Source organism: Mustela putorius, unplaced genomic scaffold (genome assembly GCF_011764305.1).
Source record: "Mustela putorius furo isolate JIRA1106 unplaced genomic scaffold, ASM1176430v1.1 tig00000765_pilon_pilon_pilon, whole genome shotgun sequence".
NCBI classification, from domain to species: Eukaryota; Metazoa; Chordata; class Mammalia; order Carnivora; family Mustelidae; genus Mustela; species Mustela putorius.
In genome coordinates this window covers 3,480,565-3,540,409 of record NW_025421470.1, presented here as the reverse complement: position 1 = coordinate 3,540,409, position 59,845 = coordinate 3,480,565, and the positions used below count along the sequence as shown (strand labels likewise).

The window sequence follows — 59,845 nt, the reverse complement described above, 5'->3', positions numbered from 1 at the left end:
GGAGCACAGGGAACAACTCTCGCGAACCCCGCAGCCACGATGGGTCTTTGCTACCTTATTTGAAAGCTTTCTTGGCAGAGTTAACGAGATCTTCATCTCACGGTAGAAATGCACTCCAGCTCCGAGCCCCGAGCCGTGAAAGACGACCCAGCGGGGGAGCAGGGCGGCACCACCGACTGGAGATGTACAGACCCGTGTCACCGGTGACGTGTGGGCCACTGACATCAAACATAAAGCGCTCGTCCCCCGTCACCTGCAAGGGGTTCCCTTTTACTCCTGTGGCCCTCTTGGGACGGTGCCCACGTTCCCGGAGGCACACAGAGTCATCGCTCGTGGAGATGGGGTTTACGAGGGACTGTGTCGACTTTAAATTGTCTCCCCGTCTGCGCGACGTGGCGCCTGGGGCTCTGCGAAGCTCTGCGTTCCCATCCCCTGCGATGGCTCGCTTCAACGCTCCTCCGGGTCAGACGCTGACGAGGAACGGGCCGCTCCGAGACCCCAGAGGAGGTGGCGGGCTGGAGGGGTCTGTACACTCCGATGGCTTTGATCTGTATTGTCCCGCCGGCTGAAGGGTGCTTTTCGGGACCCACTTTGATGTGGCGCTGTTCTCCAGCCAGATCGCCACGATAAGGAAAGAGAATACTTTGTCCTTGATGGAGGGAGTCAGATTTGGGTCTGAAACGGGTTTTCTGCGTAACAGTGAGATGGGACTTGGCGATGCTGTCTGCTGGTCGGGTGCCATCTGTCTGGAGAGAGAATGGGCTGTGCCCCGCGGGTCTCCTGAGGGACACAGCCATGGGGGCGGCAGGTGTCAGCCAGCAGGCATAAGGGACTGTTCCCTTGGAGCACATGCCCTGAAGCCATCGCCTCTAGGCACACCAGGAACAGAAGGGCCCTTTCTCCAGGCCCCTCCGCAGGGCTGCTCACAGGAGACCCAGAGCCCTACCTCGGTCCGACCATGCTCAGGACCCTGCGGCTGGCCCTGCTGGCTCTGGTCAGCGCGGCGGGCCCGACCCAGGCCAGTGGCTTCACAGGTGAGGGCTCGGAGCTCGGCATGGGTGATGCCGGAGGAGTGGGGGTCCTGGGAGCAGGTCTCGTGGGGACGGCGGCCCTGCAGAGATGCGTCTGCTTTGAGAGGGGACCTCCGTCCCGTCTGGCCGAATTTTCCGGTAACCACAGAAGAGAAGGCGTGTGTGCCTCCGAGTCAGCTGGTGGGGTGGGGGCTCAGGGCGGGGTTCAAGCACAGATTCTGAGTCAGAAGGTCTGGGGGTTCAAGCACAGATTCTGAGTCAGAGGGTCTGGGGTGGGACCTGGAACTCTGCATTTGTGCTGCCGGCACAGGCCGTGCTGAGGAGTGAGTTCCTAGAGAGTCCTAGTCAAAGTCTCCCGAGCCTCGAGTCTGAGTGTTGTGTCCCCAGCTGCGGGTAAGGGGAGGGAAACCCAGAGCGGGCAGGGACTCGCCCCAGGCCGCACAGCCGGCAGCGGGCTAAATTTCCATTGCCGCGGGTTCTGGCTCGACCCTGCTCGACCCCAAGGGAGGTCCCACCTCCAGTCCTCTTTGGTGCCTGAAGGTGAAAAGTGGCCCCCAGGGCGGTGAGGGACCCCTCGAGGTCGCCTGCCCAAGCTCTGCCAGGCCCGCGGTCCTGCCGAGAGCACGGCCGGTTTCTGAAGCCCCAGACTGCAGAGACCTGAGACCTTTGCCATCACGTCCCTTTGAAATCTGTCCTACTCGGCTGGGAATTCGCACAAATCCACTCGGCTTCCACCGTCCGCTTCGGTGAAGCCCCGGTTTTGCATTTTTCCCGCTGCAAGCAGAACTCTGGTGGTGATTTCTTCCCTTTGCTTTTTCCTGCGTGATGGGTTCCGTGTAAACCGTACAGCCTCGAGGAGCTGGAGCTGTCAGGAGGTCCCCGCCGAGCCCCTCGCTGTGCCCGTGGGGACTCCGGGAGCCGGGGCTCAGGGCGGTGTCGGTGTCACCCGGCTTCCTGCCCTTCATGCCGGGGACTGCCTTCCCAGGCACAGTGTCGCTTACTGAATCCCAGGACGCAGTCAGCGTTTGACAGATGACAAGAGGGGGTCTCTGGGAGGGCATGAATCACGGAGCTGGTTGCGGTAAAGCCGGTGTGAATGGGGATCTTCTGACCCCAGGTCGCTCTCCCTCCTTAGGGTTATTTCCCACCTCTGAGACCAGAGCCCAGGACCCCTGACTCCCATGCTTTGGGCTCCCTGGAAGGTCCCGTACAAAGGGAGGATCTCCTCTGGGCTCCGCCGAGAAGCCAGGCTCGGAGAGGAACCGGTGGCCTCCCGAGGAATGCAAAAAGCCAAAACGCACGGGTCCCAAATGCAGTTTCAGAGGAGGTGCACGTGTGCCTGTGTGTGCACACGCATGTGTGCACGTGCACTTTTGTGAGCACTTTTGTGAGGGCTCTGCTGACGCTCACCTGGGCCTTGTCGTAATCAGATGGGGACAGCGGCTCCCCAGGGCTAGGAACGTAACCTGCGTCCGTGGTTAGCAGCTCCTCTTAGGTGAAGACGAGAACCACAGTCCAGAGCGTCCTTCCTAAATTCTCGGAGCAGGAAGGCTCGGGCTTTGTGTGTCCCACACAGTGAGGGGCCACGCTCACGGAGCCCACTTCTCCAGTCCCTTCCCCGTGTGATATCCGAGCTCTGGGCTGTTTCCCGCTCCCCCAACCCAGTATGAGGGCCTCCCTGTGTCTCGCCGCAGCCCCCCTTTGGTGAGGAGGGGAAGCCCCCAGCTCCTCTCCCAGAGGATCCACCCCCGGCAGCGCAGCGTTGAGCGGGGAGGCGGCCCCGCGGCTCCCATGGCTCCGGGGTGGGCTTGCTCTGTACTCGGGGATCCAGCCCCGTGTTCTGCGCAGAGTAAGGCTGCAGACCGCCCCCTTGTCAGCCCGGGCTGGGGGCTGGCTCAGCCCTGCTTCTCCCCAGGGTCACCAGCCCCCAGTCTTACTCTCTGCACGCTCGGGGGAGGCTGTGAGGCCGAGGGAGGGGGTCTTTGGGGCGCCGTGCTGGAGTTGGTGATGCAGATGATTTCTGCGGCTGTCTCAGCTCCTTCCAGAAGCCCAGCTTCTCCCCAGGGTACACACTCCTCCCTGGGGTAACACAGGTGCTTCTCCCGGAATGGCATCGTTTTGTAAAGCGGAGAGCTCAGAGGTTACACATCTGACGAACAAAGGACGGTCCCGCCATCCCCTCATCCGACACCAAGAGCCCACGAGTGCGCGGGGCTGGCCGGGAAGTTCCCTGGGGCTGCCCTGCCTCAGCACCTCCGACTGGGGCCTTAGGGCAGAGATCTGCCTCCTCCCAGCTCCAGAGCCCAGAAGTCTGAGATGGAGGCAGGGCTGGTTTCTCCTGAGGCTGGGATGGAGAACCTGCTCCGTCCTCTCCCCCAGCTTCTGGGGCTTTGCTGGCAGCCTGGGTGCTCCTTGGCTGGGGGCAGTACCTCTCCAATCTCCGCCTGTGCCTCCTTGCCTGTCTGTCTGTGTGTCCAGATTTCCCCTTTTGTAAGGACGCCAGGCATCACGGAAGGGGCTCTACCCTAACGCACTATAACATCTCAGCTAATGATATCTGCAAACGCCTCCTTCCAGGACTTCAGCCCATGAGTTTTGGAAGGTTGGGTAGGGACAGGATTCCACCCGTGACAATCCTTGCTACACGAGGTGACAGAGGCTCCGTGGGCAGACGGGATGCCCCAGGCCCCCAGCTAGTGAAAGGAGGGGCTGCCCCGGGGTCTTGAGAGCCCAGTGATCAGACTGACATAGGGCCGGAGGCCGTTGGCGTTTGTGCACAGCAGCAGGTGGGAGACACAGAGACCCAGCGGGCAGGAGGGTGCTGTCCTCGGTGGGGCGCCGTGCTCTCGTCTCTGACGATGGCTGCACGCGTCAGGCCGAGCTTTATCGTCTAGGAACGTCTCGTGTGTGTTTCAGGGGTTGCTTGTTCCACAAAAGGCTGCCGTTCCCGTCTGAGCCCGGCCCGGGGCAGCCTTTCCTATTATGCGTACGGAGGGGGTGGTCGTATGTTCATATCGCGAGGACACGCCCGAGGCTCGCGGAGATTCAGAGCTGCAGCTGGTGGGATCGGGGCGCAGAGCAGGAAACGGGGTGCGAGCCCTAGGTGCTTGGTCCCTTCCCGCCTTGTCTCTGGTGCACCGTCAGCGCCCGGGCGGTGGGAAGCATGAATGACCCCGGGGTTGGGGGCGAGCTCCGGGCTCGGCACGGAGACTTCTAAGCATGCAGGTCCCCGTTCACCCATGACGCCCCCAAGTTCACGCGATTGCCTGACCTCTCAGCCGGCCGGTGGGCAGACTCTGGTGGGGAGCACCTGGGGGAGGGGAGGGTCTGGCTTTCCTTGCTCTTGCAGAACTAGAGGACTGGCCCACGGCCCCTTCTCTGGATTTGATTCCGGCGTTTTCCTCTTGGTTGTTTCCTCCATCCCTCCTCTTACCCCTCCTAGAAAAAGGCCTTTCCCTGCTGAGCTTCCAGCTGTGCAACTCCAGCGTGACCCGAAACGTCCAGAAGGTGGAGGCCGTCCAGACGTTGCACGTGACCTACGCCCCCTGCGGTGGGTGGATCCCGTGGAGGCGATGCCCCAAGACGGTCTACAGAACCCGGTACCTGACCGTGGAGGTCCCCGAGGCCAGGAACGTGACCGACTGCTGTGCGGGCTACGAGCAGCTGGGTCTCTACTGCGTCCTGCGTGAGTCCGGGGTGGCCAGTGGGCGGGGGGCCGGGGACCCCTCGTGAGGCTCAGGATGCGCACTGTTGGCACCCCTGAGCCCTTCTGGAGCAATGATTCTCCAGCTAGAGCGAGCATCAGGGTCGTCTGGAGGGCTTGTCCCTGTGCAGGTCACTGGCCCAGCCCCTATCCCTGGGACCAGCGGCTTGGGGTGGAGTCCAAGTTCCCAGCGGGTCCTGAGGCTCTGGGGGGCCCCCTTGGGAGCCCCCGTTTTGGAGCAGTGGCTCTCAGACCTGACTGCACACCGGAGGCCCCTGGGCAGCTTTAAAAACGCAAACGTGTGGATGCGGTCCTCAGAGAAGGGGATGGAATTGGTCTGGGACAAAGGCGAGGCACTGGGGTCTGTTTTAAAGGTCTCGAGCAACGCGAACTTCAGCTGTTTGAGAACCAGCATTGCAAACTCGTCTGTATTGGTGAAGGTCTTTTCTTTTTAAAAGCTGAACGCTTCCTTCAATGGAAATCCTCATCCGGGTGCCCATGGGTGAAAGGGAAAGGTCCCCTGGCCCCCCCCAACTGTCCGGGGCCCCTGAGTCCTCTTCTTCCACGGGCTCTTTGGAGGATGCTTGGGGCAGGCGCCTGGGAGACCAGTGTGGCTGTGCCCAGCCAGGGGGCTGGACTTTTTGCAACATTCAGGGCTCAGCCTCTCACCATGGAGAGAACTTTCCAGAAGACCTCTTCCAGGGGAGAGGGTGCCTGTGTGAAGACGTGGGTGGTGGTGGTGGTGGTTCAATTTGAGTCAATATGAGATCAAAAATGAGTTTCTGAGCCGCCAAGAAGGTCTCCCTGCCCCCACCCCTGTTGCAGAGGGGAAGTGGGAAGGGTGTGGCCCCCGCTGAGTTTCCAGGGGCCACCCCTAGAAATGAGGACTGCTGCCTCCAGAAAGCACGAAGCCGCTGTCCGGTGGTCCAGGAGGGGCATCCCATGTGGCCCGTGCCCAGGCGGCCCGAGGCCAGGTCGCTGCACACCAGGGCTGGCGGTCCCCTCACCCCCACTCCCGGCGGCTGCAGGATGTGGTGGTGCGGGCCCTGCAGAGGGCTGTGTGGGCTTGGCACACTGAGTCATCCCGAGCACGGCTTTACAGGCCCCCGAAGCAGCCTCACGGAGGACAGACATGGCTGGCAGGTCCCACTGACCCCGCTCAGAGGGTTACACACAGGGATGAGCCGTAAAATGACACCACTATCACCAAGGCCACCACTGCCAATAAAAACCTCAGGGCCCACAGCCTGCGGCCAGCTCCAAGTCCCCACTGGTTCCCGAGGGTGCCCTTTCAGTGGGGGGCTGTCCCCTGGGGTCCCGCCAGGGACTGGATCTCAGGTGTCCCTTCCTCTGCGGACACTGGCCTCCCTTCCGACTCTCCTTGTCTCCAAGGGCCATGGGCACCAAGGAAGGGCTGCCTGGGGGCACCTCTCTTCCTGAGGGTGGCAGAGGTCCCCGTGGTGGGGAGGACTCAGGCCACGGCACCTAGGCGTGGAGGGTCCGGACCCAGGGGTAGAAGGTGGGGGCTGCCCGGTCCTGTCCATTTGTCCCTGTGACAGCCACTCTCTTCCCGCCGGCTCCCTGCTGCTGTGAGGTCCCCCGCCCAGAGGAGCCCCCTGGAGCCCCACCCCCCCAGCCCCACCCATGATGACCGGTGCCTTTCGGTCAGGCTGCTGCCCTGCTGTGCGAAGCCAGGGAATTCTCAGGGGACGGGGAGGGTGCGTGTCCCCTCCCCGCCACCTGCTTGCTGCTCCTCTCTCTTGCCGTCCACAAGCCAGTGCCCGGGGAATGCCTCTCGGGGGACGTCAGCTCCGCATGTGGAGTGCTGGCACCTTTAATGAGGAACTCACCAGGTGTGGAGAGGCCAAACATTCTAGTTAGGGTCCCATGGGCAGGGCTCTCTGGGGGAGCTGCTGGGACTGGAGTGGCAGGAGGGCGCGGCTGCGGCGAGGACCCCCCCCCCCCCGAGGACGACTGGCCCCCCCGGGGGTGGCTAAGTGGGGTGGGGGACCTTAGAGGGGCCTTAATGGGGCCTTAGAGGGTCATTCTAGTAGCCAGCTGTGTGGAGAGGAGGCAGCTGGGGGCCTGGAGGGAAGGCACAGGGGATCTTTATTGACGACAGGCCAGCCAGATGGGTTCCTGGTCCCTGATGGCCGGGAGTCATCCACCACCATGCCGTGGAGACGGGGCCACACATCAGGGGGCAGTGGGCAAGGACCTTGACGAGGTGACACAGACTCGGGCTGGGTCTCCCCAGCCCCCTGTCAGATTCAGTTTGTGGCATTCGAGGCGGGGGGCCGTGGTGGGGGTGGAGGAGGGGCCGAGGTGGGAGGGGCGGGGCGCGGAGCTCCAGCCTCTTCTCCAGGAAGGCCTCTGCTTGGTCCCAGGGCCTGTGTGACACCGCAGCGGCCACAGGCCCTCACACGGGGCAGCACCCCCCTCTTCACGCCCGTGCTCCTTACATCAAAGCCCGTTTGCTGGTGCCTTGCGGGGGAAGTGAGAAGTGACAAGTGTCTTTAAGGGCCCCCGCCACCTGCTGCAGAATGAGACAGGGGCCAGCCCCTGTGGTAGCCACGGGCCACAGCCTTGGAGTCTGGGGAGGACCGGAGGGCACAGGGCATTCTTCCCTCCCAGTGAGGGGGTGGTGAGCGGCATCCCGGCAACGGTTTTCTGGTCCCCAGGCAGTGCAGACCCACAGCCCGGCTGGCTTCTGTCCCCTCCCACTCAGCCACCGACCTTCTAAAAGCGGAAGGTAGTTAGAGCACCCGCGTGCTGTGTCTGCAGTCTAGAGAGACGGCTTTTTCCATTTTTTTTTTTTTTTTTAAGTCCACACTGGAGAAACAGTGACAAGTCATACGTTTACTTTATTTCAATGTCTCATCCGTACGGTTACAAGAGTGAGTACATGAGCCCCGCAGGAAATCTGGAAACAGAAAAGAACGAAGAGCAGCGGCCCACGCACAACCTGTTGACACTCTCCTGAGCTCCGGGCAGAGGCAGCGTTTCTAGAAACGCCTGCTCGCCCGGACCGGGATTCCCGGCACCACACTCATCTGGAACATGGTTCCTGCCAGATGCTGTGTGCCGCGTGATTTAGCGGCCACATGGCACCACGTCATCGGCGCGGATACGGAAGTGTGGATGAGACGAGCCGCTCCCACTGGATGTCTAGCCGCTTCCAACTTTCCATTAGAATAAGTACCGCCGTGATGAGGACCGTGTGGGACACACACTGGGGGGCACGCCGGGATGAGTCACTCGCGATCAATTCCTAGGAGCGTCTCAGCCGACACTCACCCACGGGGGTGACAGCCCTGGTTTCCACGGGCTCCTCAGCTGGGCGAGCCCAGGACCCCATGGGGCCGGGAAGCTCCCCAAGCCGGTGACCAGGACCCCTCTGGGGCGGGAACAATGATTCCAGAGCCGGTGGGATTCCCAGCCCCGGGGACAGCCGTCAGCTCCCGCCGTCTGGACAGAAACCTCCGGGCCGTCGCGTGGACCTGGAACTGACCTTGGGTTGCCAGGCTGCTTCATTGTTTGTGCTGAGCTCATGGAAGGAGAAGCAGATATTTGACTTTCCACCAAGTTGGAACTGTCGGTTCTCTTGGGCTCTCAGTAAGCCGTCGGGCTCCAAGCACGCAGGGGCGCGCCAGCAGCCTCCGCGTGAGGATGAACTGAACTGGAAACCACTGCTGTTGTGATCGGGTGACCGTTTTTGGAAGCCAGTTTTTCTCCGTGGCCTGTATTTTCGTTGCATTGAAGTAAACCTCTGAGTTTAGAGCAGTTGCAGATTTACAGGGAGGTCCAGAGAGGGCAGACGGTCCCTAACGCCCTCCCCCACCGCCACAGCTGGCGGCGCCTTTCGTTACCGTGACGCATTTTGCCCCAACGATGGAACCAACGCCGCACATCACCATTAACTCAACCTCACACTTTATTTAGATTTTACTTTAAAAAAAAATTATTCATTTATTTGACAGAGAGAGACAGCGAAAGGCAGAACACAAGCAGGGAGAGAGGGAAGCCGAGCAGGGAGCCCGATGCGGGGCTCCATCCAGGACTCCGGGATCATGACCCGAGCCAAAGGCAGACACTTAACAACTGAGCCACCCCGGTGCCCCTGGACTTCACTTTTCTCCCCTGAGTGTCATTTTTCTGTCCCAGGAGCCAACTTTACGTCTCATCTCATGTCTCCTTAGCCTGCTGGTTTTTACGGTGGAAGGGAAGGCCATGACCTTGAGGTCCTTGAGCGGTGGCCCTCCAGGGAAGCTGGTGTTTCCCCGCCACGGGCTGACTCCCACACCCATGCTCTGTGCCCCAGAGCCAGCCCCCTCGTGACAACGTCTCCAGGACTTCAGACGCCAGACTAGGCACCTGGCTGACTGGGAAGCGGCGAGGGGGCCACGGACGGCATGGAGAGGAGAAGGCGTTGAGGCTGAAGGTCAAGCCGTCCCTCAGCAGGGTGGGCCACGTGGCAGGAGCTGGCCTGGCCCCGTGAGAAGAGTGAGGGCAGAGTGTCCGCCTCTGGGCGGTTTTGGCTTTCTTCTCCCTTCCTCTGCTGGAAGGCAGTGAAGTCACCTGCCCTGGGCCGCGTGCGCCCACACTAGCAGGGGTCCTACCTTCTCTCTGTCTGCGGAGACCTTGGGGGACCCAGAGGGCGGTCTCTGGGACCGCAGCCCCTGAGGCTTCCCTTCCACGTGGGACCCCACACATCCCCCCGGGGCTAACCTTCCCCACCCCTGCGGGATGTTTGCAGAGCGTGGTCCCCTGCCGACCTCTTCTGCTTTCCCTGGAATCTGGAGGACTTGGGACGGCTCTTCCGAAGGTCGGGCAGGGTGTGGGGCTTTAGAGGAGTCCGGGCAGAGCTGTGTGCACTTACCTGACACCGAGGGTAGCGGGAGCCCTCATCCTCTGGGTGGGTGACGGGAAGGCTGCGGACCACACAGGCCCTTCCTGGGATGCCTGTGCCCCTCTCTGCGGCCCCCAGCCTCCTCCAGCTCTTGGCTGCCGGGCTCCTTTTGCCCCTGCTGCCCTGAGCCCAGCTGCCCCTCTGGGTGGGCAGCCCTGCAGACCGCCATGGGTCCTGCAACAGGAGTGTCCCAGCAGAGCATCCCACCCCCTGGAGGGTGGCACCCCAGCCTCCCTAGGGTCAGTTTCTTCTCCTTGATCTTGAACTTTCCACCAACCTGAGCGCCAGCCCCGTGCCTCCCAGCCAGTCTCCTTCAGCCCATAGATTCCCTGGTATTTTCCCTGCATCTCCGTCCCCGAAAGCCCTTTTCTTCAAAAGCCCATCATGTCTCCACCACCCCCAGGCCTTGTTTCTATAGGTCTATGTGAGTACTGGCCTTGTCCACTGGAATCTAAGTGTCCTGGAGGCAGGGACTTTGCCTCGGGACCACTGCTGGGTGCTGGGTACCTGGTGCGTACTGGAACATAGTAGGTGCTCAATAAATGAGCTAGCTATTGGAATACGGGGCCACAAAGTGGTCTCTAAGAGGGGAGCCCCCACACATGGCCTAGAGAAGGGGATACCCAGCGCCCCAGCTCATACGGTCCTCCATCCGGGCAAGACGGTTAGACTACATGAAAGTCAGAACACGCGGCCCTGGATGGTTGCTCTGCAGGACGTGCCAAGATGATGCCCAGCCCAGGACGCAGCCCATGACCAGGTCGTGTCGCGTGTCTCCAGGAAAAGCAGCTGGAATCCAGGGTCGGGAAAACCAAGGCTTGTGCCCAGCATCACTGATTGCTAATCACTCCCCGCTCCAGCCCTGAATCGGTCCAGAGAGTTTGCCTCGAGACCTGGGGTCTGCCCGGTGGTGGGGCCGGAAGCCCCCGCCTCACCATGCGTGCTGGACACGGACTGCCCGGGACTTCGAAAGTGCTGCCCTTCATCCCGGGGCCACCACTGTGTGGCTCCCGCCCCCCGAGGTAGGGTTGAAGCCCTGGTGTGGGGGAAGGGCGGGGCGGGGGGTTTCCAGAAGCAGCAGCTCCATCTTACAGAGAGCCTGCGGCCATGTCCATGGGCACCTCTCGCTCCCGGGCGATGTCTTTGTCCAACTGACACCTTGAGGGGACGATTGCTCACGGGGCCTCCAGAGAAGGAGGATATTCTTGGAAGAGCTGTGACTCTGATCTCCCCAGGGCACCAGAGAAGCCCAGGGGTCGGGCTGGCGCCCGTCGGAACCTGAGCTGCGTCAGAGAGGGAGATGTAAAGCTGGTGGCTGGGGCTTCGGCAGAGCCCCGGTTTGGCCCTTTGGCAGCCTGGCCCTCGCTAAGCACCCGTCTGGTCTGGAAAGCTCTGCTCCTGACCATGAGCTGCTCCCAGGAGAATGGGTTGGTCCAGGTTCAGAACGAGGGAAATAGATAGAAATATTGCAAATATAGTATATGTGACATATGTTATAAGGCTATGGTATCAGCGTAGCGTATATTAGTATAGTATGAAGCTACAGGATACACAATACAAAATATTACACTATGCATAATATATAATGTATAATTATATTATGGAAGATACTTACATACAATATAGTACATATTATGTATGTGTATAATATAAATGTATAATATGTTATGGATAATAGTAACATACTATATTATATGCTATATACGTAATATATGTTATATGTAATATATACAGTAGTATCTGATGTGCATGACACACAGTAATGTATCATACGGCGTATGTAGGGTTACATATATTATCAGAGAAGCGAGAGGTGGCAGGTGGGGAAGTGACCCACGCTGTGTCTGGTGGCAGATTCCTTTGGGGGAGCCTCAGTTGGCCCCTGCCTGCCCCAGATCTGTAGCTCACCAGAGCGTATCCTCGTGCAGATCCGGACAGCCCGGTGACCTTCTGGTACCAGGTCACTGTCCTGGTGAAAATGGACTTTAGGGAGCTGGAGGAGGTGGACCCCAGGCTCCTGGACCACGTGCGGCTTCTGCACTCCATGGTAGGTGGGGAGGACAGGCACTGGGCGGGAACCGAGGGTCAGGATGGGGGGTTCTACAAGTGACCCCAACACGGCTGACTCTGAACCAGACGTGAATTCTGAATCTATAAAAACCAGCCTGAGAGAGGCAGGGTTTATGTGCAGTACACCGGACGGACTGCCGCAAGCAGCTCGCCGCGTTCCGAGGCGGTGGTGTCCTGAGCTAGCCCGTCGCCTTGGAGTGCGGAACGCGTCATCTCTCTGCTTCCATAGAAGGACGCCGCAGCGCAGACGGCCCAGGCCCCAGCGCCGCGCCCTCGCTAACCCCCCTGAGCCCGCACCGCATGGGGGTTGGCGGGCCTCAGGGACCGTGCCAGGTGGGGGCCTCTTGCTGCCGGGGTCTCTACGCTTCGGCACGAGCTGCATTTGGGGTTGGGAGCTCGTCCCTGTGGGGGCTACCTGCCATCACAGGGTTTCCATGCGCAGGAAGCCAGAAACACAGCCACTGTGACAATCAGAACTGTCTCTAGATGTGGCCGCATGTCCCCAGAGGAGCCACACCAGGCCTGGGGGAGCGCCCCCACGGTGGGCACGGCCCTGCAGGACCTTCCATGGGAATCTCCCCACGCTGCCCAGAGCCCCCCCGCCGGGCTGAGACCCCCATGGCGGGCGGGGCCTGGCTCCTCTTCACCGCTGGGCAGCTTTCCCGGGGACGGTCTGGCCTCAGGGCCCGCTTCGTGGGTGCGTGACCCGTGCAGTCACCCGGCGAATAGACAGGCCTCAGTCTCAGCTGACCGTGTGGCCCACGGGCGGGCGCAGCCCAGCACAGACGGCACTCACGCTCCCCGTGTCTGGGCCGTCGGGGACAGCAGCTAGACTGGGGTTCCTCCACATCACCTTGCCCTGGCGGCCTCCTTAACTGTCCCAACGGGGAGGGGTTTGTCTTTTTTGGCTTGTTGAGGGGTTGGGGCTGCCCGGCTGGCCAGTGAGAACATGGTTCTGAGACTGCCTGCCAAATCCCACCACGGCGCCGTGGCTGTGCCGCCCGGGGCAAGTCGCTTCACCTCCCTGGGCCTCAGACACCTCCGCGACATCAGAGTAATCGTCCTCCTGCCTGTGACAGGGGCTCTGGGGCTCACAGCGTACACGTAAGGAGCTGACAGCCGTGCCCACGATGTAGGCTCTGAGTTGTGGTTGTTGATATTTTAAACTGTATCATCTGGGTTCCCCGCATCCCCTTCCTGAGCGTGGGTGTTGCTTCCGCAGGGGTCCTGCCTCCCATGGGCTCCCACTTTGGCTGGCGCTGGGTGCCCCGACTCCAGGATTCCCACGAAGCTGGAGCCAGGGGTGCGCTGTGTCTCCGCGTCCCCCCCACCAGGAGAAGGGGGTGTCGGGTCTCCCCGGGGGAGACGGGTTCTAGTGCCCCCCAAACCTGGTTCTGATTCCACATCTCCCTCGGGGTGAGGGTGGGCTGGGGGTTTTCCAGGGGCAGCCGTACAGAGTGCTGCTGGCGGGGAGCTCATACCACCCACCTTCCTCCCAAACGTTGTGGAGACCATCTAGAAGCGTGGAGTGGCCAGGGTGGCCTCCCGCCGAGGGCTGCGAGGGAAGGTCTGTCCTGGGCCCCGTTCCTGGGCATGTGGGGTCTCTGTCTGTGGCTGGGGTTCTTCTTTGTGGCAGGACACGAGTCGTCCTGGACAGAGGTCCACCCCAACGACCGCCCGATAACTGACGACACCTGCAATGACTCTATTTCCAAACAAGGTCCCGTCCCGAGGTTCTGGGGGTTGGGACTTCAACACCGGATTTTTTGAAGGGACCGGAATTCAACCCATGACTGTGTTTGCAGAAGCGTTCATGGTCCGGGTCGTAGGACTTTTACTGGGATGATGACCAACAGAGGCACAAGGCAGAGGGTCTTTCCCGAGGAGCAGAATGGCGTGCACTCGTGTGTGCGTGTGTGCGTGTGTGCACGTGCGTGTGTGCGCACCTGTGCGTGCTTCTCCGGGCCTCAGTCTCCCTGTCTGTCGGATGGGCGCCCGTCCTCGAGTGATGCTCTGGCTCTGGCCTCCCAGGTCACCAGTGCCTTGCAGCCGCTGCGTCCCGCTGTCCACCACCTGCAGTCAGCCCGCGGGGACACCTCCCTCACGGTGTCACAGCTGCTCCTGGGCCTGCCACGGCCGGTGCCTGCGGCCCGGGTCTCCGAGATGCTGGACGAGGTCGTGAAGCGCGTCTATGAAGTGATTGACATCCAGGCGCAAGGTGCCGCTTCCCCTCCGTCCTCTCCGCGGTGGGGGGGTGGGGGGTGGGGGGAGTGGGGGCGGGGGGGGGTGGGCCCTGCAGGACGAGCAGGGTCTGACCTGTACGCAGCTCATTCGGGCCCAAACCAAACTGAAACTCTGAGCTCCAAGGTGAAGATTTGAGAGGGTTTTTTTTTTCTTTTTTTAAGATTTATTTATTTATTAGAGAGAGAGTGAGCACCAGCGGGGTTGGGCGCAGAGGGAGAGGGGGGTCTTTAAGCCGACTCTCCTCTGAGCAGGGAGCCCGACAAGGGGCTCAGTCCCACAACCCTGAGATCATGACCTGAGCCCAAACCAAGAGTCAGACGCTTCCCCGACGGAGCCACCCAGGCGCCCCGAGAAGGGTTTTGCACCCACACTGGGCTTCCCTTGGCTCCCACCTCCGGGTCCCCTCCACGCCGACCCGCCCCGGATTTCCCCTTCCTCTGCAGGTCCCTGAACAACTAGGTCACGGCTATTGCTTCCATTCTTGGGGCGCTTGCCTGACCTCTTGCTGTCCCCCAGCTTCACCAAGGACATCCTTGGTCCTGGGAGGCCCGTTCAGTAGAACCGCACAACACGGAGCGTGGTAAACCCCCAGAGCTGGTCTCCTTTCTGGAAGGAGTTATCTAGCCCTCCTCTTTGTCAGGGGTCAGCAAACTTTTTTTGGAAAGGGCCACACAGGACGGGGTTTTGGCTGTGGGCCCCATAGCCTCGGTCTCCACGGCTCGGCGCTGCCCTTGCGCTGAGCGGCCGTGGACAGTGTGTGAGCGGAGGGCTGGGCCCGTGGAGCATTCTTGCCTAAGGCGGGAGCCAGATGCCCCTGCCGCTCCCGGGGCTGAGGGGGGCCGGCTTCTCTTGCTGGTGGGGCTTCTGTGACATGAAGGTCACATGTAAGGGGGGGTGTGGGGTCTGGAGCCCAGGGAAAACTCCAGCGATTGCATTTTACTCCAAAATGTTCTTCGAGACCCGACTGAGCTGCGCCCATAAGGGAAGGCACCGGCAGAGAGCAAACCGGGTTTACCCACCGAGGCGGCAGGAGAGTTTCCTGCAGGGGCGCCTGGGCCCTCTCGTAGCGGTGTTGGGAGTCTACTAGGGGACAGCTGGGGGAGGTCCGAGGGAGTGGGGCTTGGCTCTAGGTTGGAGCCTCTCAGAGAGCAGGCACAGAGCCGAGACTGGGTGTCTCAGCACGTCTTGTCGGGGAGGAGGGGACCGGCAGCTCAAAGAAAAGCCACCAGCGGTAAAGCGGAAAGCCAGTGGGGGGTGGTTGGCGGGTGACTCGGCATCTGTGTGTCCCGTCTGGCTGGGATAGAACTGGGACGTGGCCTCGCTTTATCCGGGTCGTGGAGCAGCCTTGACCCGGCCCGTGCTCTGCCGGAGCGTCCAGCTGTTGGGGAGGGTGACGGGCCTCTTCCGGTCCGCAGGGGCGGCTCTGTTCTCCTTCGGGTCTGGAGAACTACCTGGCCACGAGGTTTACTCCTGGGCAGGAGTTTCAGACCCCATCACTTCAGGACCCTCCAGACTCGCTGGTGGCGGCAGCTCCACCTGACCCCCGCCCCCGGGGCTGCCTGTGGCCTGAGACGTGGGCCACCCGCGTGGATGAAGGCGCCTGGCGGGCCCCAGGGCTCTTTAAGACAGGGCTCCGGCAGTTACTCTGAGACCGCTGCCCACGCCACTTCTTCAGCCCGTGTGATGCCCGTCTGGAGGTTAAGGCGAATGACGAGGTGGTTCGGGCTGTGACACGTGGTGTGACAAGGGCTGTGACAAGTGTCTCACCTACTCCTCTTGTCAACAGATGTCGACGAATGCTTCATCGATGACCTCAGCGCCTGCTCCGGGAAGGACCACTGTTTGGGCGCGGAGGGCTCGTCCCCATGCACCTGTCACCCTGAGCCACCGGCCTCGGGTCCCCAGAAGCTGGACCGCACGTGCGGAGGTGAGCGACCGGGCCCTCCCGGCTCGGGGAGGCATGGCCAAGGGAATCTGCTCAGGCTAACTGGGCCGCAGCCCACAGACACCCTCCCGTCTTGCAGAGAGGGAATGACCGGCTTGTGTTCCAAGGAGAGTCATTTAGTTCTTTCCAGCATCCTGGATCCCGTAGTGGGCTCGTCCTGCGTTCCTCAGAGCTGGTGATGTTTGCTTATGTGCCGGCCACCACGCTGGATGCTGGTGATAGAAACACGTGCAAAGGGGCACCTGGGTGGCTCAGTCGGTTAAGCCTCTGCCTCCAGCTCAGGTCATGATCCCAGGGTCCCGGGATCGAGCCCCATGTCTGCTGTCTGCTCAGCGGGAAGCCTGCTTCTCCCTCTCATTCTGCCTGCCTCTCATCCTGCTTGTGCTCTCTCTCTCTCTCTCTCTCTCAAATAAATACATAAAATCTTAAAAAAGAAAGAAAGAAAGAAAGAAACACATGCAAGTAGGTCACAACCTTTGCTCCAGGAAACTCAGAAGAGAACACACCAGACACTTCCAGGCGTGGCAGGCCAGGAAGATTCCTCTCTTGCTTGCTGCTTACATCGGGACCCTTCCGAGAGTGAAGGGGACATGACTGATACTTGCACAGAGACCACAGGTGTGACCTTGACTGTCCTGTGACCGCAGGGTCAACCTAGACGACCCTGACAAGCACGGGTCTAGCTCTGGCCCAGGCGGGTCAGGGGACGTGACGGGCGTATCAGTTCTGGGTGCGTGTGATTGGCTTCTGCCATCACCGGGCTTCTAGTGAGACGCGGCTGCGTGTGGAAGGTGCCGTGGCGTCGGTCAGCCCTGGCGTCTGGGGGGCGGAAGGCGGTGTGGAGGGGTGAATCGAGGCATCGGTGGGTGAGGAGCCCTCGGGACTGCCTGATTAGCTGGAAGCAGGAGAGGGAGCGGGATAGGGCGGCTTGGCCCGCATTCTGGTTGAGCCGCGAATACGTGGTGATTTCTGGGGGGACGTTGTCCATCAAGCGTTGTCCTTGATGATAGTCATTGGAGGAGACGGCAGCGAAGCCAGGCTCCACGCCCGGGGCTGGCGCTCCGAGGGGGAAGGGGGCCTTGGCCCGGAGTCTGTGCGGGATGAGGCGCTGACCCACGGCCAGGGCGAGGCAGGAAGCACGGCAGGAAAGAGCCTCCAACAGTCCAGAGGGAACCATCCCTCACGGACGGGTGCCCAGAGAGGCTCAGAGAAACGAGCAGACGTGGAGGAGGCGTGGCTCTCAGGAGGGCCTTGGAAAAGGCCGGAGATGTCCAAGCACGTGTGTGTGCTGGGGAGGAGAGACCCTGGCTAATTTGGGCAGCCGCGGGACCGGGTCCGGCCTTCCGTCCTGCAGGAGGCTGCCCTTGGAGTGTCTTCTCCTCTCCCTGCAGGCCGTCCCCAGCGGGGATGACGGTCCCCCGCGGCTGCTCGGGTGTGCGGCTCCGGGCAGGCCGGTGCCCGTGGGCTGCAGGGCTGTCTGTGGGACGGTGAGGGGGAGACCAGCCACGGCACCGCCAGCGCGTGGGGAGGGAGTGGTGACGGTCGTGTTCCTCCTCGGCTGGTTATTCATCCACTCATGCATGCATCTACTCATTCGTTCATCCGTGCGTTCTAGATCCTTCCTCCCATCCACCCAACCGTCCACTGCGTATACAACACACTCAGTGAGTGTCTGCGCTGCGGCAGGTGCTGTCCTGATGGTTTCTTCAGCGTCCAAGAGCCCTGGCTCCCTTGGCTCCCATTTCAGTGAGGCAGACGGCAGAGATGTGGACAAATACCAAGTGTGGGGCCGTGGTCGGCAACGGAGAGTGACGGGAGGGGTGGGGCCCGGGGCTGTGGTCTCAGGTGTGGTGGCCAGGGCAGGCCCCTGGACAGGGCGACCTTTGGGCAGAGACCAGAGTGAAGTCGGGCCTGAGTGTGGGGGGCAGGATTGTGCTAACACGCTCCAAAGCCGCCGGCGTGCGGACCCAGGGCCTGTGGCTGCCCCTCTCACCGCAGAAGGCACTGAGGGTCTCGGGCTGGGGGTCGGTGGTGGATTATGTGGGGGGGGGGCGGAGGCTCAGAAGCAGGGAGAGGGGGCGGTCAAGGGAAGTGGAAGGAGCACAGGGGCTGCACGCGGCTTTGAAGGTGAAGGGACCGCTGGCCGCGGGGACGGTGAAGGGCAGGTCTGGCTTCTCCCCCGGAGTCTCCAGCAGGAGCCCAGCACGGCCCACGCCTGCCTCTTCGACTTCCGAGCTCCAGAGCAGTAAGAGTGAATCTCTCCTGTTTTAAGCAGCACGTGTGTGCTCATTTGTTACGGCAGCTTCGGGAAACGCGTGCTCAGAGCGAGGTCAGGCCCCAGCGGCGGCGCGTGCCTGATGGAGTCCAGGAACCAGCAGGTGGAGGGGACGGGGACGGGGCCAGGCAGGACCCGCCCTGCCCAGAGTGATAAGACCATGGAGATTCATGTCTTTATTCTGGAAACCTGTGGACAAAGAGAAGCCCAGAGAGGAGCGTCACGAGCGTCCGCTGACCCTCGAGACCCTCCTCCCCGCTCTGTCCCTGTCCGCTGCCTGCCCCCAGCCTCATGATTCCGAACCTCCTTCAACGTATCACTCCGTCGGTCGTCCTCCACGGTGTATCTCTAGGAGATGAGAGAGAGAGATTAAAAACAAAACAAAACAAAACAACCCCAATACCAGATCAGATCTTCCCTTAACCCCACACCACAGCTCCTTAATCTCCTCAAACATCCAGTCTGTGGAACTCTCTCCCTGCCCCGTCACCATCAGGACTCTCGGATGGTTTGTTCCAATCGCAACGTGGGGGTTTCCCTCCACCTCTCGTTTCTCCTCGTAATGGCTGGAGGACGCGGCATCCCCTCCCCCGGCTGAGTTTCCCATGAGCTGGGATCTGCTGGCCTCCAGGACCCCATCCTCTGGATTTTTTTTTTTTAAAGATTTTATTTATTTATTCAACAGAGAGAGATCACAAGTAGGCAGAGAGGCAGAGAGAGAGAGAGAGAGAAGGAAGCAGGCTCCCCACAGAGCAGAGAGCCCGATGCGGGGCTCGATCCCAGGACCCTGAGATCATGACCTGAGCCGAAGGCAGAGGCTTAACCCACTGAGCCACCCAGGCACCCTCCTATGGATTTTCTAAGCCACAGTTGGCTCTTCCTTTGGTGGCACCCGGATCCCTGTGCGTCGATGAAGCCAGTGGACTCCTTCCTAAAATGTTCCCAAGCGCATCAAAGACACGGGACGCCAGAGCAGACTGACAGCACCGAGACAGGCTGTTGAGATCTCAAACCCCCAGATGGTGACTCAGCTGTCTCAAAGCATGCTGTTCCCCCCATCCATTCAGTCAACCATCCGTTGCTGGACTCGGCTGCTCTGTCTCCCCAGCAGAAGCCTTCGGGGAAGGCGGCAGGCGTGCGCCCTCAGGTCCCAGAGATTCCTGAGGGAACCAGGTGCACTCGCCTGCTCGGGCCCCGACGTCATGGAAGACCCTTCCTGGCCACCTTCCTTTCCCTGTGTCCCCCCTTCACTGCCCAGGTTTCCCGAAGCACCTGCTTGAGAGTCCTTGACTCAGGGGGAGCCCAAATGGACTTGTAGGCTAGGCGTGTCTTCGCATGTTGATTGAATCATGGGGTTCAGCCGTGGGAGCGAGGAGCACAGGGGATGCTCGGGGAGACCACACTGTCCCATGGTATGAGACTCTGGGGTTCCTGCGGGCACCAAGCTCACGATCGAGGGAAAGGCTACGTTCTAGGTAGAGGCAAGCGAGAATTAAGATTCTTTCTCTCCTCTACGTTGGAACCCCGACGTCTGCTTATGATCCTCATCCGGGTTAAGAACCCCTAACTCAGCGATGGACATTAAGGAGGGCCCATGATGTGATGGACACGGGGTGTTGCGTGCAGCAGATGAGTCGCTGACTTCTGCCTCTGAAACTACCGATGCCCTACATGTTGGCTAATTGGATTTGAATAAACTAAAAAAAAAAAGAAAAACCAAGAACCCCTAATGCAGAAGTACCATCCGATTCAGACTGAGACTGGACCTGAGCTTGGCAGGACTGGTCGCACGCCGTAGGTGCCATCCTGCTCTTCCTGTTTCTGCGGGCTTCGTGGCGGAGCGCAGCAAGCGGGACTTTCGGGGACTGTCCTCTGAGGAAGGCAGGACCGTGGAGGGCACCCCGCAGCGGACTAGATGACCTGACGCCCCTGTGTTCGGGTGCTGGGCGGAGAACAGACCAGGGGGCTCATGGCAGACCCTGGATCCTTCTCTCTTTCCTCAGTGACGAATCTGGGAGTTTTACACGGCGATGTGCCCCGCAGCAAAGACGACGTCTCTCTACCTACTTAGTGACTCACCGTAGCAGAGGAGGGAGAGCAGAAGTCCCCCCAGGAGCCGGGAAGGCTCTGCAAGGGCGCTGGCTCCGCGGAGACCAGGGTGGTCATGGCCCCATGACGGCCAAGGCCCTGTTCGCCATCCGAGCCACATGGTGACCTCGAGGTTAGACCCTAGTGATGGAGGAGCAAAGATGGAGAAGGAGCCGGGCCTGAGCGGCCACGGATGTTCTCCCCGTGAGGGTACAGCTGGGGCTTGGAGCCCCGTCCTGTGGGCTCTGCTTTCATGTGCGGCAGCGGACCCCGCTCTAATGAGGCTGGGGCAGGACCCGAGGCAGGGGGCCTGCAGGGGGAGGTCCTGGGAGCAGCGGCTGGCGGTGTGGTGGGGACGGGCCTCCCCAGGACAACGGGGCACGAACTACAGGCCGGGCTTGCAGGAGAGAAGGCTGCAGGTCAGGGCTGCCCCTTGTGATGGCCGAGACCTTCTCTCCGATGACACGGACGAGGGGCCGAGACAGCCCACTCCGCGCGGCTGTGGAAACTCGGTCGTTCTGGAACCTGGTTTATTACTTTAACAACCGACACCAACAGTGGAAGGTAGGGGCCCGTCCTGGTGGCCCAGCACCCCGGGTTTATTTCCCTTGCTCCCTGCCCAGTTTTTTACGCTCTTGAAATCCTGCCGTCGACACAGTCTTGTATCCTGCGTTCTTCGCTCCCCATCACGTCATATAACGTTTTCCGGGAAGCCACCTCGTCATCGTCCTTAGGATTTTTGGTGGTTGAGCAACAGAGCGGTCCCCCTTATATGCAGTTTTGCTTTCCACGGTCATTTGCCCATGGTCCTCTGTGGCCCTATGGTCCGAAGGTGAACAGTATGGTCCGAAGGTGAACAGTATGGTCCGAAGGTCAACAGTATGGTCTGAAGGTCAACGGCAGCCTAACCCCAGGTCATAACATCTGTGTGTCTCACCCCCGTTCACCTCGTTCCCACGGGCATTTTGTCGTGTCCTGTCATCACAAGAAGGGCGCACGCAGGGCGGTGAGACCGCTTGAGAGCAAGAGCGAGCGCATCCACCCAGGCAGCCTTCCTGGCAGCCTGCGGCTAGAATCCCGCTTTCATGTCGCGCCACTCATGCTATTCTCTTCCCGGGCCTGGTGTGTAAGTTGAATCCCATCATAGGAATGTAGATAGGCCAGCACGTGGTCTAGAAGACAGTGCGTTTCTATCCCCGGCTCAGGCACCCGCCGCCTTGAGATGCCTCCCCCGTGGATGAGGGGGACCACAGCTTCTACAGCCGTGATATGAGGCCTGTTGCTGTTTCCCTTCAGGGGGTGCGTTTAGCCTGCTTCCAACATTCTGCCGCAAGAACTGCAACTTTCATTAACGTTGTTTCGGAGCACATTGTAATCGTGGAGTCTGAATGAGTCACTTAATTCACAACCCCTTTTTAAGGGACAGAACAGTGAGGACCCTCCCTTTGTTCATAACAGAGGAGAGCTACTTAGCACTTAACTCTCCCCAGGCTTTTTAATAAGTGATTTACGGTCTCACCTCATTTAGCCTGAAGATGAGGAGAAAGGCCCGCTGAGAGAAGGTAATTGTTGGTATGAGGTCTCTGAGCCGGCTCTAACAGACGACGGGGTCCCCAGGCCGCCTTTCCTAGCGCGCTCTGGCGGGAGGGCCCTGCTCTGATCCTGGGTTGTCTGTGGGCCACGATGGTGCTTCTTGCGGGGACAGTTGTGACAGGGTATGTGTGGCCAGTGGCCATGCCCGTTCCTCCCCCACCCGTGTGTAGGACCAGGATCTGACCAGCTCTCTAGGGCGATGGGGTTTTGTCTTCGCTGTTGCAGAGCCTGACTGACGTGATGATTTAAGTTTCCTGTCACTGACTCCTCCTGCTCTGCTGGGGGAAGGGGCAGAGGCCACGAGCTGATGCGGGGAGGCGGGCTGGTCCCCAGCACCACGTGAGGAGTGGGGGTGCCCAGGGTCAGTCCTTCTCCTCCTGGAATGTTCCATCTCACAGCAGATGAAGCTTCACGGAGGGAGGAAGCTTGTCTCCTGGTCACGGCCAGTGAGTCTCTGTACTTAGTAAACAGCAGGCGCTCAACCAACATTTGTTGTCAATGAACGGAAAGGCAGGAGGGATGGCGGCTGTTCCAAGGGTTCTTGGGTGTTAAAGAGCAGCACCTGCCCCACTCCTGGCAACACAGCCCTCTTCGGCATTAGCACTACCCTCTCTGCGCAAGCGTGCCCACAAGCTTTCCACAGAAGCCCGCAGGCCGTCCTTCCTCTCCGGCACCGCGGCCTCGCGCGAGCGTGCTGAGCAGTCAGCGAGCCGAGAAGGCGGAGTACAGTAACCGACAGTGCTCTGGCTCGCGATCCGAGATAACATCAGACTCATCAGACTCCCATTACCGTTAGGAGCGTTGCCAGCCACACTGTGCCGAGTCACTTGACGTCCTGCGTTGCAAGTTTCCTTCGAGATGAAGGACACTCGGGAGCAAAACATCATGGGGAGAAGCCGCACCCCCCGACGTCTTCTCTAACAGGCAGAAAAGACGAACGCAGTCTCCAGCTCCGAGTGTCAGTGAATCCCAGCGGCGATGGGCGGCAGCGTACGGTTTCCATTTAGAGGCCAGTGTGACTGAGCAGTGCGCCGCCAGGAGCTGGAGGTACGGACCCGTGGAAAACGCGGCACAAGTTTCAGCTGCTTTTCTTGGGAAATTAGTCATCCAATTGACGACACGCAGGGCAGCTGGATCCTTGCACAAAGAAAAACCCGTCAGAAATCCCTCATGGCTCCCGCCTGCCATTCCGGGAACACGGTCTGTTTTCAGGATCAGGTGGAACTGTGTTCAAGGTCACCCGCACTCCCTCCCACACGGTCTCCTTCCCAGCGGGAGCCTCATAGCTACTCGGCTCCATGAAGAAATGTCTCCTGAAGCCGGGGCTTGGCGAGGGCAGGGCTGCCGGCAGGAGAGGCAGCCAGGGCCGGAGAGAAGCAGCGGTTCTCCCGTGCCAGTGCTCCTCACAGGCCGTCAGGGCTCTGACCGTGGGATGCTCAGAATCTTGACTCAAATCCTCAGCATTTCCACCTTTACAAGCTTCAGGTGTCCAGCTGATGGGCCTGAGGGAAGAGAGGAGAGGCTGCCCTGGGAGATCACGGGAAAGGCAGGATCCCCAGGGGCTCCAGAGACGGGTCAAGGTCGCCCGGAAGAAACAAGGACCCAGACCCGTGGACACGCCGCGGCAAACATCAGGGCCTGGGTCTGATGGCCGCCAGACGGGGGAGGCCTCAGGTTCTCTCGGATCACGCAGGGCCGAGAATTGAGCATTATTTTCTGGGGCCACATTTTAAGAGGAAGTCAGAAAACGAGCGGGCCATGGGAAGGTGTCCTGCGACCGAAGGACGAAAATCCATGTCGGAGGGAAGACGGAGGGAAGGAGGCGGAGGACGATTCCTCCGGGGCACAGAGGCGGGACCGGCCTGCCAGTGCTGAAAGGCGGCTGGTGGGCAGCGCCATCACATCTCCCGGCATGTGGCACGGTCCTGCCAGTGGAGACCTTGACGGCTCTCGGAGGAAGAGCTCAGTTCCTGCAAGGCGGTGACAGAGCAGCACAGGCCGGGTGCTGGAAACCACAGCACCCGGCCCTGTCCCAGCTCTGGGGACAGAAGTCCAGAGCCGGTGTCCCCAGGGCCCAGAGGCGGGCGGCGGCAGGTGTCCCTCTGAAGGCTGGGAGGATCCACGCCGTGCAGGTGTATGCCCGAGAGAGGGCTCTCCGGCCCTGCGGCTACACCGGGCAGAAGGACCGCAGGACCCTACAGCCATCCGATTTTTAAAGTTCTGAGGACCCTTCTCACCGTTTCCAGGGTCTCTGTGCTGCCTTCCCACCAACGGCGCGGGAGGTTCCCCTCTGTCCACGTCTGGCCAGTGTCTTAACGCTGGTGGCTTTGATTTTAGCTGTGCGGACGGATGCGAGGCGGGTTCTCACTGTGGTTTTGATCTGCATCTCCCTGAAGACCAGGGACGGTGAGCACCTTTCCGTGTGTCTGTCAGCCATCCGGATGTCTTCTTTGGAGAAAGATCTGTTCGGATCCTCGGCCCGTATTTTAATTGGATTGTGTAGGGTTTTTTGTTTTCTTGCTATTGGATTGTAGGAGTTCTTCCTGCGTCTTGGATATTGGCCCTTCTCAGATGTGTGATCGGCACTGGAGCCTCACCTTGTGGACAGTCTCCCCTGCTGTGCCGAAGTGTTTGGTCGTAGTTTCCCTTTTCCCTTGTGAATTTTGGGTTGGCGCGCTGATCTCGCTTGCTCCGTGTTTCACAGGCTGCCCTCCCATCCGGGACTACGCCATCCTCAATGTCACCAGCAGCAGCTTTCGGGTGTCTTGGAGTTTCAATTCTACCCGGCGCCGCCCTTTCCACGTGCGGGTTTTCAAGGGGGAGGAGCTCGTCTGGAGCGCCAGGACCGCGGGGAGGACCCTGCAGGTGGCCGGACTGGAGGCCGGAGAGCTGTACACGGTGAAGACCGGCTACCAGGCGTGCGGGGCCAATGTCACCGCCACGCTGGCCGTCAGAACAGGTAAGCGCCGTCGCACGCGCTCAACTCGGTACCTGTGCATCTTCGCCTGGTCCCGCCTTCGTCCTGTCGGCCGCGAGACTCACACCTCCTTCACCCGGTTCCCAGGGCAGGACAGGGGCCGGCCTGGCGTCGCCTTCCTGGTGGGGCTGTGGGGGCTCCACGTCCTCGGGGCGGGGCCGTGGCGCCTGTCTGTGCTCCCCGTGGCTCCCCTTGTGTCCCTACATCTCGTCCTGTCCCCGGGGTCTCACTCTCACACCTGAGCAGACGCGGGACCGTGGGGAGCCCACCTTCTGGTTAGAAGGACGTAGAAAGCAATCAGAGAGCACAGAGGAAAAAGTGTAATAAAGCAAAAGTGGCAGCGATCTTCATGGCCTGAAAGAGCTTTCGTGACACCGAGTTCCCGGGACTGAGTCCCCAAACCAGAGCGAGTGTCACGCGAAATCCTCTCGGACCCGTTTCCTCTCCCACGTGACGCACCCGACAAGCTAACGCTGTCCCCACTAGAGGGTCCGCAAGGCAGCCTGCTTTCACCCAAACGAACACGTTACAGGTGGGAACTGGGGATTCGGTTCCGCAGAGGGCGGCTGGTGTGGCCGAGGGGGCTCTGAGTCTGGGTCAGGTCCAGCACTGGGGGTGCTGCCCTAGGCTGGCCGCTGGCTGGGAATGGTGGGGCTCCCAGACATGCTGGTCCGGGGACAGTGCACAGAAAGCACCGCGTGGGAGACCCTGTGGGTGTGGCTCTCGTAGAGACGAGTGCCAATGCCCGTAGCAGTGAATAAGAGAGGGATGGAACTAGCAGGGCTTTGAGGACATGACCTTGTATCCTTTGTGAGCTGGTCTGGGGGCTGACTCTTGCTAAATTGTCACAGCGCATAGCACGGGCACCCAGCGGACGCCCCTCCAGCCCCAGGCAGGGAACACGCAAACCGTGGTATTTGAGGTTTCTGATTTCGGGGCAGGGAGCACCCCATCTGCTCATTCCCTCATCCACGTGCTGCGGGGAGTACGCGGAGGGAGTACTCTGCTCCCTAGGTCATCCCAGGAATGAGGGCGCACCGCAGGGCTCCCCGGCCCCGGCGCGCCACTGTCCCCTGTCCCCTGCTCCCTCACCAGCTCCTCTCAGGACAACGTATGGAGCAACTTCATGTCCAGCAGGATGTGCCCTGGGAACTGACCCACCCGTGCCGTCAGGAAAGTTCCAGAAGACTCCGAGATGCCAGCCCCTTCTCTCCCAGCCTTGGTTTTCTTCTCCTTCTCTGTATTGTCAAAATGCCGTGGTGGGCACACAGCCCTTCTAAGGAGCTTGGTTCACTCTCAAGGCTCTCTAGCGCATTAATTCGGCCAGGCTAGGAGCCGGCCGGCTTGGGAGACGGTGGGCATGATGGCCGCAGTGCGCACAGAGCCTCGCAGAGAACCCAGGTCTCCCGGGCACAGGCGGACATGCCCTTCCAGGTGCTGCGTGTTGTGGGCAGGGTCGAGGCTGACATCACAGGGACTCCGGCTGACCTGAGCTAGAAACACACGGTACACAAGCTGGTGACATTTCCGTGACCGGTCGAGGCGTGCAACACCGTGGGGATAAACTGCGCCTCCGGCCCGGGCTTGCTCGTCTGGGGGGAGCGGCTATTTGGTTGTTGGAGAAGCAGAGACGCGGCGGGACCTGCCGTGGATGTGGGTCTCACTCTGGTGATGAAAGAGACACGTGTCCCCCGTCCCGCCGTAGTTTCCAGCTTTGCTTATGTCCAAACGAAGGGAGGCTCCCTCGCAAGGTGACTGCCCCGATGGTTTGCGGGGACAGAGTAGGTTCCCCAGGTGGGACTTCCGGTGCACACCCCTGGAAAGTTCTAGGTGAATGGGGTGCATTGGTCACCGAGGGCCTAGGTGGGGTCCGGCGTGAGGGCCTGGCTGGCCGTGCGTGTGAACGGGGCGGGAAGGTGGGGTGACGGCTGGCAGGAGGGACCTTCAGAGCCCCCCCCCATGGTGGCTGAATGCCGGTCCCGCTGGCGGAGGACAGCGGCTCCTGTTCTGCCCGTGCCTGCTCTGACTGAGAAGTGGCGCATGTCGGGCGGCTCCGTCCTTCCGTGTCCCCCACCACGGCTCCCCGTGTAGGACTCCTGCCTCCGTCTGTCATGGAGGACATAACCAACGCCCCCGCGGAAGAAGAGCCTTTCTGGGGGACAGGGACCGCCCAGCGTGGGACGGCGCATCACCGGCTCGTGTGTGCTCCTGCTGTTACAGACGCCCGCATCTTCCGGGTCACCGTCAGGGTCCTAAACCGCACCGCGACGGACGAGCTGCGCAGCCGTAGCGGCCCCGAGTACCGGGACTTCTCTCGACAGCTGCTCAGCGAGGTAAAGCCGGAACGCAGACGCGGGGCCCCGTGGGGGCGTCCGAGCGAGACGCCCGCCCGCTCCAGCTCCGGGGCCCCTTCTCGGTGCCTGCGCCGCCGCAGTCCAGACCCCGCACTAATTCCCGGGGCGCTCCCTGCCACGGGCACTGGATCTGGGTTTGGGGCAGCCGCCGTTGGAGCCATGCTTTGGTTCACATGGGCCCTTGCTGGTGTGTGCCTTCCCTCCGGGGGCCCTGGGTGTCGATCTGTCTCCCGGGGCTGGAGGCATTCACCAGGAACCGCGGCCTCTGTCCCTCCCTGTGCCTCCCCGGGGACAGCGGCACGCAGGCCGGGAGCACCAGGCCAGTGGCCAATGCCGTCTACCCTTGGGTGACGGGCCAATTAGGGAGCAGAGGGCCTTGCCGCGCTGCCGAGAACTCTAGGATGGTCTGAGAGTTTATCCTTCCGCAAACTGACAAGTTAGTCGGCTCCTGTCGGGGTTCTGGGGTCAGACACCGAGGACTCTATCCCCCCAGCAGGGCGGGCAGCGGGAGCTGTCATGCTGGCGACAGCTCCCGCTGCCCCGCAAGTCCCACCGGGCTGGCGTGGAGGGGTGTGGGGATGGGGCGCACACGTGGGTCTGCGTCACAGCCGAGGAACCCCGAGCTCAGGGAAACTGAATCTCGTAAAAGGCTGAAGGAAAATCTGCCTAACTGTTGCCCCAGAACGAGACACTATCTTTGCGGCGGCCGACGTGATGCCATCTGCTCTTTGCTCTCTCTCTGGAGGCCGTTAACCCCATGAGCGTCTTGGAAGGACACTTTGGATGTTAGCACCTCTGCTGGCCAGACACACGTCTGTGGGGCTGTGGGGCAGACGGAAAGCGGGTTTCTGTCCGCTTTCACCTGGTGATCCTACCTCATGCACAGGCATGGTGTGGGGGCAGGGCAAGGCTGGCCTTCCGCACTGGGCACCTGCTTGCCCACGCGTCTCCCCGGGGACCCAGCCAGTAAGCGGAGGCAGCTCCAAGAAGCCGCTCACTGTCGGTCTGGCTCACACACGTTACCTGCGCACTGATTTCCGGGCACACAGAGGGGACTGTGCATCTCCTGCTCTGTGGTGGGGAACCCACCATGGATTCTCACAAAGCCTGACCTGGCCCAGCCCGGCTGTCCCGGGGGAGGCCTGACTGGGGTGCGGGGAGCCAGGGCATCTCTGTTGGCCCCCAAGAGGCTGGTGGCTGGACACCTCATGTTGGTCGCGAAGGGAACAGATTCTGTGACCTGGCCATCGGTCCCACGGGAGGACGCTGATGGAGACACCTGTCGTCTCTTCTTGGCCAGCTTGAAAACTCCCTCCCGCCGGCGCTGTCCGACCTGCACAGGAGAGGGAAGCTGAGGCTGCGGGTCGTCTCTCTCCGGGCCGGAAGCGTGCTGGTGACGCTCAGGCTGACGGTCCAGGACCCCGAGTTCCCCGTGGGAGTCTCCACGCTCGTCCCCATGCTCCCACCTCTGCTGGCCAGCGCGGTGTTCCAGATCGACCCGCAGGGGACATGCGTGCAAGGTCGGTCCCTCCACACCCAGGCCTGGCCCAGCCACATTCTTTCAGGTGCACGTTTATTGTAAAACGTTGATCAAGTGCACAAACTCGTCTCCTTATTCCGCGTTCCTGCACGGGATCCGGAAGCCTGCCCACGTCCCACACCTCCTTGCTCTGGGTGGGGGAGGGACCCCAGCGCCCGGGGAGCTCGCTCCCGCAGATGGCCCGGAACGCAAGGTGGGACGGACCCAGAGGACCCTGGAGGGGACGGGCACTGGGGGCTGACTCTGTGTCAGGGCCCAGCCCCCCCCCCCCCCCACGCCACCGGCTCATGCAGACGTCTGGTTCCTTGCCCCAAATGTTATGTAATTTTACTTGATGTTGCCTTGAGGCGGGAAGTCACAGATCAGGGCAGAGACAGGAGGGTGGGCGGAGACGGGGAGGAGAGAGTCAGAGATAGAGGTAGACAAGGGAGAAACAGAGATATGGACAGGGAGAGACAGAGATATGGAGAGAGACAGAGACAGACAGAGACATAGAGAGAGGCAGAGACAGAGAGATAGTGAGATAGAGATAGACAGAGACAGAGTCAGAGAGATAGAGATGGAGGCATGGAAAGAGACAGAGACAGAGAGACAGAGTGACAGAGATATGGAGAGAGACAGAGACAGAGAGACAGAGAGTGAGAAAGAGACAGAGAGAGACGCAGACACAGAGAGCCTGCTGACATGTAAGGAAGTTCTTGCCACTCAAACCCGGGGATGAAACTCTGCGCAGCCAGAACCCCGGCAGCCTGCCTGGGGCCCCGGGGGTCCGAGAAGGAGCTGCCCTCTCCTTCGAGCCTGGTCACCTTCTGGCTTGCTGTTCCAACCTCCCCCCGGCCCGCGGATGCCGGGAAGGAAGGACGTGGGACGGTCACATCTGAAGTCAGCCTGGAAGACCCCTGCCCGCTTAGCCTGGGGGTCGCTCTGTCACTCACTCTCAGGGACGGAGAAGCCAGCGGTCCCCTGCACAGGGGGGGCCTGCTTACCTGGGCTCAGGGACGGTGTGCAGGGAGGCATAGGGACGCTCTGTGGGTGGGTCCTCAGCGGGCACCCCCAGGACCCCCCTGAGACCAGGCTCCAGCCATCTCTGGGTGACCCAGCCAGTCCCTACGTGCTGTTTCCCCGCCCTGTCCCTGTGCATCAGGCACTGGGTGACACCGGATCTTAGCCAGTGTGTTGAGTGGTAGCCCCCAAAAGAAACGTCCATCTAAAACCTCAGACTGTTTGGAAGAGGGTCTTTGCAGATAAAATTAAGGTAAGGATCTGAGATGGTCCCGGATCAGGGGTTTCCAGCCCATCTGGAGGCTTGCGGGGTCTGAGAAGTGACGCAGGGGGAGAGGAGGCACCTTTGTCACTCATGCTCTAGGGTTGTTAGCAGGTCATGTTCTGTGTCCCTGTGAGGTTCCGGAAGCCTCTCCACAGTTAGGAGCCCCCCCAGGCTCTCACCCAGCAGGCTCCCTGCCCCATGGTGGGCTGTTTGCTGAGGAGCCGTTGTGGGAGGCCCTCGAGAGCCGGGACCCCTCTTCTGCCCAGTGAGAGGGGCGGGGGGATGCCAGACCCCAGGCAGGGTCTTCTGACCCAGTGACCGCTGGCCGCTGTCACCAGGGCTGGCAGGCACAGCCCCCCGCTCTGGCCTGTAGCCCAGACCCGGGTCCTTCCCAGGAGCGCCCCAGCCCCGCAGGCAGGGGCCTAGAGAGAAGCACTCAAAGCTGCTGGCGGGAGCGCTGAGCCACAGGCCAGAAAGCGCCTTCTCTGTGGCTTGCACAGAAATGCTGTTGTTGGCGGCCGCGGAGAATTCCTGGTGACTGGGGCTCTCGCCTGCCATGAGTCAACACGTCCCAGCAGCATGGGGGGTCACGTTGTCATGACCTCAGCTTCTCCCCAAGGCCCATCTGTTGTGGGGGGAGTCACTGGGCGGCCACGTGTCCTTGGTCTTGCTCCAGGAGGGCGTGTCTCTCACTGAGCCGCACCCGCTCCTAGGAACCGCACCCGCTCCTGGGAACCGCACCCTCTGGGAGACCGCCCACCCTCCCCCGCAGCAGGGCTGGCGGGAGCAGAGCAGGGCCCCACGCGCGGGCCCCTGCCCGAGTCCTCGGTGGGCACGTCCAGAAGGAGCCGATGCCAGCTGGCAGCTCTCACCGCAGACCCGCCTCCTCCCTCTGAGCTCCAGAACCACCAGGCCTTGGGCTTTCATGCAGGACCCAGCAAAGCCGTCCCAGCTGGACCCTGGGCTTGCCCGCTGGCTGCGTGCCGGGGAGCCAAGGCTCGGTGAATCACCCCGACTGAAATAGCCACCAGGTGTTCAGCGGTGGGAGCTCCGGTCTGGGCCGTGGGACCTGTGGTCTCCTTGGGTCCCTGCCGCCCGGTCAGCCTGGGCTCCATCCCGGAACCTGCTGGAGCTGCCTGCAGGCTGGCGGGGGGCAGGGCTCCGGGGAGACAGGTCTGTGAAGGAGCCCTGGGCAGGGGTGGAGCATGGGGGGGGGCTGTCGCATCAGCTGCGGTGTCTGCTGGTCTCGGGGAACTGTTTCTGTGAGCTTCCATGAGGATCGCATGAAGCAAAACTGAGAACCACAACCAGAGTGGATGGCGCGTGAAGGCAGTTTTCTCTGAGCAAAGCTGACCTTGTGCCGGGTCTTGACTTTAGTCCAGGCCAAGTCCGGGCTCCTCTGGCTCACCCAGCACGGGTCGGGCACTTCCACCTACAGCTTTGGGGGGACCCGGTACAGAAGGGTGCGTGCACGGGCCACCCAGCCCACCCTGGGGGTTGACCAGCCTGCTCCACCAGCCGAGGTGACTCTGTTCCCCGCCACCTGCTCCCCTGGGGCACGTGGGACAGGCAGTGACCTGAACGATGGACCCTGGGGTGTGGGAACGCCGTCCCCTGAGCTGGAGATACTTATTCCTTAAGGTTTATCCCACATATTCCACGTAGCCCCTCGTCAATCAGTGTCAAAACGCAGGAGACCATCTCGTGTTGCCTTACGAGAGTGGGGGTGGCAGTCCCCCGGGGGACCGGAAGAGGGGACTGGAGACGGCAGGAGAAGGAAGGGAGTGGCGCCCCGTGAGCCTAGTCTCAGGGTTTGCCTGATGCTGGTCCTGGCGGCCGCGCGGGTTGGAAATTCCTGGGCGGTGGTGCGTGAACAAGTGCGTAGGGGGATGGGCGGCCCTGGTCAGCGGCAGGGGGTGGGGGTGGGGGCGGGCGTGGACGTGCTTACCTAGCCCTCTTCCTTGCTCAGCTCAGAAGGGTTCCCAGGGACATGGGGCCTTTGGGATTCTCAATGTCCCAGACCGGGGAGGAGGTGTTCGAGGGCCATTCCTATCTGTGTCGTTCAAAGTCCACTTTACACTTGACCAGACTCCTGCGCGCTCCGTCTCTTTTCTTTGCTAAGTGTTGGGGTGTTGGTGCGTCACGGAGAAGGACAAGTGTCCCTCCTTGGGGGCCTGGGGACAAAGAATAAACAAGAGAGGACTATATTCACACTTTTGGGTGCTAATTGCTCCAAAAGGAACCAAGAGTCCCTAATCGTTGCCCGTGAACCAGCCAGCCAGCAGTGAGGGTTGGCACAGGCAGGTGGGCTGTCTTGGGTCAGGGACAGGCTTCTGGGGACGGCTCTGCCCAGGGCCTGCCTCCCGAGGCCGCCGGATGCCAAGGGCACGCCCCGACTCCCGTCTTCATCCCTCAGACTGTTCGCCGCTTGGGAAGAACTCTGCCCCGTTGCTGTTCTGTTTTCCGAGTAGCCCCCGGCCATTTCTCACCGGCTCCTGATTCTCTTCCGCCCGCCCAGCAGATTGGGACGAGTGTGCAGAGGGACATGACTGCTCCCCCGCCGCCCAGTGCATCAACCTGGAGGGCTCCTACACCTGTCGGTGCCCGACGGCCAGGGACGCCGACCCCTCCCGCGCCGGCCGGGCCTGCGAGGGTGCGCCCCTGCCCGGGGACCTGATATCCCATACTTTCTAACGCCCACAGGCTGCAGTCCTGCACGCTTTCCTTAGTCATGTAATGAGTGGGGACGGGGCCCACGCTGAACACAGATCTGGAGACACTGCCCTGTTTGCACAAGGGCCCGGGGGTTTATCCGGGGCTCGGCAGCCTCCTGGCCTGTGCTCACTCTTGGCCCATCAGACCCGTCTCCTCTACCGAATGGAAAGGCCCCACCTCCCCCTCCGAGGGGCCCTGCTACATGTTCATAATCCCATAATCCCCAGGGAGACAGCCCATGTCCCCGCTTGGGGCCCACCTGGGGAGCTCTGCCTGAGGGTGGCATCGGGAGGGGTTTTGGACCAGATGTCCCCTCTGAGAGTGGATGTGTGTATCGGCAGGTGACGTGATGAGCCCCGTGGGAGGTGACCCGCCTCCGGCAACAGGCGGAACAGCCCTTGGCTGGGAGACTCCCGCCTTGTGGCCCAGGCCTGGGCACCCCTGGGGCACCCCTGCTGCAAGCCAGACCCAGACCGCAGGGCCCCCACCCAGGAGAGGGGGCAGCGGCGTGGTCAAGCTGGACAGGAACGGCACAGGGCGAGGCATGGAGGAGATGTCCAGCGTGGCCCTAGGCCTGGTGGCCGGCCAGCGGACAGCCAGCAGGACTCCCGGGACAATCCCCAGCTCCCCCCCTAGGACCATGAAGGGCTTGCTGGACACCTCTGGATGGTCAGCAAGAAACTCCAGCATGGAAACGTCCTTCTGGCCCACCCCTAGCGAGGGCCCCACAGACCACATGGAGTGGCACGCCAGTGTCCCCACTTGGAATACACCAGCGCCTCCGGGCCCCACAGAGCCGCGCGACTTGGACCCTGGGCCCTCCGTTCCCCCTGACCTGCTCTCAGCCCGCCCTGCTGAGTCTCTGAAGCTTGCGGCCTGTGGTGAGTGCCTCGGGTGGCGTGTCCTGGGGCACGTGGGCCCGGAGGCCCCGACACAGTGGGAACTGTCGAGTTCCGGTTGGCAAAGGCTCCCCCATCATGGAGTCAAAGACCTTTGTGAAGAGTCAGGGGTGTGGCTCACTGTACGGCCGGGCCAAGCGGGGCATGGCACAGCCGCATCCCTGCCAGTGGCTTCTGTCTTGTTAGGATGGAAACCTGGTCCCCGTGTGTTCTCTAGGCCCCTCCTCCCTGTCCCCAAGGCTTCTAGCCACCCAGAGCAGAAGCAGGAAGTCAGGCATTGGGAGGACTGCGTGGGGGAGGGGGCGTGTGTCTTATCAAGCACTGTGGGACATCCCCCAGAAGTGTTGGACACCCTGACATCTCCACACCTCCCCTTGAGCACAGTCTCCCTGAGCCCGGTGCGAAGCCCAACAGTTGCGCTTACGCCATACAGAGGGCTTAGCCCATTGCCAAGGTCTTGGGGCAGCCCTGTGGGAGACAGTCCTGTGTAGGAAAGGGGCCTGGCCCTGCAGCTCCCACAGAGGAGGCCACACTTGGCATCTCCGTGAGGTCACTGCGCCGGCCCAACCCTGGGCCGTGTGCAGACAGAACGAATGGTCAGATGCCGCTCCATCAGTGTGTTCCCTCTGCTGAGCAGTGTGGGTCCCAGGACAAGACTTTAAAGCCCCAGTAAGCCAGTGCTGTCGGGCACCCCTGGGATCACCCTGAAGGAACGACCCTGTAGCCAGCAGGGGCCACTTCTGCTGACCCCTGCGTGTGTCTGCTCAGGGGTGGAGGGGCACCCCTTCTGAAAGAGCCACCCAGAATCTGCTCAGGAGGTTTACTTTGGGGAAAGACCAGGGACCTCAGTGGCAGAGAGGACCCCATACTGGAAGGGGCAGGAGTCCCAGCGAGTCTGGGGCTCAGGAGGGCCGTCTTGGGAGCCGGCACTGCATGCACGGCTAGCTAAAGGGGACTTTGTAGGACTTCCCCGGGCTGGTGTCCCCGGATGCCCTCTCGTGTCCCCGAGTGGTGTATCTGATGTTTGCATTTGGTGAGGCTTCTCCCGTCCTCTCTCCTCGGAACTGGATTAATTTCAATCTTCTCAGTGTTTATGTCCCCTTCACAGTTCCCTCCCCCATCGAAAGGGTCACGGTCTCCGATGTGACCAGCACCAGCTTCCACGTGGCGTGGGCAGCGGATCTCGCCCTGCACCCCACCTTCCAGCTCACCCTGGTCCCCGCGCGGAGCCCCGCGGTGCACCTGGAGACCCGGAACGCGAGCCTGACGCTGTCGGGACTGGAGCCCGGCGTCCTGCACCTGGTGGAGATCGCGGCCCAGGCCTGTGGGAAAGGAAGTGCCCGGGCCCGCCTGAAAGTGAGGACAGGTAACTGGTTTCAGAGACGCTTGTTGCTGCTTGTTCTTAAAAGGAGGGAACAAGCGTGAGAACGACTTTCAGCAGCTCGTTCAGCACAAAGGAGCGGCATTCCTTTGCGAGGGGCTGGGGTTCTGCCCTCTCATCGGCCCGGGAATGCCTGACTCTGGTCCCACGGGGCCGACTTGCGAAGCCCAGCCAGAAGGCGGCGCATTTCGGGGAAAGACACGGGGCAGACCGTGGGCAACGCGGGGACGCAAAGCGCTCAGGACTCGGCCCGCGGAGGGGGCTGCCGCGGGACACCTGGGCAGTGCTGGTGTGTTGAGTGTTCGGCAAGCTCTCTGGCTGGTCCCCCTCTCGGCACACCTGGACTTGGCTTCTACGAGGGACCCGTAGACACTGGGGAGTCAGACTGTTGGACGGCTCGGCTCTCACGGTCCTGATCACTGTGTGTCCGGAGAAATCCCTCGTCTCTCCTCCTATGCTCACATCATCCAGACGTTTTCCTGAATGTCTAACTTGCTCGGACAGCCACCGGCCGGCTGATGTTGCAGATGGGTCCTCAGACCTTGGGCAGCGGCCTCAGGGCTGATGGTAACGTTCTCCAAGGTGGGGGGCACAGGCCTTGGGGATGCCAGTAAGAAGAGTGTAGGGCTTCTGTCTGTGTCCCTTGAAGTACTGGGAAATCAGAGGGAGGACGCCGGGCAAGGAGGTCCTCCGGCAGGTTCATGGTGAGCCTCCAGAGAAGGGGCGGTCAGTGTCGGCTGCCGGCCAGGTTGAGCCTGTGCTGGGCTGTCAGCATCGCTGTGGTTTCGGACGGTCTCACCCACTGGAGGGAGGAGCCCCCGTGGGCGTGAGACTCATACCAGGTCCGTGTCCCTTTTCACCTGGACACCTGTGCGCTTGTCCCGCTCCTGGGGCTTTTAGACCAGGCTGCACTGGCCCTCTGGTGCTGTGACAGCAGGAATCCCAAGAACATGGCTTTGTGGGTCATGCAGCCGTGCGCCCTGGGATGGCTTTGTGGTCTGTCCTAGGCCTGGGCGACAAGCCGTGGCCTTTCCCCCACTGCCCAGAACACTGGGCACGTAGCAGGTGCTTCACAGATACCTGGTGAAGGACTGAACGACGTGGCCGCCGTGCCGGACCCCAGGATGTGGCCTGGCAATGTCCCTGGACCATGTTCTTGTCCCACGGCCTCCTGGAAGCCCCACGTGGAGGGGCAGATGCTAACGGAGCAGGGATGGTCCTTAAGGCCGCAGAGAGACAGAGCTCTCGGGGGAGGGGAAGAGGATAAGGACCTGGGCAGTCTGCTGTGGGCTTCGGGCTCTGACCATGGTGGGGCAGGGCCGCCCCCCCCGGCTTGGTTTGCCCGGGACAGCCAGGAGGACACCTGTGGCATCCGTCAAATTAACGGATACTGGCTCCTTTCACTCCCGAAGTCATCCCTGCTGGTAGATGACCTGGACGCCCTGTGTGCGGAGCCGTGCAGGGTAGGGAGGAGCGCAGGGGGCTGGCCTAGTTCCACAACCTCCAGAAGGTTCTGCCTCTGGACGCAGACAGTGGGCCCGCATCCTCGGGGGTCGGTGGGCTCCGTCTGTGCGTGCCGGGTGCCCGTCTGCCTCGATGTGACCCTCTTTCTGGCCACCACGAAAATGTCACTGTGGAGACGAGTGCATGAATCTATGACCCGACGTTTTTCCTGTCCCCTAATCGTCACCGCCACAGACGTGTTTGCTCTCCATCCCGCAGCGGCCCAGAAACTCAGAGGCCGAGTGAGAGTGCTGGACGTCAGCTACGTGGACGCCCTCCGTGACGCGGGCAGCCAGGAGTACCGGGACTTCCACGAGCGATTCCTGAGGACGGTGAGTCGGGAAACCGCCCCTTCCTTTTGGGACTCACTGAGGGGGGCAGGTAGAACCCAGTCGCAGCCAAGCAGGACCTAGACCTGTAGGTGCTCAGGACCCCTCCCCTCCTGAGGAAGCTGGACGCCCCCAGGGTCCACCGCGAGCCACCTCAGCAGGGGGAGCCACGCCTGCCCCCCACAGTGTCCTCCTTGGGCCTGGTAGCTGGGGAGCGAGGCTCCTTCGACGGGGGACCCGGTGGGGGCAGGAAGCTTCACGAAGGAAACATTTTAAAAAATTGGCATCTTTATCAATACCCTAAAATTCACGCTTCTGGCTTGGTGCTGTGGTTGAGCTCTTACCTGTGAAATTGTGCAATGGTCGCGGCTCATTCCAGAAGGTTCCCATCACCCCCAAAAGGAGGCCCTGCCCGTTTGCGGCGACCCTCCCTGCCCCCCGCCCCCTGGCATCCCTGACCACGGCTCCTGGGCTCTGTCTGTGGGTCTGTCCGCCCTGCCCTCTCCTGCGCCCAGAATCCCCCAGGAAGGGACCGTGTGCGTCGGGCACGTCCAGGGCTCGGCGGGACCTGGCTGCGCTCTGGGCGGGACGGCCCGACGGGGTGGCCGCGCACATTCCCTCGCGGGCTGCACGGTGTGCGGGCGCCCGTGGTCCCGGGGGCGCGAGGGGGCTCCGCTGGCCTCCCTCGTCGTTCCGGGGCTGCCCCGCCCCACCCGCGCTCCCAGAGAGGCGGCCCTGCCGCAGGCAGTCCGGGCGGCCGCCCCGTGCTCCTCTGGCTGGAGGTCGGATTCCCCTTTGACGCACGGAGGGTGCTCTCGTCGCGACCACGGGCTTGTCTGGACCGTGGCTGTCAGGTCGGTTCCGGGTGACCCGGCTCCGGGGCTGGACCTAGTCGGGGGCTTGGCAGCGCCACCTGGAGGCAGGGCGTGCGCACGGCAGGGCGCGGCCCCCGGAGCCCCCCGCCAGCCCAAGGGCGGTACTAGCCCCCAGAGGGGTCCTGCCAGCTCCAGGGAGTACCCTCTGGAGCTGGGACCCGGATCTGGCGTCTGGGAGATCTGGGGTCCGGGATCCTGCCTTACTTGTTCTGGCCGCGAGGCTCCTGCCCAGTGCGCGGAGTCAAGAGTTGTTGCTGATTCCGGGCTCTGGCCTCTTTGTTTCCGAGATGGTCACGTGGAATTTAGCGAAGCATCGGTGCACAGAGCTCTGGGGGCCCGTGCGGCAGCCCCACTTCCTGCATGACCCCTTCCTCTCCAGACCGCGGCCTCGCTCGCCTGCTTCTGGGGACGGTTGTTGGTTTGTCTGGAGTTCAGGATAGCAAATAACTGTGCAACATGTCACAGAGCTAGAAGTCGAGGACACGTTTTGGGAGGTTGTGGGTTCATGGGACGCCGTGTCCCTTGTCACTTCTTCGCGGGGGCCTGGAACTTTGCTTTGAGACGGATTCGAAATGCAACCCAAAATGTCTTTAGCCCAAGCCCATAACAGATCCCTCTCTGGAAGTCCAGGGCAGAAAAAGAGAGACAGAAGGACAGAGACAGACAGACAGACAGACAGAGAAGAGCCAGTTATCCCTATGTGATCCCTGTGTGATGGCCCGGGTGGCCATGGGTGACAGCAGATTTGCTCACGGCTGTCCCAAAGCCAGGAAGTGAATCCATGAGCCTGTGCCTTGAGCCACCCACCTCCGGGGTCCAGATGAGGACGAGGTTTTCTGTGCAGCCGGACCCTGGAGGTGTGTTTTTCCACAGACGACTCGGGCTGTGTGGACTGCTTAAAGCCACAACAGTCGTGTGTCTCTCTGGGCCTTCTGGCCACGAGGGCCAGGAAAACCCCAGAGCGTGCGAGGCAGGTTCCGTTCAAGGTGGCGGAGTGGAAAGCCAGGGGGAGCTGCCTGTCCCTGCAGGAAGGCTCACAGGGAAGCCGTTTCGGGGAAGGAGGGGAGAAGGGGACGGGAGCTGTTCTGTAGGATCAAGAGTAGGGGGACTGTTCTAGAAAGCACACAACGAGAGAGAGGTGTCCCCCCACGACCACCCGCCCAGCCCCTGCCCTCCATGGCCGTGCGCTGAGAGGAGCAGATTCTAAATGCCGTCCTGAGCCCCCCTTGGGGAATGTGTCTCCCCAGGATAGGGCTGTCGCATCTTGCCTGCACCGGCCAGCAGACGTGCCCTCAGGGTGGCAGGGACTCTCCCCAGGGCCTCAGGACCCACCGGCACTCGTGCTGGGCTTGGGACACAGAACACAGGCCCGGGCCCAGAACTAACTGTTGGCTTTGGCCCTTTTGCTGCTGGCCAGACTCCCAGCAGCTGCCGCTTGGGTCAGGGGCCTGACTTCTCGGCGGGCGGCTCTTTTCACACGTGGGCTCTCCAAAGGTGCGGGGGTCCTTGCCGGCCGCCATGCTCCGGCTCGTGGACACCGGCAGGGTCCAGATGGAGGTGACCGGTGTCACCAACGGCAGCGTCGTGGTGGAGTTTAATCTGCTGATCGCCACAGATGTGGATGTCCACGAGGTGTCCGCCGCATTCCTCGTGGCCTTTCAGAACGCGTCTCTGCTGGAGATGGCCGGAGGGGACACCTTCATCCAGGGTAGGTGGAGGTCTGGCCCCCTGGAGACGGGGGACAGAGAGGCGGACAGAGGCTGCCTTCAGCTTTCCTTTGGAAGATGTCACCCCCAGTGCCTTCTCTCCGGGTCCCCAGGCGGGAGGTAAAAGCCGGGAGCAGACAGGACCCTCAGCTCTCTTACCGCTTCTGTGTAGTTTCTGAAGGTTTAGGGGCTGGAAACGTTCTGGCTCGAGGCTGTGCAGACGCCCGGAGATGCTGCCCCCTTCCAGCGGCCGTGCCTCGCCCTGGGCCTCCTTGGCACCCACGTGACTGGGCTGGGGACACCCCTGTCTCTCCCTGTGGCCACACTTCCTCCCACGCACAGTTTCCAGGGAGATCCTGATAAAAATGATGGAAAAGAAAAGCAGGGAGAGGAGACGATTTAGATTTTTCTCTCAAGTCATAGTCGTCCGCTGGAGCTGTCGGAGCCCAATGCCACCAACGGGGCGGTTTCCGCAGCACACGTGCAGTTCTCGGCCCTGGAGGCCGGACGTCCAGGGTCCAGGGGCCAGCTGGTTTGTTTTCTGCGGCGAGCCTCTCCCTGCCGTGTGGACAGAGCCTTCCCGCTCTGGCCTCTCCCCTGGGTGTGCACAGAGCCCTGGTGCCCCCGCTTAGAAGGGTCCCACTTTATGGGCTCGTTTAGCCTCAATTACCTTCTCAACACCCCATCTGCAAATACGGTCACAGTAGCAGCTGGGGCTTCAACGTATGCATTTTCTAAAAAAATATTTTATTTATTTATTTATTTATTTAATGGCGCTAGTATAAGCAGGGGGAGGGGCAGAGGGAGAAGCAGGCTCCCCGCTGAGCAGGAAGCCTGACACGGGACTTAATCCCAGGACACTGGGATCATGACCTGAGCCAAATGCTGATACCCAACCCACTGAGCCACCCCCAGGAACCCCAACATCTGCATTTTAGAGGCAAAATTCAGTTCATAGCATGTGGCATACTTGAAAATAAACGACAAACATCTTAGAGTTACGTGCACAAAAACAGAGACCATATACGTTACTCTTCTGGTTTGGGGAATGAGAAGCGTTTTCTAAGTTAAAAATAGACGACAAGCCCACAGAGGTGAAGGCTAAAATAGTTGATTTCATAAAATGTCACTTTTATATTATGCGAAATAAAGACCCCATTGTGAAGAAAGTAACACCCCAAACATCGCTTGAATAACGTGAAAGTTACAGCCCCGTAGAGGGAGGGACCCCCACATGTCGAGAATAAGGGCAAGAACCAGGGCGCCTGGCTGGCTCAGTGGGTTAAGCCTCTGCCTTCGGCTCAGGTCGTGGTCCCGGGGTCCTGGGATCCAGCCCCGCATCGGGCTCTCTGCTCAGCGGGGAGCCTGCTTCCTCCTCTCTCTGTCTGCCTCTCTGCCTACTGGCGATCTGTCTGTCAAATAAATAAATAAAATCTTAAAAAAAAAAAAAAGTAAGGGCAAGAACCTGCGCGATCTGTAGGACGGAGATAAATGACCTGCGCGATCTGTAGGACGGAGATAAATGCAGGCCAGACCGAGCCGACCACGCAGGACGGAAGAAATGCAGACGAGTGGCAAAGACTAATAACCACAGACGTTCTCACTGAAATGGGCCACGCGTGTCCCTCTGGGGGCAGTGGGGCTCTAGCCGGAAGCACCGGAGACGGCAGAGTGGGCCGAGGCTGGCCAGGGCTGGGGGAACAGGATTTGCTCCGCTTCCCGGGAATCGGTCTGACGACGCTCACTGACAAGATCCCGGCAGGACTTCAGCCTTTGGGAGTCGACCTCGGCTGGGACCATAGTTTATACACAAAGACCCCCACCCTTGAGAAGCAGAAGTTTGCAAGCGGCTGATAGCCCCGTAATAGCGGGGAAGTCAGGCAGACGGAGTCAGGGTGGCTCAGCGTAGAGACCAAAGCAAGCAGGAGGCAGAGGGCCTTCTGCGGGGATGGGCTTGCCGCGGGGGGTCTGGGCCCGAGGCCGGGGGCTGCGGCTGGGGCTGGCGGCCTGCTCGTCCCCCGATGAGCTGCTCTGCTGGTCTGCCCAGCACCCTGGGGACCAAGAGCCCTCTCTCCCCAGCGGCCCCCGCAGATGTCCGGACGCCGGCCAGAAGCAGGTGCCTCCCTGTCTCCTGAACTCCCCAGAACCGGGCCACTTTGCCGTCACTCCGTAATTTTCAACTCCACGGCCCGACATCCAGCGTGGGGGGAGCTGTGTGGCGCTCAGGCCCCGCGACCCTGTGACCATGTCCTGGCTTCCTTCTGATGTCGTGCAGATTACGACGAGTGTGAGAACCAGGAGCACGACTGTGAGCCCGGCGCCTCCTGCCGCAACACCCTGGGCTCCTTCATCTGCAGCTGCGTGGGCGGCGCCCCCCGCTCCCCCCTGGAATATTCTGGAAGACCCTGTGAAGGTGAGATTCCCATGATCGCTTCTCTGAGACCCTGTTGGGTAATCTGTCTCGTAAGGATGTTTGTTCACAGCATGCCTCCTTTCCTAACGCGGCTGCGTGTTGTATGTCCCGGACTCGTCTTCTAACGCGTGTGACTGTGTGTGCCTGTGTGCCCGTGCACACGTATGTGCCCCCGCATGCTCTCCCGTGCGTCTCCAGCTTCCTGGGTGACACTGCAGGTCTCCAAGTGCCCCTGATGAGAAAGGACACACGTAAGGTCGGCTGTGTTCTCTCCTATCCTGGAAGTTGACCTCCAGAGCCTACAGCCCGTGTGAGAAACAACACGTGGGAAGTGTTTCTGCTCGGCCCCTTCTCCCCACCCGGTGCTTTTCCTGTTACGTGGGGCCTCAGTGGATTCAGTGTTGACCCTGAGGGGACCCCTGCCCTCCAGGGATCTGCGGTCTAGCGGATTGAGACGGACGTTTATACAAGTAAACATCTGTCACCGGGAATATGGAATGTGTTCTGCTTGAGGTAGAAGCAGGAGTCTTGGAGGGGCTAAGTGGTAGCAGCCCCATGAGTGTGGTCAGGAAGGGCTTCCTGCAAGAGGTGTCTTAGAGCCATTCTTAAAGGCCGGCTAGGCCAGCACTAGGCAGTGGGTGCTGGGTCCATGCAGGAGTGAGAACAGAGCTCCTGATGGTGCGCCTGGCCTGGGTGCGGTGTGGGCTGGTGGAAATGTGGGTGCCCTCAGGAGATGGGGGGAACAGAGTGGGAAGCCGGCTGCCGAGAAGCAGCCGAGGTCGGTTGAGACGGCAACGAACGCCACAGGCAGGGTTTGGACCGCATCCTGGAGACGAGGGAGCTAGACGAGGGGACAGAGCAGTGGGCAAGCCCCACCGTGAGAGAAGAGAAGACAGGGGCCCGGGTGGCAGGGGCTGGGGCCGGGCCCAGGGAGCAGGCTGGGCTGTGGTCCAGTGGAGGCTGAAACCATGCTTGGGGGAAGCAGGACACTGGATCCAGAACTGGGGACTCCGGATCCTGAGAGTAAACGTCATGAACCCACCTCAGAGACTAGAGGGCTTGTCCCAGCAAGTACGCGGGCTTGGCCCACACCTGGCATCAGCCTGGGAGAGTCCGGGGGGGCAGAGGGCACCCTGGTTTCCTGGCTCACGGGAGCCCCCGGCAAGCCCAGCCTGACCGCGCTGGAAGCTGGCAGGAATGTGCGACAGGTGCCTGTGTGCGGCTGTGGGCGGAATGCTCAGTCCTGGCACGCGATGCTCTTCCCATCTGACCTCCCCTCACCCCCCCACGTCCCCTCCCCCCTTGCACGCCGCACAGTCTGGGCTTGGGCAGCAGACCCCAAACACAGACCCAGCCTTGGGTTTCATCTTGTGCCTTGCAGATGACTCTCCCAGCAACACAACCCAGGCCCCCGGCCCCTCTCTGGTTCCAGGCCCAGAGCAGCTTCCCACCCCAGCAGGAGCTGGGGCTGCCTCTGTGCCAGGGACCAGCCAGGGCCCCCAGGAGCCACCGCAGCGGCTGAGCCTGACCGAGGCGGTCAGGGTGCTCTGCGAGATTGAGAAGGTGGCCATCACCATCCAGAGGCGTTTCCTGCAGCAGGAGTCCATCCCCGAGTCCTCCCTGTACCTGGGACACCCATCCTGCAACGTTAGCGACCACAACAGCACGCACGTGCTCCTGGTGGCCGGGTGGAATGAGTGCGGGACCGTCGTGCAAAGCGTAAGGGCTGGGGGGCTGGGCTCGGGGGCACGTGGGCGGGGCAGTGCGGGGGTGGGGGCATAACTGTCCCAGGGGACCAGGGAAGACTCTGCACCCCAGGGTCTCTGTCTCAAAGTGGGGGACCCAAGAAAGGCGGGGACAGGATAGGGCCAGTTCTCACCAGGGACCAGACTGTGCCCTGGAATCAGGGGGAGTTTTGAGCTCTGCCCTGCGGAATTCTGGTACAAAGGGCCTGGGGTCAGTCTCAGGGTTTAAAGACGACTTCCAGTGACTCTGAAACATGGGCAGGATAGATGGCCAGTGGGAGAGGAAAAAGGCAGGAAGGTGGCTGCAGGGGTGCATGCCTGAGAACGTGCGTGTGTGTGAGTGTGTGCGTGTTTGTGCACACTGGGCGAGCGGCTGGTGTGATCAGAAGGACCTGAGCCGAGGCATCGTGGCCTGCGAATGGTTATCTTCACCAGAGTCCTCGACAGGCTCGGGGTCCTGCCTCTGCCCACACAGAGGGGAGCCCAGTTAGGGCCGCCCGGCTGGTGGCGTGTTCTGTCTCCCCTGTGATCTCCCCTGGTCTGCGGCACCCGTGCTGCACGGACCGGCTCCAGGCCCTGGTTCTTCCCAGCCTGGCTCGAGGCCACAGTGAAAGCTCCGGTGTCGCTCTCGCCTCCCTCCTCCCTGCCCTGTGTGCGTTGAGCTGCGGGAGGAGGACGCAGTGTCCTCTGGGCACCCTGCCTCACCGGACATGGGGGAACAGGGCAGCCCTGGGCACGGTGGCCCCCTGAGAAACGGGCACCCCTGGGACAGGATGTGAGGAAACGGACACGGTCCCCAGATGTGTGTGGAGAGGACTGTGTGCACAGCCAGGGGACACGGGACAGTGGCTGGTGAGGGGGGCAGAAATCTGGGGGCGTGACCAGGTGGAAGGTGTCTGCGTGGTTCTGGGGGGCAGGGCTCTGGGTTGGGGGGTGTGCGTGGAAGGGGCTGGTGTTGTCCGGGGGGCTGGGGGACGGTCAGCAGAGGGGCTGGCCTGGCGGTGAGGACAGGGAGGTTATCCGCCTTAGCTAGGTTGGTCCACTGGGCAGGGACTCAGCAACACGGACTTCAGCCCCTAACAACCTTGTGACAGCAGTTGGAGGCCTTGTTTCCCGGGACAAGGTGGGGAGGCGTCGCCCCGTGGACCCGCGGGCTGGTGTTCTGAGCCCCTGGTGACGGTTAGGTCCCGGGATGCACGTTTCCCCAACGGGAGCTGGAGGCTCAGCAAGGTCAGCAGGGGGTCAGCGTGTCCCTGCCTCCGTGGACCAGCCTTGTGGCCTCTGCGACTCTGCCTTTCCCGGGGCCTTGCAGGGTCCAGGGAGGCAAAGGTCGTCGCACTCAGAGGCTTCTGTGTAGAGCCCGGTCCTTGCTCTGCGCGGGGACACGTGGGCCCCAGGGCACGGGCTGGGCTCAGTGACGGATAACACGGCAGGTGAGGGGCAGGCGAGCCGGGGGCCAGGTGCTAGGGCTGCGGGGTCCGCGTGCACGTGGACCTGAGGGGGACCATGGCAGGGCGGTGCGCTTGCACAGTGGGTCTGCTTGCTTCTCTCCAGTGTGATTCCAGCCTCCTCAGGGGTCCTGAGTCGAAGGGGCCACCAGGATGTCCCCAGGGACCACAGAGCCTTTGTCAGCCCCCTTCTACCCTCCAGCCAGCACAACTTAGACGTGGCCCTGGGGCTTACCTCTCTTTCCTAAGAGAAAGCTTCAGTTTGGAGCCCCCAAGCCCCGAGGCAGCGACGGGCTGGAGGGCGGGCGGGGGCAGGGCATCCCCAATCAGCACACTGAACGGTGTGCGCAGACAGACTGAACGGTGCTGCGGGAGACGACACGGTCAGTGCCGTCGCGCCGTGCAGGGTGAGTGTCCTGCCGACGGCCAGGGTCCCAGGCGGGCCAGCGCACTGGCTCTCTGCCTCTGTTTCCCCGAGCTGCACGGACACGACGGCTCCAGCTGTTACCTTCAGTGGGGCTCAGGCCTGTTCAGAGCAGAGGGAAATGCGTCTCCGGAGAGTCATCCCAGCCCCGGAATCCACAAAAGTTCTTGATGTTTTTGGTACTTGCCAAAACCTAAGATTCTCCAAACATGGACTTCCCACAAACACGATGGAATACGTACAGTTCGCAGGTTCCGCCGCCGCCTCCTCTTTCCTTATTTTGGGGGGCGGGGGAGTTAAGCAGTTTAAATTGTACTGACCTCCCGATTTTTTAGAAGCTAAATCTAAGGCTTTAAGCCCCCCCAAGTCTGACATGCTGTGAGCTGATCGTGCAGACGATGCTCAGAGACACAGTGGTCCGCGCCCCAGAAGGTTCACCAGCGTCCACGGCCATCTTCCCAAATTCTACGGAGACAGTGAGGAGCTGGTCAGGGTGTCTGAGGCACTTCCCAAAGCCGTTTTCAAAGGCACCGAATGACACAGCGAACACGTACCCCGGCCGGGATGCCCGGGGCACAGCCCATCGGACACTTGACGCCGCGTCGGTTACGACTCCACGCCCCCAGGAGCTTCTGCTTCTCAGCTGGAAGGAGCCGCCGGACATACAAACATCACGTAGATCGATAACTGTTCCAGAGTACGGAGGGGCAGACAGACGCAGACACAGAGACAGGTGCACGTCCCGAAGTGTTTCCATGCTTCCGTCTTTGGATAATGCAATCAAGAATGTAGGCAAGTTTGTTCCCCGAAGCTAAGGCATCACTAGTCCCTACAAAGGAAAATGAGTTCCAAGAATTCACGTGGTTTTCAGTAATCTAATTTCACCATTTATACGAAAACCTAGAGGCAGCAATGATATCCAGTAACTTCCGACATAAGCTAATGGTTTTTGGATGTTGTCCATTTACTGGGGCTTGCGTGGGTCTGTGTCACAGACACACGAGGGAAAACACACTTGCTGTAATTTCTCATAAGCAAGCAACAAGGAAGGAGCCGGTGTGGGAGCCGGAGACGCAGAGGAGCTCCGAAAACGGTTCCCCGCAGTGACTTCAGTCCAGAACCCCCCGCCGGCAGCCACTCCCCCTCGCGCTCCTGCAAACTTTGCACCACCCGTGACCCACTCCTGCCGGAGCCCGACTGGCCCCTGGATTCCACGTCTCTACCAGATCTGTGGGTCCCAGCAGCACGGCTGGTCTCCCAGTGTCTATTTTCAGCCACCGTTCCCTGGCAGGCTCTCCGAGACCAGACGCTCTGCTGGCCACGCCACGTCCGTGGGCTCCTGCTTCAGTGGTGGCGTGGTTCCATGGATGCTCCCAGATGCGGCTTCTCAGCGTGATGCTTCAGCCGCAGCCCTGCTTCCTCTTCGTGGACGGCCGGCTTGTCTGTTTCACAGTTTCCCGGTCTCTTGTCTACTCCCGAGACGCCAAGGCCAGTGACTAGCCGAGGCCACGCCATGCCCACCGCGATGCGCCAGCCACGGGCCGTCTGCAGCTGTCCTTGGCCGGCGCCGGGCCGCATCCTAGTGACAGCGTAGGGTGTGCCTGTGAAGGCACGTGGGTCTTGGGAAGCCACCACGATCCAACTCCAGGCCACCAGCGAGCAAAACGCCGTGAACGAATGTCACTTCAGGCATTTGGTCCAACGACAGCCTTGGCTCAGCTCCAGTGCGATGAGGGGGTTTTCACAGAAGTGTCCGTCCCTCCTACCTGCTGTCCACTGAGCACATCGGGCAGCGGCCCGCCCCAGGCTCTCCGTCTCAGTTCTGGGATCTGGAGAAACTCCGGAACGCTCACGTGCTTAGTCTCTGTGCTTGGTCTACAGGCCTCACTTCATGCTCGGGAACGGGCTCAGCCTTGTTCCGTAGGGGCTCATGTACTCCCACGCCCCGAGTCCCCGTCACAGTGACCGTCCCTCTCTGGAGTTTGTTCTCGGGCTCCTTGTTCACCCGGATGATGGTGTGGGGACAGAGATCTGGTGGTCCCACGCAGACTTCAACCCCATGATTTTAGCTCGATTTCTTTGGGGAGGGGCTTGCGCTCTCACTTTCAGGAATGTGCTGGGGGATTGTCTGGGAGGAACCCCGTCCGTCATTTGGGGTGTCAGCTGGTCCAGTTTGCCTCTGGTTTTCCTCTGATGGGGAAAACAGGCGAAGGACACAGGCGAAATCAGGGGTCGGCACTTGACATGCTCTTGGGCGTTTGATGTTGGGAGAAGATGGTCAGAGTGTTCGTATTGGGGACAAGCTTTAGGGAAGAGCCACCCTCCCCCGGCACCCAGAACCGTGGTCTGCTGGCACGCTGGGGGCGGGGCTGCTGGGGTCCGGGAGCGCACTGATGCCCGTTTGTGTTCAGAACATGACGACTACGGTGGTGAGGACCATGCTGAGGAACGACCTGTCCCCCGACGCCGTCATCCACCACCTGAAGATCCTGAGTCCCATCCATTGTGCCTTCCAGAACGACCTCCTGACGTCCTCGGGCTACGCCCCGGAGTGGGGGTGAGTGCAGAGGTCCTGCCGCCCCACCCCAGCTCACTCTCCCCGCTAGCACCTTCGCTTTGGATTTCTTTACGGTTTCAATCACTTGAGGACCCTTTTGTGAGACTGACAGTGGCCAGACGTGGTTAGGAACTACCAGCTCCCCTAACTGTTGTCTTCACGTCCAAACCTGGACCAATCAAAGAAAGCCAGTGTGCGCCCTAGCCAGTCACAGGGGACGCCCCAGTCCTGGTGAGCCCGCCCATGGCTTCCCCGTGACCATGCCTCACCGGCCGCCTGGGGCCTCTCTGTTCCACTGGGAAGCCAACCCCCGCCCCTGCTGGTCCTCAAGTCTCCTCCAGACCCTCTGGGGGCTGTCACCCCACTCCAGCCGGCTCAGAACAGGCAGCCTTTCTTTGCCCGGTCCCGCTGGGCGGTCTGCCTTTACTTTCTCCTCCTCTGGGGTTGCTTTCTGGGGAGCAATGGGAAGGGGCGGGGTCGCAGAAGCGCACCTGCCCAGCCCACCTGCTCTGGCAGGGTTTACACCATTATCGAGGACCTCCACGGCTCCGGGAATTTTGTCACCGAGATGCAGCTGTTTATCGGGGACTCCCCTATCCCCCGGAATTACACCGTGTCTGCCAGCGATGACATCAAGATCGAGGTGGGACTCTATAACCAGAACAGCAACCTCAAGGTGGTCCTGACCGAGTGCTGGGCGACGCCGTCCAGCAACGCCAGGGACCCGGTCATGTTCCTCTTCCTCAACGACAGGTGGGTGCTGGCTGCGGGCTGCTCGGGGGGCCTCTGAGTTCCCAGACCCCCACGGAGAGGCGGGTCTGGGTTTTCAGTGACGCCCGAGTCTCGGGGGACCGGGAGACCTGGCAGTCCCTGCCTCCCACGCACAGCGCGGATGGTGTGTGCGCAGGGGTGCAGCCGGCAGTGCAGGTAGACGGGCTGGGGTGCAGAGGGGTGGCTCCTGACCAGTGAGTCTGGTCCCTCGCTTCCCAGCTGCCCCATCCCCAACACGCACACGCACGTGATCGAGAACGGGGACTCCAGCAAGGCCCAGTTTAAGCTGAAAATCTTCTCCTTCATCAACAACTCCATCGTCTACCTGCACTGCCGGCTCCGCATCTGCATGGACTCCCCTGGGACCACATGCAAAATAGTAGGTGGCGCGCTTTCCCGGACGTGTGCCTGGACTCGCGTCCCCGCGGCTCTGAGGAGGGTCGCTCCGTTAGCTGGGGCCCAGGGCCGGGCTGCTCCGGGGCCCAACTTTTGGGAGGAGACACGGGGCCCTACAGCCTGAGCCCCATAAAGGCACAAAAGGAGGTGTGGGCGGCGGGCAGCTCGTGGGTGGGCGGTCCACGTGGTTGTGGCTAAGCTGCCTCCGTCGGGAGGCTGTAACACCGGCTGGTCATCACCGCACACCCCAGGCCGCCCCCGGGGCTGTGGGGCTTCTCTTCTCCGTGGAGAATGCATACCTGGGTATAAACACGGTCCTTTAATTTCATATTATTTTTAGCAGCATGGACGGAACGCTGTTGAATCCCAGCCACCGTGATACTGCATAGGAGGGTTCCCCTTCTGTTCATCCTCCACTCCGGGATCTTGAATAATTTTATATTCTCATTTCCTTAGCTGTTTAACTGTGAAATGATGCTTTGTGGTCCTGAGGTGTGAAAGCCGTTCACACCAGACAAGTGCGTCGCGGACAATTGATGTCACTTTGTCTCATCCCGTAGACATTGCAGAAAAAAGGACTGAAAGGCACACAGACCCCAGGGTGACCGCCGGCTAAGGGTGGCCACCGGCACGCACCTGCTGTAAAGCCCGTCAGAAATATGAAGGGTATTAGTCGTCACAACGACCTCTGTGAGGAGTTGCAAGTCCCCAGAGTTTTTATGATACGACTCTACACAGTCCCTTCCACGTCCCCAGAGGAGGGCTGTCGTGCTGGTGTCCTTGGCTGTGAGCACGGGGCACCACGGGGCGGCTGAGGCAGCAGGACTGCATCCTCCGAGGGGTCGTGACAGGACCGGTTCTCCCAGTGGCCGGAGGGAAACTCATTCCAGGCTCTGGCCCTGGCGTGGAGACACCGGCTTCTCCCTGTGTCTTCCCAGCTTCTCTCTGTGCGTGTCTGTGTTCAGCTTCCCCTTTTCACAAGGACGCAGCTGGGCAGGACTGGGACCCACCCCAATGACCTCGCTTTAACTTCATCTGCAAAGACCGTGTTTCCAAATAAGGTCCCATGTGCAGGTGCTGGGGCCAGGGCGTCAACATCGTTTAGGGGGACATAGAGCAGGTGTATGGTGAGCGGGTCCCACCACATCCCTGAAGCTGTCTGCGAGGCAGAGTGTGGAGAGGAGCAAGCGGCTGTGGCCGGCCATGGAGAAGGCCGAGGAGGCGCAGAGCTGACAGAGGGCCCGAGGGGCCCAGGGGTCTGGGGCTGGTGTTCTCTCGAACCTGCTTTCCTCCAGCCCCGGCTGCCCACCGGCCCTCCCGTCGCACCGGCAGAGCCCCGTGGTCCTGGCGGTCCAGGCCCCTCGGCCCCTTCCCTGCCTGAGCTCATCTAGCTGGTTTACAACGTCTGGATCAGAGTCTTACCCCGACAGTGACCACGTTTCTCAGAGCTGATGAGTTCCGTTCAACTAACTGGAAGTTTCCTTCATTTCAAAACAACAGAATTGCGATGACATCCGGTCCCCGAGAAGCCGGGAAGCGTCTGCAACACACCAGACGTCCTGGGGACCCCTCATTCGGTCTGAAGGTGAGTCGGTGACTCGGTTGAGTCAGTTAAAGAAAAGATGGAACTGGGTTCCGTCTCCCCCGCGTGTGAACCTGCCTGCCGCGACCAGGAGCCACGGCCAGGACGCTCCGTAGACCCATCACAGCGGACACAGCAGCTGGGTTCACGGAGAGCCCCGGTTCCAGCCTCTGCACGCAGAGTGGGGCCGGCCTCTCCCGGGAGCCCCTGGCAGGAGGAGCCTTTGTGGTCCTCAGGTCCCCGCGCTGCTGCGGAAGGAATGGCGGGCGCTGCGGGAAGTCCGCTCGCTCTTGGACAAAGCGGTATTTTGAATTGCGTCCCACGAAACCGGTCAAGTTTCCTGACGTGGATCGATACACCACGTGGGTTGTGGAGGGAGGAAGGCGGGCTGCACCGGGTCGGGTTCTGCGTGCACGCGTGTGCCGGTGTGCGCACGCACGGGAAAGCTCTTTATTCTGGGCTTGGCTACAGCAGAAGATGCAAAAAAAGGGAAAAAAAAAAAGAAGAGGCACAGCTTTCTCCCTTGGTATGAAAGTCCCGCTGGTCGATGACAACCCGTGCGGTTCCAGCGGCCACCATCACCTTTCCAGAAAAGCATTTTATTTCCTTTGAGATCCATTTTATTATTGTTGTTGTTGTTTAATTGGATGGGGGAATGGTGCGCTTTGGATATTAAGACAGAAACGGCTGGCTGTGTCCCAACATCTGTCCCTGTCCCTCGTAGTCAGTCGTGGAACGCCCAGGCTTTCGCTGGCCGGTGGCTGTTGGATAAATGCTCTCGTCCCCGGCCTGGCAGCCCAGGGCGGCCGTGTGCGTCAGTTCTGGCCGGTGACATGCAAACAGGAGGCGGAGTGACCGTTCCCGCAGGGCTGCCCCTCACCTGTCCCTGTCTTCCTCTTGCCTGGCGGGCGCAGGGGTGCGGTGGGGACGGCTGCAGTCCTCTGCCTGGAAGACCCTGAGGGCCTTGGGGACCGGAGCTGGAAGGAGCCCCATTCCCAAAGACCCCACAGAGCGAGTGTGCCAGCCCGGGCCTCTGACTTCGAGTTTTGTGCGGGAAAGAAAGAAACTTCCATGAGCTTTGCTTCTGCTGCTTTGGTGTTTTCTCCTTCTGTTACCCCTTTTTTGTTGATTTCCTCCCTGACTTTGGTGGCTCTCCTTGCTTCTCTGTATCTTCCTGCACGAGACCTTTGGGGCCTTGGATGTGGGGTCTGAGCCTGGGTCCGAGTCTGTTCAGGGCTTGGGAAGGGAGCCGAGGGAGCAGGAAGAGGGGGGGCCTCGTGGCTGGTGATTCCAACGGCTGCTTCTCATCCCAAGTATTTGTGAACTTGAAAAGATTCCAGGTTTGGGGCTACTGAGGGTGTGCTTCTGGAGCGGGGCTCCAGGTTCTGGGGTCTGCACTGGTCCTCAGCGGGTTCCAGGGCCCATCCTAGGACTGCGTGTTTCTTCTACCCTCTTCATTTTCTCAAACTTCTAAGGAGAACTGGTTGACCAGGTGGTCCTCATATGCATTTTCATCAATAGAAATGGGATTTCTAGTCTTTCGCAAAGAGTACAGATAATGTCGAAACTGCTGGAGTGGAAAAAGCCCTGGGTTTGCAGTTATGAGACCTGAGTTTGAATATAGTGCGTCTGGATGTGTGGTCTCGGAAGAATGGCTGAGTCTTCTGGATCCGAACCATCCTGCCGTCATTCCTCCACCCACCTACCCATCCCTCCATCCCGTTACCCAGCATTCCTTCCTCCGTCTGTCTACCCACCCCTCCGTCCGTCCGTCCATCCGTGCACACACTTACTCATTATTTCATCTGTCTCTGTGACAGGCCTACATGCCTACTAAGTGTCCAGCACGCTCCTCTTTCTCTGCGACCTGTGCACATGTGCCACATTGTGCTTCATTCCCCTCATCTATAAAATGGGAATAATAATAATTTCTACTTCAGACAGTGCCTTGTCCATCGAAATGACCAGACACGTGTTTGCTGTTATCATCTGTAACCGTTAGGGCACCACACTAACCACCACTGCAGAGAACAACAAATAGAATGAGGCTAGAAATCGCTGGGCTCCAAAACAAGCACCGTAATTACTCACCTTGTCCATCATTCTTTCTTACTGGGTTATTAGCTTTCGTTTGAGCCCCAGCGGTGCCACACAAATATATAGAAAAAGCATTTAGAAACATGGCATCTCCCAGTTGATGGAAATTTCGTATTTTAACTGTGTACATGAATGGAATTCACGTTGGAGACAGGGGTGAGAAAGACGGGCAGACAGATCCCTTCAGGATTGCCCCCCTCCCACCCTGTGCCCACACTCTGTTCCCTGTGCACCACACTCGGGCCCCACCCCTCATGCGCACACTCTCTCCCCCCACGTGCGCCCATGCTCTGTCCCCCACAGGCACCCACACTCTGCACCCCTACATGTGCCCACAATCTACCACTGACATGTGTCCATACTCTGTCCCCTCTGTGCACCCACACTCTACCCCCCACAGGCGCCCATGCTCTCTCCCTTTCTCACATGTGCCCACATTCTGCATCCCCCCACGTGCACCCACACTCTACCCCCGACATGCATCCATGCTCTGCCCTCAACATGCACCACACTCTACCGCCCATGTGCACTCACGTTCTGCCCCACACGTGCACCCATGCTCTACCTCATGTCCCCATGCTCTGCCCCTATGTGCACCCACACTCTGCCCCCCCATGTGCCTATACTTTGCCCCCCCATGTGTGCCCACACTGTACCCCCACATGTACCCATGCTCTCCCCCCGTGTGCCCACGCTCTGCTCCCCTGTGTGCCCACGCTCTGCCCCCCGTGTGCCCACGCTCTGCCCCCCGTGTGCCCACACTCTGCCCCCCACGGGTGCCCACACTCTGGCTCTGCCATCACCCTCACTCTCTCGGTGGGGACGACTGAGAATACTCGGGGATTCCCAGGAAGGCAGCCAAGCTCACAGGTTGGTACCCGGACAGGGGGGCTGCTCGGAGCAGTCCCCAGCTTCTGATCCACTCGGCCTTCTTCTCCTGGGCTCATTTGCCCACAAGCACCAGCCTTCGCACCACTGGTGTTAGTTCTCTGGCGCTGGTGCCACAGGAAACTAAGTGCACGGACTGGGGGGCTTACAACAGGAGGCCAGAAATTCAAGGTCAAGGTGTCACGGGGTTGGTCCCTGCTGGGGATTGAGGGAGGGTCTGTTCCAGGCTCTCTCAGCTCCCGGCATTTGCTGCTCTGGCTCGCCTCGGCTTGTACGATCCCGTCACCGGGTCTCTGCCTCTGTCCTCACACGGCGCTCTCCCTCTGTCTCTGTGTCTTCATGTGGCTGTCTTCTTATAAGGACATGGGTCCTGTTGGGTTGGGGGCCTCTCCGGCTTCAGCATGACCTCATCTGAAGCTAACCCACTCCATCTGCAATGATCCTATTAGTTTCTTTCAGTTGTAAAGCTTAATGAAATGGTTGGTAACCACCACCACCTTGTTCACCACCAACCCAAAAAAGAGGCTTGTAGTTAACCTCTGTGCTGCGGTATAGGGTGGGGGGTTAGGACCTCAACGCATCTTTTTGGAGGACACACAATGGCACCGCGCATGGGTAATGTTATGGAAGAACCCGTCTGGGCATTGTCCCCAGCTGTGGGCTGCCAACAAGCTCGTAGCAGCATCACAGTTTTCTGATTTAATTTTTGGGATCGTTCCATGGCCATCAGCTTTGCTAGATACCTCATTACTGCTCCCTCCCTAGAGTTTCTTTGTCCAAAGAGGAAGAAGTAGTCTCAGTGATGTCTGCCCGATGCTCGAATGTGCCCTCATCCTCTTCAAGTCCCCGACGGCTTCGTGTCTTTGCAAAATGACGTTTGCAGAGCAACCCCGGTAACTGTCCTGTGCATGGGTGCGGGCTGCCCGAGCTATCCCGGGGGAGGGCCAGGTTTTTATTAAAAGACTGACAGGTGGTCTGCCTGCGGGACCCACGTGCGGCTCACAACACCCAGTTGGTCTCTTCTGGACCCGGGACAGCCCCACTGCTGGCAAAGGTCATGTTCTAGCATGTGCTGGCTCTCCACTTCTAGCTGTCTCATGTGCACTGGTGACCATTCCCGAGCCCCGGTAACCAGGGGCGGCGCTGGCTTGCGGACCCTGCCTGGACCCTCCGTTACGAGCCTTCTGCGGCAGGGAACAGGAAACCAAACCGTTCGTCCCCGGAGCCGGCATTCTGGGGCTGGCTCTGGGCTCCCCTGCAGCACGGGGGCTAGCTGTCCTCTTCTCCCACTCCATTATGGTCCACTAGCAAGATGTCCCGCACCCAAGGCACAGGACGGGGGCAGGGGCCTGTCAGCACCCCCCAGAGGCTGGATCTGGGGACCGGCTGTGCGGTTGTTGTTGGGGAAGCTGGCTATCCCAGCTGGGTGCCTATGGAGGTTGAAACTGTTCCGGCAACCGTCCCCAGGGTCTTCCTCCTTCTGGAGGAGGGGGCAACCTAAGTTCCCGGCAGCCAGGAGGGGGTCCCCGATGTCGCTGTTGGACCACCTTGTTAACTGTGCACACCCGTGCCACACCCTGGGAGACCCAGAGCAGTGTCCACACAAGCAACTGCACAGGAAACAGGATCCGGGTGCCCCTTGTCCCCAGGTGGACATCCCGTGATGGAGGACGGAGGTGAACGTGATGCCGCGCCCTGTCCGTGGGTCACACCCACATGCTCGGGGCCCCTCGACACCCACCTTCCTCATGGGGGTGGACATCTCTCTTCCCTGGGGTGTGGGGGGTCAGGCCAGAGGGCCGGCTGGGGGCCTCCTCCTCTCTCTGGCCATGCAGGTCTCATGCAGTAGAGCTGAGGGGGAAGTTCCCACGCCACACGGGGAACTATCTTGAAACCAACCACCCGGCGGCAGGTCACCCATTCACAAGGCCTTCCACCCACCATCTGTCTCGAGGCTCAAAACCTTTCCGTCATCCCAAAGCAGCTCGGCATCCGTCTGGGGCCCCTCCATGCCCCTTCCCTCAGAACCTGACACCACTGTGCTTTCTGCCTCTGGCCTTGCCCGTTCCGGGTAGTTCCACAAGCAGGGTCCTGCTGCGTGGGGTCCTTTGCGACTGGCCTCTCTCACTCAGCGTGAGGTTTGGAGCTTCCTCCATGTTCCTTTATACGGCCAACAATACCCCGTTGTGCGGACGGACCCCACTTTGTTGATCGGCCCCTCCTTTGGTGAACACGGGGGTTGTGTCCAGCTTCGGGTGCTGTGGATACCGTGGCTATGAACGTGGGTGTCTGGGGATGTGAGTCCCGATTTCCAGCTGTTTCGGGCCTGTGTTCCCCTCTACTGTATCGGCCCTTTGGGTGTGGGGGAGGGTCGTGGCTCTCTGTGCCGGGCGAGCCACGTGTCCACATGCCAAGCCCCCTTGAGCCCTCCACCTCCCCTAGCCATGGTCCAGAATGTTGGGCAGGTCAAACTGTCCTGCTCACTGTGCCCTTCTCTTGGGGTTGGGACGCCTGCTTGGTCACTTTGGGACCCCTGTGTGCACATGGGCACGTGTGGAGCCTCACGCCCTGGTGCTCTGGACCGGTCCGATCCAGACGATCACGGCACAAAGCAGCCGACCCCCGTGGAGCGCTTGCTCCGTGGCTGTTCCGTCCCACGCCCCCCGTTCCACCCGCACCGTGAGGTCGGAGTGCTGGGCCACAGGCGGTCCTGGGCACGAGGAGACGCGCCCCTCGGGGTTCGGGCAGACCCTCCAGCTGCGCCTGTCTCACTCCCTGCAGGTGAGCGCGCAGGGGCGGAGCCAGGCCTGGGAACCGGCTACCTCGTCCTCATCGTGGTGGCCGTCTTTGCCTTGGTGGCGGGAGCAGGTGCCCTCGTCCTTGTGCACTACCGGAGAATGACCGGCAAATACAGCTTCAGAGCCGCGGCGGGCGACGTCAGCTACCAGGCGTTCTAGGAGTAGGAGGCCCGGCTGGCCTGCAGGTGCGGGAGGTGGGGGAGGCGCCGTCCACGCCCGCATCCTGCCCTCACGGTGGGAAGCCACAGGATCGTCCCGGGCGGGGAAACCGACCGTCCGTTGTCAGGGACCGGGTTCTGTCCATTTGCACAAGCGCTAAGCCCATGGAGCCCGGGACAGTGCGAGGGGCAGGGCGGGTGGGGGGGAGGGCCCTGGTGTGCCCCAACCACGTGAGGTTGTTATGACCACTTTCACAGATGGGGACCTGGGGCAGGGGTAAAGGACTGACCTGAGAATGTAGCTAGGAGGGGACGGGGCTGCAGTTTGGGTCTGGGGTCCATTCCCTAAGCTGCTGGGCTACAGTGCCTTAGACTAGACACGAGCAGCCGGCCTCCTTAGACCAGCATCCACGTGACCCACGGGCCCTCCCTAGACTAGTGCACACGTGACCCACAGTCCCTCCCTAGACGGGCGCACGCGCATGACCCATGGACCCTCCTTGGCCTAGCGCGCACGCAGCCCACGGGCCCCTTCGCCGCCCACGCTCCGGGAGCATTCCTGCAGGAACCTCTCCTTTCCCGGCTGCACACTGACCTGGCGACCTCCCTTTCCATGCAGGTAGCTGTGACTCAAACTTGGTCCTTAATTCATCAGGCATGGACCTAAGCTGCTCTGTCCCACATCCAGAGTCTGGAAGAGTCCCAGAGGTGGTGAAAACAGACTCTGACTGACTCCGGAGCCCAACATCCATGCAGGTCCCAGAGAAGCAACGCCCAGCTGGAGGGTGAGAGGAGCTGTTGGAGAGGGCGGCCGGGCGAGGGCGACGCGCAGAGCCTCAGACACGGGGCTCTTCAATCCAAGCATGAGCGCGGCTCTGCCATCACACAGATCACCCCGATAGCTCCGGAGCGCCCAGGCTCTATCATCCTAACTGGTCCAAGTGGCCCTTTCCTGTTTTGCTGACCATGGACATCCGTCACCCGCCACCCACCCCCCTCCGTCCGCTCATCTGCCCACCCACTCACTCGTCCTTCCATTCATCCAACGCTCTAACTTACAACATCTCACATTTGCAAAGATACCTGGCAGTTCACTTGGAGTTCTTTTAGCAATAGGTCAGTCGTGTACTGATAAATACTGCTAATGTTATTTCTAGTGGACGCATAGTCTCTTGAGCTTTCTCCTGCATTAGCAGTATATTGTTTTTATTTACACAACAGGAACTCAAAAGACAGTCTATTAATATGAAGGTCTTTATAAGTAGAAATAACATTACACACACACACACACACACACACACACACTCCGTATTTCATATATTTCCCCGTAGGATGGACTATTTACCCAGTACACAAAGGGAAACCGGAGAAGAAATGGGGCGAGTCATGTACATAAGGTCACAGGATAAATGCATAAGGAAGTGGGTGTAGAATCTAAATTTTTATTTTAGAATATTTTCCATGACACCACCCGGACCGCGCGTTTCACTTTATTTAAAACAAATTGAATGGTATCCGATAGCAAACACCTGAAAGTTCGGGGTTTTCCCTGAGGGACTTAGAATGTAACATGGTCCTAGTTTTTAATTCATGACATTAACTTTGTTGACTGTAACTCATGGCTACTAATACAGACCAGCTGGAGAATGTGACTAGTTTGATGTAGTGGATATCCTCAGAGTCAGTAAAGAATCACAATACGTCGTGTGTGTGTCTAAGCTGATTTGGAGCAGGAAGAATAAATTTCGTGTGACATTGAAACATGAGCGCGCCGGCTGGTCTGTTTGGTTCCGTCACATGCCGTGCTTACCCGGCAACCACGGAGGGCAGGTGCTGTGCTGGGCCCACTGGGGACACCCGGAATGTGTGTCTGGCTTTTCCATATATTCTGATAACTGGCTCAGGACCTGTCACTTGTTTTTCTTGAAAAGAGGCAATAAATGTTCCGTAGATCTGGGTTTCAGGGCCCATGACGGTGTGGGTCCCACGTGACCATCCCCCGGTACAGCTGCAGAATTAGAGATATTAGGGGACGCTCCCACAGTGGGACAGCGGGGACGTAGGGGAGCTGGAGTCAGACCTGGGCCTGTCCGGTGGCAAGGTCCCTGCGCCTGAGGTTGGGACAGTGAGCACGACCTTGAACCTTTTCCCTTTGCTCACCTAACTGTCACAACAGTCACTGATCCCATTTTACAGATAAGCAAACTGAGGCTCAAATTTTAAGTTACTGCTCTAAGCTGCTCACAGTGGAAACCCAGACCTTGTCCCTCCTAGTTCAGGCTCTTCCTGCTACTCCAGAGCAGACCTGGTCGGTTCACTGGTGAAGAATGGGAGCCTTCCAGGACCTTAGAACCCAGGGACCCTCTAGCCTATGGATAGAGCAGCCAAGAGCTCGGCAAGGTGGTGGGCTCCGACTGGCTGAGGTGCTGGGTCCCTGGCAGACCCAAGTGCTCCCTGGCCGAGGATGTCAGGCTGATTCCGTCTGGGGGTCAGGTGGAGGGGAGAAACCCCGGCGCTCCCTGCGCACCCTCTACCCGGACGGCACAGCCTCACCGCTGCCACCAGATGGCGGAGCAGACCAGGGCAGAAGGTCCCTTTCTTTTCCCCGCGGTCACAGCCCTGTTTCCCCATTTGTTCTATTTTGCTCTATTTGAGACTTTTGCCAGCAAAGGACAGGGAATCTGGAATCGTTCTGCAGGTCTTTGGCGTCCTAGGACGTGAGCCTGCTGGGGTGCGGCTCTGGGGGTCGGGAAATGACGCCCATCTTCCAGGGTGGGAGAGCAGTGACTTAATGCCATGAGCTGACCCGTGTCCCTGGCGGCGAGCCCCGAGCGGACCCTGCCCTCCCACCAGGACTGCCAGGGGGGGAAGCTGCCTCTCCCCTCTCTCCCTCTGTGCCTGGGAGGGAAAGGAGACAGTCTCTACCTGCAGCAGAAACCCCTGGGAATGAGCTCGCAGCCCGTCTGGGTTCCCTCTACGGGGACTCGCCAGGGGGACCGCGATGCCGCGCGCAGCAGGTTCTCGGGGGGCTCCAGCAAAGCGTTGAGATCTGGCCGGCTGGAGGATGGAGTTTGCGCCACAGAGGAGAAGCGTTTCTGACCTAAATACGGCTTGAGCCTCTTGCTGGGTCTACGTACGCAGGAGGTTATGGTTAGACGGGGCCA

At 60.7% G+C, this 59,845-nt stretch overlaps 1 protein-coding gene across 1 annotated transcript; it reads left to right on the top strand.

Moving 5' to 3' along the window:
- Positions 1–958: 958 nt before the first annotated feature.
- Positions 959–58,558, top strand: UMODL1 (uromodulin like 1). Its single transcript, XM_004762202.3, has 22 exons — positions 959–1,034; positions 4,474–4,716; positions 10,504–10,665; positions 11,572–11,690; positions 13,745–13,931; positions 15,744–15,884; positions 24,563–24,817; positions 27,056–27,168; positions 28,490–28,709; positions 32,518–32,649; positions 33,053–33,592; positions 34,719–34,976; positions 36,714–36,826; positions 39,193–39,406; positions 41,680–41,817; positions 43,199–43,536; positions 47,846–47,991; positions 48,508–48,744; positions 48,982–49,141; positions 50,659–50,743; positions 56,507–56,708; positions 57,301–58,558. Exons 1-21 carry the CDS (start codon positions 959–961, stop codon positions 56,680–56,682), a joined length of 4,053 nt encoding a protein of 1,350 aa, XP_004762259.1. The 3' UTR covers positions 56,683–56,708; positions 57,301–58,558.
- Positions 58,559–59,845: the final 1,287 nt, after the last annotated feature.

Bases quoted from the DNA above. Each gene is read 5' to 3' on its own strand.
- UMODL1 (XM_004762202.3), top strand. From the start codon at position 959: ATGCTCAGGACCCTGCGGCTGGCCCTGCTGGCTCTGGTCAGCGCGGCG. The intron at 15,885-24,562 runs GTGAGCGACCGG...CGTGTTTCACAG, and splicing joins GCTGGACCGCACGTGCGGAG to GCTGCCCTCCCATCCGGGAC. The intron at 27,169-28,489 runs GTAAAGCCGGAA...CTTCTTGGCCAG, and splicing joins CTCGACAGCTGCTCAGCGAG to CTTGAAAACTCCCTCCCGCC.